This window comes from Canis aureus, chromosome 9 (genome assembly GCF_053574225.1).
Source record: "Canis aureus isolate CA01 chromosome 9, VMU_Caureus_v.1.0, whole genome shotgun sequence".
NCBI lineage: Eukaryota > Metazoa > Chordata > Mammalia > Carnivora > Canidae > Canis > Canis aureus.
In genome coordinates this window covers 23,614,803-23,686,891 of record NC_135619.1, presented here as the reverse complement: position 1 = coordinate 23,686,891, position 72,089 = coordinate 23,614,803, and the positions used below count along the sequence as shown (strand labels likewise).

General features: G+C 35.7%; 1 long non-coding RNA gene across 1 annotated transcript; it reads left to right on the top strand.

The window, feature by feature from the left end:
- Positions 1-34,426: 34,426 nt before the first annotated feature.
- Positions 34,427-67,572, top strand: LOC144320066 (uncharacterized). The gene is made up of 3 exons (XR_013385651.1): positions 34,427-34,477; positions 50,153-50,309; positions 67,374-67,572. It is a non-coding gene; the product is annotated as an uncharacterized LOC144320066 (long non-coding RNA).
- The last annotated feature ends 4,517 nt before the right edge of the window (positions 67,573-72,089 follow it).

Below are 72,089 nucleotides of genomic sequence, written 5' to 3'. Positions count from 1 at the left end.
TTTCTATCTTTCCAAATAGCTTTAGGAGAATAGGTATGGTTTCTTCTTTAAACGTTTGATAAAATTCCCCTGGGAAGCCATCTGGCCCTGGACTCTTGTGTCTTGGGAGGTTTTTGATGACTGCTTCAATTTCCTCCCTGGTTATTGGCCTGTTAAGGTTTTCTATTTCTTCCTGTTCCAGTTTTGGTGGTTTGTGGCTTTCCAGGAATGCGTCCATTTCTCCTAGATTGCCTAATTTATTGGCGTATAGCTGTTCATAATATGTTTTTAAAATCGCTTGTATTTCCTTGGTGTTGGTAGTGATCTCTCCTTTCTCATTCATGATTTTATTAATTTGAGTCTTCTCTCTCTTCTTTTTAATAAGGCTGGCTAATGGTTTATCTATCTTATTAATTCTTTCAAAGAACCAACTCCTGGTTCTGTTGATCTGTTCCACAGTTCTTCTGGTCTCGATTTCGTTGAGTTCTGCTCGAATCTTTATTAACTCCCTTCTTCTCTTGGGTGTAGGATCTATTTGCTGTTTTTTCTCTAGCTCCTTTATGTGTAAGGTTAGCTTTTGTATTTGAGTTCTTTCCAGTTTTTGAATGGATGCTTGTATTGTGATGTATTTCCCCCTTAGGACTGCTTTTGCTGCATCCCAAAGATTTTGGATGGTTGTATCTTCATTCTCATTAGTTTCCATGAATGTTTTTAATTCTTCCTTAATTTCCTGGTTGACCCTTTCATCTTTTAGCAGGATGGTCCTTAACCTCCACGTGTTTGAGGTCCTTCCAAACTTCTTGTTGTGATTTAGTTCTAATTTCAAGGCATTATGGTCTGAGAATATGCAGGGGACGATCCCAATCTTTTGGTATCGGTTCAGACCCGATTTGTGACCCAATATGTGGTCTATTCTGGAGAAAGTTCCATGTGCACTTGAGAAGAATGTGTATTCAGTTGAGTTTGGATGTAAAGTTCTGTAGATATCTGTGAAATCCATCTGGTCCAGTGTATCATTTAAAGCTCTCGTTTCTTTGGAGATGTTGTGCTTAGAAGACCTATCGAGTATAGAAAGAGCTAGATTGAAGTCACCAAGTATAAGTGTATTATTGTCTAAGTATTTCTTCACTTTGGTTAATAATTGATTTATATATTTGGCAGCTCCCACATTCGGGGCATATATATTGAGGATTGTTAAGTCCTCTTGTTGAATAGATCCTTTAAGTATGATATAGTGTCCCTCTTCATCTCTCACTACAGTCTTCGGGGTAAATTTTAGTTTATCTGATATAAGGATGGCTACCCCTGCTTTCTTTTGAGGACCATTCGAATGGTAAATGGTTCTCCAACCTTTTATTTTCAGGCTGTAGGTGTCCTTCTGTCTAAAATGAGTCTCTTGTAGACAGCAAATAGATGGGTCCTGCTTTTTTATCCAGTCTGAAACCCTGCGCCTTTTGATGGGGTCATTAAGCCCGTTCACATTCAGAGTTACTATTGAGAGATATGAGTTTAGTGTCATCATGATATCTATTCAGTCCTTGTTTTTGTGGACTGTTCCACTGAACTTCTTCTTAAAGGGGAATTTTAAGAGTCCCCCTTAAAATTCCTTGCAGAGCTGGTTTGGAGGTCACATATTCTTTTAGTTGCTGCCTGTCTTGGAAGCTCTTTATCTCTCCTTCCATTTTGAATGAGAGCCTTGCTGGATAAAGTTTTCTTGCTTGCATGTTCTTCTCATTTAGGACCCTGAATATATCCTGCCAGCCCTTTCTGGCCTGCCAGGTCTCTGTGGAGAGGTCTGCTGTTACCCTAATACTCCTCCCCATAAAAGTCAGGGATTTCTTGTCTCTTGCTGCTTTAAGGATCTTCTCTTTATCTTTGGAATTTGCAAGCTTCACTATTAAATGTCGAGGTGTTGAACGGTTTTTATTGATTTTAGTGGGGGATCTCTCTATTTCCTGGATCTGAATGCCTGTTTCCCTTCCCAGATTAGGAAAGTTTTCAGCTAGAATTTGTTCAAATACATATTCTGGCCCTCTGTCCCTTTCGGCACCCTCGGGAACACCAATTAAACGTAGGTTTTTCTTCCTCAGGCTGTCGTTTATTTCCCTTAATCTATTTTCATGGTCTTTTAATTGTTTGTCTCTTTTTTCCTCAGTTTCCCTCTTTGCTATCAACTTGTCTTCTATGTCACTCACTCGTTCTTCCACCTCGTTAACCCTCGTCGTTAGGACTTCTAGTTTGGATTGCATCTCATTCAATTGATTTTTAATTTCTTCCTGGTTAGCTCTAAATTCTGCAGTCATGAAGTCTCTTGAGTCCTTTATGCTTTTTTCTAGAGCCACCAGTAGCTGTATAATAGTGCTTCTGAATTGGCTTTCTGACATTGAATTGTAATCCAGATTTTGTAACTCTGTGGGAGAGAGGACTGTTTCTGATTCTTTCTTTTGAGGTGAGGTTTTCCTTCTAGTCATTTTGCTCAGTGCAGAGTGGCCAAAAGCAAGTTGTATTGGGAAAAAGAGAAAAAGAGAGGAGAGAAAGAAGGAAAGAAAAGAGAAAGAGGAAAAAAAGAAAGAAAAAAAATGAAAAAAAAAAGAAGAAAAAGAGAAAGAAAAAGAAAGAAAGGAGAAAAAAGGGGGGTGGGGGAAGGAAACAAATCAAAAAGCAAAACAAAACAAAACAAAAACCCCACGGGGGAGTATCTTCTGATTCTGTGTACTTTAAGTCCCTTGACTTCCCCTGGACCTTGTCTGTCTAGCTGGTCTTCTGGGGGAGGGGCCTGTTGTGCTGATTTTCAGGTGTTAGCACTTGGGGGAGCTGCTCTGCCCCTGCCTGGTGCAGGGCTCAGTGGGGGTTGTTTACCCCGTGAGGCCCCAGGAGCAACAGCCGTAGTGGCGGGGCCAGCTCTAGAGCCCTGCAGTCAGCCCCCGCAGTAGCTCCAGAGCTCTCCGTCTGCAGGGCCTGGAGGCTCCGGGGCGGGGCCGCTGATCTGCTCAGCTGGGGCAGGAGCGTCCTCGCTGTCCTGGGCCCTCCCGGCCTCTGCCTGTCCCGGGGGAGGCGGGATCCTGGGCTGTGTCCCGGCGCCCTGTGCTCCGGAGCCTGCGCTGTTGGATTCGCGCTCCCGGGCCGCGCGCAACCCCCTCCGCGGAGCTGCCGCCCGAGCCTCTCCGAGCTGCTCCTGGAACCGCGCAGGCCCCTCTGCACGGAGCCTCTTCCTCTGCCCGAGCCCCTCCGAGCCGCTCCCGCCCCTCAGCCCCCTCCGCGGAGCCGCCCCCGAGCCCCCCGAGCTGCTCCGGGTCCCCCCATGTGCGCTGCAGCCCTTAGGGAGCTCGGCGCATCTCCCGGGGCGCAGGTGTCTGTTAGTGTCCCCGGGAGCCCGAGGGCATCCCCGCCCTCCTGGGTCCTGCTCCACCTCCCCGCGAGCCCCTTTCCGCCCGGGAAGGTCGGTGCAGCTCCTGCTCCTCCGGGACGGGGGTCTCCTGTCCTGGGGACACTCGCCCCGGCCTCCGCCCGGCTCCTCGCGGGCCCCTCCCCCTTGGAGGCCTTTTGTTTCTTTACTTCTTTTTCCCCGTCTTCCTACCTGGATAGAAGCGCGAACTCTTCTCACTGTAGCATTCCAGGTGTTCTCTCTTTAATTCTCAGGCCGAATTCATAGATTTTCAGGAAAATTTAAAGGTTTTCTAGGTAATTTGGTGGGGACAGGTGACTTGGGGACCCTACTCTTCTGCCATCTTGCCTCTCCCCCCCCCACATAAAGCATTTGAATAGTATTATATATCCAGTGGAAAACCACTGAACTGATTTAAAGAAGTAAAAAGTATATGCATTTTTCTAACACAAACAATCTGATTACTAAGAGAGGTACAATACTTTTTGTCACACAGAACAATCAAAAACTGTAAGTAGAGCATAAGAGAAATGAGGCTGGTGGATAAGTCAATAGCGGTAAGAAGAATGAGAAGTGAAGAGATTTGGAATATATTCCAGTGTCAGAACTAGATGTGGAATTGCCTGACAGAGTAAACAAAATGTTTAAAAAATGAGATCAAACCAAGGTAATTAGATTTGAGCTATTATAAATACTGACCTATAATTAGTTTGATCAGTCAGAGTGAAATATCATTCTATTCAAAGGAAATAACCTTAAGGTGAAAACCCTTTCACAACAAGGAGGCTTCTTCCTTTGAAAAGTTGAAAAGTCCCCAGTCAAGTGTATCTAGAATGCTGATAAGGAAATAAGAGGAGAAAATTCAGAGATAAAAATTAGATACAGAAATTTGTCATTCATACTTATAATGTAGAAGTAGCAATAGCAACTGGAAATTATTAGCATAGACTTTATTAAAACATTCTAAAATCAGAAAATCCTGAGATGACTGTGATAGTGGTAGGGGATAAGAAGTTTGAAGATTAGTATGTGGAGATTGAAAGTTAAGTCCAAGTTCAGATATGTTCCAAGGATTATCTGCTCAAATTATGAAAAAAACTATGAAAAGCTCAAGTTCTATAAATCGTTAAGATAACTAATTGTTTACCTTTTATATAGCCAGAATTGGTAATTTTTTTTTTGTTTTAATACTTGAACCGAAAGCAGTATGTTTGCCTCTTACTTTACGTAAAGCTTAAGACAACACAGAAAGACAGTGAGAATAATAAATTATCTTGTTGGTGAGAGTGGCCTTATGATTTTTTTTCTGTTCTTAATTACATATTTATAAATTACTAGAAGAGAAAAATTTTAGCTAATATCTAAGGCAAACCACTAATTCTACAAATGAAAAATAAAGTTTGGAGAATTTATGTGAATTCACTTTATTTAATGACAACCTGATGTAGAATTTACAACTAAACATCTGAATTCTAGGTAGAGATTGCTCCTGAAGGCATAAATATTTTTTAAAGATTTTTTTTATTTATTCTTTTGAGAGAAAGAGAGCACAAGCAGTGGGAAAGTCAGAAGGAGAAGCAGATTCCCTGCTGAGCTGGGAGCCCAATGTGGGGCTTGATCCCAGGACCTGGAGATCACAACTTGAGCTAAAGGCGGATGGATGCTCAACCGTCTGAGCCACCCAGGTGCTTCCTGAATGCTTCAAAATTTAGTGATATTCTCATCTCAATTTTTAACAAATAGTAAGAGAAAAGGATGTAATAGCCATATTCTTTTAACAAGAATTTTTAGCTTAAAAATGACATGCAAGTATTTCTAATTCACACACATACTACTCTGAGTAAGAATAAGGATCCTATTTTAAAGGATCTGAGTTGGAACTTGAATAACATTAATAACGTAATTGATATTATAATATTACATCAGTTCTGTACTTAAATCAAAATTATTTATTGTGTAACAAATACTAATATATTCTGGGTCAAATAAAAATATCTCATGTATATTTTTACTGTAAATAACAAAAATATATTTTATACAGAAATGACACTGGACTTCTTAACTTTTTTTGCTGAACATATTTTTAATATAAGAAAATGGTAACTTTTACAGTAGATTCATCTATCTCCATGGGGAATAATGTTCTAAGATGTGTAGCAGTACAGGAACTAGTATAATAACAGGACCTAAGGGAAAATTAATGTTTTAGCAAGATAATGGTAAACACGGTGTGAGTACATTCATTCATTCACACATCATTTATGCTGATTCTAGTGAAATAAAAGTACAATAAATTTATATTCTTTTTATCTATAGAATTTTATCTATATAATTGGCAAAAGTTTTAAGAAATTTTATAAACAATAATTTAGCATTTGTGAAGTGAAACATCTTGTATAAAAATTCTGAAATATAATTTAGTAATATATACCAAAAGCTGTGACAATATTAGTACAGTTTGAACTAGAAATTCATCTTGTACTAATTGAAGCAAAGAAAAAAAGTAAACACAGAAGTATGAATTCATCAAAACACTAGGAAGAAATCCCACTTAGTTAACACTAAGTCCCAAGTATTTTCCTAAATGAATTAACATTTCTGATTGCCTGATTTACTTTTTTGATTAAATAAATAGAATTGACCTGATTTTGTAATAGTCTGTATTATGCAAGCATTTATCACTATAATGGTTTTCCTTCTCCTACTACTCAACTAATTAAAAACCCATGGTCAGGATTCTTTTCTGGGGTTGGTAAATGAGCATTATAGAATGATTACAATTATACACAAATCTGTGTGTGTATGCAAATGGAATTGATAGAGATTTCTGACTCCAAGATGAAAACAATCAATTACTCAATATAAAGTATTGCTAAATTTAAATGATATAAGAATTTTTAATCGAGGTACATTTGATTCAAAGTATAGTTCAAGCCCATCATTTCTTTATTGACTTTTGTCTGCACTTTCATTGTAGAAAGTAGGGCTTTGAAGTTCTGTACTATTATTTCTTACTATCTATTTTTGTCTTCAACTTTATTAATAATTGTAAAAATGTTCATATTACCCAAAATGATCTGTAGATTCAATGTAATCCCTACCAAAATTCCAACGGCATTTTTCTTAGAAGTAGAAAAAAAGTCCTAAAACTTGTAGGAAACTACAGAAGACCCTGAATGAAAAAGTAAAACAAAGCTGGAAACTTCACATTTCCTGATTTCAAGCTATATTATAAAGCTATATTATAAAGCTATAATAATTAAAACAGCACTGTACTGAGATAAAAACAGGCATGGAGACTAATGAGTCAGAATAGTGTGCAGGCATAAACCCACATTTATCAGTCAACTAACTTTTGACAAGGGCACCAAGACTACACAATGAGGAAACAATAATCTGTTCAGTAAAGGATATTGAGAAAATTAGATATTTACATGCAAAAGAATGAAACTGGATCTCTATCATACACTGATCACAAAAAATTAACTTGAAGTGGATCAAACACTTAAATGTAAGACATGAAACTATAAAACTCTTAGATCAAAACATAAGGAAGATATTCTTGGCAATGATTTTTGGAAAAGACACCAAAAGCACAGTAGCAAAAGCTAAAATAAACAAGTGGAATCTGTTTAAACTAAAGAGCTTCTGTACAACTAAGGAAGTATTCCATAAGTTGAAAAGGCAACCTAAGAATGAGGAAATATTTGCAAACCATGTATCTGATAAGGGATTAATTTCATATAAATATACAACTTGATAGCAAAAAAAAAAAAAGCAAAGAATCTAATTTTAAAAATAGGCAAAAGGCTCTGAACAGCCATTTTTCCAAAGAAAACATGCAGATGGCCAGCAGGTACATGAAAAGATGTTCAATATTACTAATCATTAGCAAAATGCAATTCAAAAGCACCATGAGGTATCACTTCACACCTGCTAGGGTGTCTATCATCAAAAACATAAGAGATAATAAATGCTGGAGAGGATGTGAAGAAAAGATAACCATTATACACTGTTGGTGAGAATGTAAATCAGTATATGCACTGTAGCCATTATATAAAACAGTATGGCTGTTCCTCAATAAATTAAAATAGAACTAACTGCCAACTGATCCAGTAATTCCAATTCTGCAAATATATGTGAAGGAAACGAAATAGGTAACTTGAAGAGATATCTGCACACCTATGTTCACTGAAACATTATTCACGATAGCCAAGATATAGAAACAACCTAAATTTTCTTTGATGTTCATATATGGATATCATCCAGACATTAAAAAAAAAAAAAACAGGAAATACTGCCATTTGGAACAATATTATGAACAGTGAACACAGATGGCATTATTCAAAGTCAAGTTAGACAAAGAAAGACAAATATTGTATGGTTTCACTTATATATAAAATCTAAAAGAAAAAATTCTGTTATTTCTGCAAAAATTCTGTTATTTCCCTTCATAATATAATGCAGTTCCATGATAAAGGAAATGGCATAGAACAAAAGCTTACATTCAATTCATTTATTACTATCTTTTAAAAATACTACTGGGAAGAAAATTACCTGTAAATATGGCTAACAATTTCTCTCACCCTGTCTGAGCAATGCTCCTCCTCCCATCAAGAGGTAGAGGTATTTCATCATCTTTTAATCTTGACTCGTTTTATAACTTACACTTTCTAATAGGAAGTGACAGAAGTGATTTTCATAGGCTTCTCAGACTATTTTTAACCTAAGAAAACTTTCAGGCCACATTTCACTCTCTTAGAGCCCCATCCCACTGTGTAAGAATTCTGACTACTCTGTTGTAGTGTTCTGGCTGGATTCCAGCATTTCTAGGTCCTCCAGAAGAGGCTTCGGCCAGAAGAATAAAGCCATCTTAAATATCCGGCCCCCAGTCAATCTCTCAGCTAAATATAGCCACATAAATAACTCCAACTGATACCTTATGGAGCAAAGTAACTGCACATTTGAGCCTCGTTATGCGGTAAAGGATTAATCTTCACCAAGAAAGGCTTTGTCTTTGCCCTGGCTCCTGTGACGTAACTCTATACCTTTGGAAACCTCTGCCTTTTCCTGGGGACCGTTGGCCATGCTAGATAGTCTATGTTAACAACATGATTTAAGATGGGGGCCATGCAGGCCATAGGGTACCAGGAAGGCTTCCAGAAGGGAGACTAAGACTATCCATGCTAGTGGTCAGCAATGTCCACACAACCACTTCCCTGTGAAAACTTTAGATACCAAGGTTCAGGAGAGCTTTCCTGGTTGTCAGTGCTCTATGTATATTGTCACACAATACTGTCAGAAAATTAGGGAGTATCTGAATGGCTCCAGTGGGAAACCAGAATGGGAAACTCTGTGCTTGAAGTCTCCTAGACTCTGCCTTCTGTGTTACTTTCCTTGGATGACTTTAATCTCTATCTTTTCACTATAATAAACTATAATTGGGAGAATAATATTTTTACTGAGTTTGATGGGTTCTTCTAATGAGTTATTAAACCTGAGGTTGGTCTAAGAGGCCCTTGTATTTAGTATCAGAATTGAGATTGATTTTGGAGACCCGAGAACTTGCAGTTGATTTCAAAAGTGAGAGTAATTCTGGGAACTCCTGAACTTTGCACCAACTCACAAGGATATGAAAAAGAATAATGTCAAGACATTGAATTTGCCATAATTTATTACACATCAATAGATAACCAAAACACAATTTAAATAAATTCTTTAATTATTAAGATAACTAAACTAAGAATCATTATAATAGAAACCAAATATCATCACTAAATACATGCTTATCAACATAAATCCATTTCTCTTAATTTGATATGTTAATATGGAAAAATATCTAAGTATACATATTTAAAATTTATTACATTTAGTGTCTTTTTTTCACTTACTCCTTATGGATAATAATGTGTGTACATGTGTATATGTGTGTACATACATGACTTTGCATGTGCTTCCTTTTTAGCAAATTGAAAGAAGATGACATGTGGGGAATATATATTTCGTAAGGTTTTAAAATGACTAACCATATAAAATAGCTTAAAAATTGACAGAAATTTAGGGGCATTTGGATGGCTCAGTTAGTTGAGCATCTGACTCTTGGTTTCAGCTCAGGTCATGATCTCAGGTTTATGAGATCAGCCCCATGTGGAGCTCCACACTCAGTGCAGAGTCTGCTTGAAAGTCTCCTTCTGCCTTTCCCTACTCACTCATGTGCTTTCTCTCTCTAATAAATTAATTAATAAAATATTTATTTTAATTACAGAAATTTAGAATAAGAAAGATATTAGTAATAATGTAATTGTATCACTTTATTTTCAGTTGAGAAAGTTAAAAAAAATATATATAAGTAATTTACCTTAGGTCATAAACCTCACAAAGCCAAAACCCAAAGTTAGTTCACCTGAATGTAAGGTTTTCTCAACCATTCCATGCCACAATCTTAACACAATTTCACAGCAAAATAAAAGAATATATTTTAAATAAATAATAAAAACCCATAGAAATGGTTAAGTTTGCTAGCTAAATACCTCATAGAGGGTTGAATGGAGCACTAAACAAACTGGGTACCTGAGATAACTGAGATAACATTCCATCATAGTCCATGTTACTACCAAAACCAGAGTTACTGACTTTTTTTTTTTAAGATTTATTTATTTGTTTGTTTGCTTGTTTGTTTATGATAGACATAGGGAGAGAGAGAGGCAGAGACACAGGCAGAGGGACAAGCAGGCTCCATGCCAGAAGCCTGACACAGGACTCAATCCTGGGACTCCAGGATCGTGCCCTGGGCCAAAGGCAGGCGCCAATCCGCTGAGCCCCCCAGAGATCCCCAGAGTGACTGACTTAACTTAGTTGCTCCCAATTATGAAATATGAAAAATGAATAACTGTTTTGTCTAGCAACTAACCTGCTTGTAAATATGGCCAAATGAGAAAAATCATATGGAAATGCTATGCTAATTAGAATAGTATAAGAGAGAATTCTGACATGAATGTCCTAGATGAGAAAGCAGAAATGAATAATTTCTTGTAAGGCCATATATCCAGTGATAATCAAAACCAAAAACTGGAAACCTGAATGTATTTTAAGTAATTCAAACAGGTTGACATACTCAAGATTATGAAACAAAGAATACAATCTGGTTATAACATGAAAATATCAAAGATCCTAGAATTTTACCCAATAGAGGCATGGTGAAAGAGATGTACCCATATTTAAATACTTGCAGTTATCTAGAAATTGAAATAAGCACCAACTAGTAATAATGATAGGATATCAAATTTAGATGGTCAAAATCTGCATACTTATGCCTTAATTTATATGTAAAATAGTTAAATAATTTAATTTTTAAAATATTTTTGACTTTTTTATTGGAGTTCAGTTTGCCAATATAGCATATCATCCAGTGCTCATCCCGTCAAGTGGTTCCCTCAGTGCCCATCACCAGTCACCCCAATTCCCCGCCCACCTCCCCTTCCACTACCCCTAGTTCGTTTCCCAGAATTAAGAGTCTTTATGTTCTGTCTCCCTTTCTGATATTTCCCACACATTTCTTCTCCCTTCCCTTATATTCCCTTTCACTATTATTTATATTCCCCAAATGAATGAAAACATACACTGTTTGTCCTTCTCCGATTGACTTACTTCACTCAGCATAATACCCTCCAGTTCCATCCACGTTGAAGCAAATGGTGGGTATTTGTCGTTTCTAATGGCTGAGTAATATTCCATTGTATAAATAAACCACATTTTCTTTATCCATTCATCTTTCGATGGACACTGAAGTTCCTTCCACAGTTTGGCTATTGTGGACATTGCTGCCATAAACATTGGGGTGCAGGTGCAACTGTATCATTGGGGTAAATCCCCAGCAGTGCAATTGCTGGGTCATAGGGTAGCTCTATTTTTAACTCTTTGAGGAACCTCCAGACAGTTTTCCAGGGTGGCTGCACCAGTTCACATCCCCAATAACAGTAGAAGAGGAATCCCCTTTCTCCACAGCCTCTCTAAGATTTGTTGTATCCTGTCTTGTTAATTTTCACCATCCTCACTGGTCTGAGGTGGTATCTCACTGTGGTTTTGATTTGTATTTCCCTGATGGCAAGTGATGCCAAGCATTTTCTCATGCGCTTGTTGGTCAAGTGTATGTCTTCTTTGGTGAAATTTCTGTTCATGTCTTTTGCCCATTTCATGATTAGACTGTTTGTTTTTTTGCTGTTGAGTTTAATAAGTTTTTTATAGGTCTTGGATACTAGCCCTTTATCTGATAGGTCATTTGCAAATATCTTCTCCCATTCTGTAGGTTGTCTTTTGGTTTTCTTGATTGTTTCTTTTGCTGTGCAGAAGCTTTTTATCTTGATGAATTCCCAATAGTTCATTTTACTTTTAATTCCCTTGCCTTCATGGATGTATCTTGCAAGAAGTTGCTATGGCCAAGTTCAAAACGCGTGTTGCCTGTGTTCTCCTCTAGGATTTTGATGGATTCTTGTCTCCCATTTAGATCTTTCATCCATTTTGAGTTTATCTTTGTGTCTGGTGTAAGAGAATGGTCTAATTTCATTCTCCTGCACGTGGCTGTCCAATTTTCCCAACACCATTAATTGAAGAGACTCCTTTTCTAGTGGAGAGTCTTTCCTGCTTTGTCAAATATTAGTTGACCATAGAGTCGAGGGCCCATATCTGGTTCTCTATTTTGTTCCATTGATCTATGTGTCTGTTTTTGTGCCTGTACAACACTGTCTTGAGATCACAGCTTGCAGTACAACCTGAAATCTGGCATTGTGATGCCCCCGGCTCGGGTTTTCTTTTTTAATATTCCCCTGTTTATTCGGGGTATTTTGTGATTCCACACAAATCTTAAGATGATTTGTTCCAACTCTCTGAAGAAAGTCCATGGTATTTTGACACGGATTGCATTAGATGTGTAAATTGCCCTGGGTAACACTGACATTTTCACAATGTTAATTCTTCCAATCCATGAGCATGAAATATTTTTCCATCTCTTTGTGTCTTCCTCAATTTCTTTCAGAAGTGTTCTGTAGTTTTTAGGGTATAGATCCTTTACCTCTTTGGTTAGGTTTATTCCTAGGTATCTTATGCTTTTGGGTGCAATTGTAAATGGGATTGACTCCGTAATTTCTCTTTCGTCAGTCTCATTGTGAGTGTATAGAAATGCCACTGATTTTTGGGCATTGACTTTGTATCCTGCCTCACTGCCAAATTGCTGTATGAGTTCTAGGAATCTTGGGGTGGAGGCTTTTGGGTTTTCTAGGTACAGTATCATGTCATCTGCAAAGACAGAGAGTTTGATTTGTTCTTTGCCAATTTGAATGCCTGTATTTCTTTTTGTTGCCTGATTGCTGACTTCTAGTACTACGCAGAATAGTCTATTGTACTATTTTGAACGGTTGTATCTTCTCTCTCATTAGTGTCCATGAATCTCTTTAATTCTTTTCCAATTTCCTAGTTGGCCCTTTCATCTTTTAGCAGGATGGTCTTTAACTTCCATGTGTTTGAATTTCTTCCAAATTTCTTCTTGTGATTGAGTTCAAGTTTCAAAGCATTATGGTCTGAAAATATGCAGGGGACAATCCCAATTTTTTGGTATCAGTCAAGACCTGATTTGTGGCCCAATATGTGGTCTATTCTGGAGAAAGTTTCACGTGCACTTGAGAAGAATGTATATTCAGTTGCATTTGGATATAAAGTTCTGGGGCAGCCCAGGTGCTCAGTGGTTTAGCTCCATCTTTGGCCCAGGGCATGATCCTGGAGACCCGGGATTGAGTCCCACGTCTGGCTCCCTGCATGAAGCCTACTTCTCCCTCTGCCTGTGTCTCTGCCTCTCTCTCTCTCTCTCTCTCTCTCTCTGTGTGTGTGTCTCTCATGAATAATTAAATTAAATCTTTTTTAAAAAAAGAAACATAGTCTCTGGATGTGAAGTTCTGTAAATATGTGTGAAGTCAGTCTGGTCCAGAGTATCATTTAAAGCTCTTGTTTCTTTGGAGATGGTGTGCTTAGAATATATGTCATTTGTAGAAAGCACCGTGTTGAAGTCTCCCAGTATTAGTGTATTATTATCTAAGTATGTCTTATCTTTGGTTATTAATTGATTCATATACTTGGCAGCTTCCTCATTAGGGGCATTAATATTTATGATTATTATGTCCTCTTGTTGGATACATCCTTTAAATATTATATAGTGTCCCTCTTCATCTCTTACTACAATCTTTGGGATAAACTTTTATCTATCCAATATGAGGATTGCTATCTCTACTTTCTTTTGAGGACCATTTGAATGGTAAATTGTTCTCCAACCTTTTATCTTCAGTCTGTAGGTGTCCTTACGTCTAAAATGAGTCTCTTGTAGACAACAAATAGATGGGTCTTGCTTTTTTTTTTGAGGGGGGGGTCTTGCTTTTTTATCCAGTTTGAAACCCTGCGTCTTTTGATGGATTCATTAAGCACATTCATATTCAGGGTTACTATAGAAAGATATGAATTTAGGGTCATCATAATACCTATTCAGTCCCTGTTTTTGTGGATTATTTCTTTGGGCTTTCTCTTTCTTTTACAGGGTCCCCCTTAATATTTCTTGCAAAGCTGGTTTGGTGGTCACATATTCTTTCAGTTTCTGAAAGAATGCATATTCTTCTCATTTAGGACCCTGAATATATCCTGCCAGCCCTTTCTGGCCTGCCAGGTCTCTGTGGAGAGGTCTGCTGTTAATCTAATAGTTTTCCCTATATAAATTAGGGATCTCTTGTCTCTTGCTGCTTTAACGATTTTCTTTTAATCTTTGCAATTTGCAAGTTTCGCTATTATTATCAAGGTGTTCAACGGTTTTTTATTGATTTTAGGGGGGATCTCTCTATCTCCTGGATCTGAATGCCTGTTTCCCTCACGTTAGGGAAGTTCTCAGCTATGATTTGTTCAAATACACTTCTGGTCCTCTGTCCCTTTCGGCTCCCTCTGGAACCCCAATTAAACATAGACTTTTCCTTTTGAGGCTGTCATTTATTTCTCTTAACCTTTCCTCATGGTCTTTTAATTGCTTTTCTCCTTTTTCCTCAGCTTCCTTCCTTGCCATCAACTCGTCTGCTATGTCACTCACTCTTTCTTCTACCTCATTAACCCTCGTCGTTAGGACTTCCAGTTTAGATTGCATCTCATGTAATTGATTTTTAATTTAGACCTGATTAGATCTAAATTCTGTAGTCATGAAGTTTCTTGAATCTTTTATGCTTTTTTCCAGAGCCACCAGTAGCTTTTTTATTGTGCTTCTGAATTGGCTTTCTGACATCGAATTGTAATCCAAATTCTGTAACTCTGTGGGAGAGAATACTGTTTCTGATTCTTTCTTCTGTGGTGAGTTCTTTCTAGTCATTTTGCTCAGTGAAGAGGGGCTAAAAATGAGTTGCACTGGAAAAAGGAGGAAAACAAAAGAGAAACAAAAGAAAAAAACTACACAAACAAAAAACAAGGTGGTGTATCTTCTGGTTCTACATAATGTAAATATCTCGGCCTCCGGGATCCCTGGGTGGCTCTGCGGTTTAGTGCCTGCCTTCACCCAGGGCCTGATCCTGGATTCCTGGGATGGAGTCCTGCGTGGGGCTCCTGCATGGAGCCTGCTTCTCCCTCTGCCTGTGTCTCTGCTTCTCTCTATATATTATAATAAATCGGCCTCCCCTGGAGCTTCCAGTGCTGCTGGGTCAGGGACTTGCTCTCCCCCTGTCCTTCCAGCTGGTTTTCTGGGGGCCGGGTGTGCTGTGCTGATTCTCAGGTATGTGCACCTGGGGGAGCTGCCCCGCCCCCTGCCAGGTGCACAACTCAGTGGGAGCTGTTTATCCTGTCAGGCTTCTGTTCCCTGGCAGTCCGGCTCCATCCCAGGCACAAGGTGATACCAGGAGGAACAACACAGACTGCAGCCAGCTCTCCACTCTCCAGGTGGAGAGTCCCCCAATAACTCCCGCAGTCTACCAGTCCGCACTGGCCTGGATGCTCCCGAGGGCGGGGGGGCCTTGATCTGCTCAGCTTGGGAGTACGCAGCAGCAGGAGTTTCCTCGCTGTCCTGTGCCCTTCTGGCCTCTGCCTGTCCCGGGGGGAGCACAGGATCCTGGGCTGTGTCCCGGCGCCCTGGGATCCAGGGCCTGCGCGGATGCTATTGCGCTCCCAGGGCCGCTGAAGGCAGCAGGGCGCCGCCGCCCCCTCCACCTAGAGCCCCCTCCTGACAGTCCAGCTCCTCCCCGAAGCCCCACTGGGTACACACTCCAGTCCTTTACCTAGCTCGGCCCATGGTGTGAGGTTCGCTCTCCCCTGGTGCACTTCCTCTGTTAGTGACCCGGGAACCTGGGGGCTCCACTGCCTCCCCGCAGTTCTGCCCGGTTTCCCTGCTGAGCGCCCTTCCATCCGGGAAGAATCCGGTGCAGATTTTTAAATTTCCTGCTTCTCTGGGGCTGGGCTCCACTGTCCAGAGATTCTTGCCACCCCTCTTAGCCCGGCTCCTCGCGGGCCCCTCCCACACTTGATTCTTACTTACTTACTTACTTATTATTTATTATCTATCTATCTATCATCTATCTATCTATCTATCTATCTATCTATCTATCTATCTATTATTTATGATTTAGTTTTCCTGTCTTCCTACCTTGTTAGAAGTGCAAACTCTTCTCTCTGCAGCGTTCCAGCTGTTCTCTCTTTAAATCCCAGGCCGAATTTGTAGGTTTTCAGGATGATTTGAAAGTGATCTAGGTAAGTTGGAGGGGACAGGTGACTTGGGTCCCTTCTCTTCCGCCACCTTGCCCCGCTCCCCCAATTACTTTACTATAAATTTAATCTTAAAAATAAATGCAGCACATATATATCATAAAGCACATTCTAGCACATATTGGATAGCCTTCGGGGATATCTAACACACAAATTTTGTATTTGAAAGGATTTTATTATTTTTAACTTTACTTTTTAAAACTATCCAGAGTTCACTTAAGCAAAATAATTTTCTTAGTTAATTGTGCTCTATAATTCATATGATAGTTAGATGGATTTTTTATAGCTACCATTAAATATATTTTTTAATTTAAATTGCTAAAATATATATATAAATTGTTGATTACTTACATGTATTATAGCCTTCTGTTTTTTTGCAATGGTTTCAAAGTGAAACATAGTTTTAATTTTAAAACTTTCCCTGGAATTATTTCAACATTATATGATTACTCTGAGGTCTATTTGAAAGAGCATTTCTATGTGTACCTGTCTTATATTCATTGTTGACCACATGGTTGAAGAATGCAATGAAAATACTGAATACTGACTCGTGGACTAATAACAATAAAATTTTGAAACATAAAATATTAACAGGAAAATTGAAAAAAACTTTTTTAGCCAAATATTTATTTTATGAATCAAAATAAACCTGTAACTTTCATGTGAACAATACCTGTTAATCACAGAGCTAGATAATGTTTCCCATACTCACTTTTCACTTTCAATTAGATATAGTCATGTAATAAGTTTTAGGCAATGTAGTAAGAGCAGCTACTATTTTTGATGAACACATTTCCAGGGGTGTACATGCTCTCTCTCTCTCTCCATATTTTATATTATATATATGTAATATGTATTAATATACATAATATAATAGTATGTTTTATTACAACATACATGCATAATACTTATAATACATATTCCTCCATGATCTCTCTATATTTATGTAATATTATATATAATGTATGCTATCCATTTATAAATTCTTTTTTTAAAGATTTTATTTATTTATTCATGAGAGACACAGAGAGAGAGAGACATAGACACAGGCAGAAGGAAAAGTAGGCTCCATGCAGGGAGCCTGACATAGGACTCAATCCTTGGTCTCCAGGATGAGGCCCTGGGCTCAAGGCGGCACTAAACCACTGAGCCACCCAGGCTGCCCCATTTATAAATTCTTATGTGCTCTTTCTCTCTTTCTCAATGTTTGGAACCTAGAGATGGAAGTAATATTCAAGACCATCTTTGAATTGTATGTTGAAAGTGTCCCTATGATTCCTGGTCCCCAGTAAGTCCCACTTCAAATTGTTACACGAACAAAAACCATTCATTTCTTTTAAGCCACCTAATGTTCTGGGTATATTTCTTAGTATAATGTAGCCCAGAAAGATTATTGTATAATTGTGTACTGAAATATATGTTTTACAAAAAATAAAAATTATTAATGTTTAATAATTTCATATTATTCGAAAGGAAATAGTATCTGCTTATAGATGGCAGATAGATTGATTTCGGAGGCTGAAGAGGAGATCACGGTAATAAATAACAAAATATTTAGTACATATACTATCTACAATAACTGGAAAAGCAAATCAAATGACCACTTGGACTGTAGCTCTGGGAGCCAAGCGTGGAAAAAGTTGGTACATTATTGAACATTGACAGTTGCTTGCTGTGTTTAGCAGGATAGTAAAAGAAAGATGAGCTCAGGCAAGAATTAGCCTGTTCTCATGCAGAGATGAAACTAAGTTACATCTATAAATGTAAGACTTTTCCAAATGGGAGAAGCAAACATCTTCTGGATCTAAACAACAGAAAATATGATGAGAAAGGTTATGAACAACGAAGATCCATTACAAGTTCCCTGAATACAAGGGGACTTGGCCTTGAGCAAAGCTCTGATTAAGTATGTTGACTTCCCACACAGGCTATTGTTTCACCTGGCTCAAAATTTTCAATTAAATTAAGAAAAGAAAGAGAGCAATAAATCAAAGAAAGTTGACTTAGTACCTTAAGTTCAAGGGGAAGAAAAGTATGTGTTATTAGCAACACATGAAATGAAGAGTGAAAAAACAAGAAACATAATTAAAAAAGACATTTTACTTTAAAATAAGTTTAGACTTGAGTAGAGTTGTAAATTTTGTCAGGACAGCTCCTTTATATTTTTCAAATAGCTTCCCGAATGTCAACAGCTTATATAACCACTGTACATTTTACATTTACACCCTGCTTGTCATTGTTTCTAGCACGTGGCACCCACTCATCTATTCTGCATTTTTATAATATTCTTATTTCAAAGCATATAAATGGAATTAAATAATATGTGACCTTTTGAGATTGGTGTTTTAATCTAGCATAATACACATAGTATATATCCAAGTAGTTGCAATTATCAATAATCTATTCCTTTTAATGCTGAATTATATTCCATGATATGGATATATCACAGTTTGTCTAACCATTCAGTTGCTGAAAGACATGCTGGTTATTTTCAATGGTGACTGTTAGAAATAATGCTACTATGAACATTTGAGTAGGAATTTTTTTGTGAATATAATTTTTTAATTTCTCTGGAATATATGTCCAAAAGTGTATTTACTAAGTTATATGGTAGGTGATGCTTAGTTTTGTTAAAAGACTGTCATATTTTTTCCAGTGCACCTATATAATTCTAGATCCCCACTACCAATGTAGTGACTCTGGTTCTCTGCATGCTTGTCAGCATTTGGTTTTGTCAGTATTGTATATTTTAGTCATTCTGACAGGTATGTAGTGGCATTTCATTGTGGTTTTAATTTGTATCTTCCTAGTGCCTAATGATGTTAGATCTATTTTCAAGCGCTATTTGGCATTTGTGTGTCCTCTTATGTAAAATCTATATTTGTTTTTCTTTCCAGTTTTCTTTTTTAAAATATTGTATTTATTTATTTGACAGAGAGAGAGAGAGATTGGGACTTCATCAAGATAAAAAACTTGTGTATAGCAAAGGAAACAAATGACAAAACTAAAAGGCAACCTGCAGAATGGGAGAAGACATTTGCAAATGACATATCAGATAAAGGGCTAGTATCCAAAAATCTACAAAGAACTTATCAAACTCAACTCCCCAAAATCACACAATCCAATCAAGAAATGGGTAGAGGATATGAATTGACATTTCTCCAAAGAAGACATATAAATAGTTAACAGACACATGAAATATATATGAATATATAATGGAATATATAATTCATCAGTCATGAAAAAGAATGAAATATTGCCAGTTGCAATGACATGGATAGAACTAAAGTGTATAACGCTAAGCAAAATAAGTCAGTAAGACAAAGACAAATACCATTTGATATCACTCATATGTGGAATTTAAGAAACAAAACAAATGAACACAGAGGAAAGGAAGGAAAAATAAAGTAAGATAAAAAGAGAAAAACCATTCGAGACTTAACTATAGGGAACAAACTAAGGGTTTCTTGAGGGGAGGTGGTGTAGAGAAGACATAGTTGGGTATTGGGGACTAAGGAGGGCATGTGATGTAATCATGACTGGGTGCTATATACAGCTAATGAATCACTAAATTCTAACCCTGGAACTAACAATACACTATATATTAACTAACTTGAATTTAAATAAAATCTTAAAAAAAGTTTGTTGTTCATGTATATGAAAATGAGATTAATTTTTATGAATAGATCTAGCATCCTGAGAAATTTATCAACAAAGATATTAATTTTCAAGGACTTTGGAGATTCTTTATATTATTCTAGGTATACCATAATGTTATCTGCAAATTATAACATTTTTACACATACACAAACACACATTTTTGTGTCTTCCTTTTCAATCTATGGGCACTTTGTTTCTTTTTCTTGCCTTAATGTACTGACATCCAATGTAAATTGATTTAAGAATGGCAACAATGGATATTTGTTTTCAAACTTAGAAGGCAGACCTTTAGTCCTTCTCCATTGAGTACAATGTAAATTGGAAATTTCTTTAAAAAAATTGGTGATCTTATCAAGTTGAGGACGTTTTCCTTTATTTTCATTTTTTTTAATTTCATCCCTCTATTTCTACTTTGCTGATAGTTTTTAAAATAAATTAGTGGTAGGATTTTTCAGATGTTTTTTTTTGAATTGATAGGATTATGTGATTTTTTTTTCCTTAGCCTCTTGATATGGTAGATTATTTGATTGGTTTTCAAATATTGAACCAGCCTTGTATACCTGAAATAAATTTTATTTAATTTATATACAATTTTTATACAATTGTGGATTAAATTTGCTGATATTTTCCTGACAATTTTTGTATTTAATTTTATGATAGATATTCTTTTATTGTCGTTTTTTTGGTCTGATTTTGATACCAGGGCAATTCTGGCCTCAAAAACAAGTTGAGAAACTTTTTTATTCTCTTCTGTATTCTGAAAGAGATTGTGCTAAATTGCTGTTAATTCTTAAATGTTTGAAAATTAGTGATTATACAGTGAAGTTATCTGATAATTGTTTTACAAGAAAATTTTAATTACAAATTTTGTTTATTTAATGGGGTTGTAAGACTCCATTACTTTGTTATCTATTTCATTTTTGTTTAGTTTCATTAGCTTGTAGTTTTGGAAGAATTGATCCATTTCTTCTAAATTGTTGAATTTATGAGTGAAAGGTCATAAAACCTTATTGTCTTTTTAATAGCTACAGTGTTTGTAGTTCTATAGGAATGATCTCCTGTCAATCCTAATAGTCATAATTTATTTATCTTTCTTTTCATCTTTTTTAGTCTCTTTACTTTTTTAGTCTTTCAGCTTTCATTTCTGTTTTTATCTTTTTCAGTTACTGGCCCTGTTTATTTTTTATTTTTTATTTTATTTTATTTATTTATTTTTTTGGTCCTGTTTAAAATTTCTTTACATTTGGGTTAACTCCTCCCCCTCCCCCATATGCTAACTCTCCAGAGAAAATATTGTTCTTGCAGTTCTCTTTGCTGTTCCCATTGTTATTTTTATCTAATGCTTGATGGCCTGGTGGCAGGGATTGGGAGATGGAGCATTCTCTGGCATTTTGACAAAGATTCAGTATTAAGTAGGTACTCTAAGCTTGTTTCCTGAGTGTGGTCTTCACAAAGGATCCTGTATACATAAGTTTACCATAGCAACTAAAGCAAACTACCACAAATCAGTGGCTTAAAATACCACAAATTTTAATTATTTCTTATCATTTTGAAGGTCGGAAACCTGTACCTGCCAACTCATTGGTGAAGTTGTATTCTTTCTACAGGAAGGGAAAAATCTAGGTCTTCAACTTTTCCATTTTCTAAAGGAATTCCTTGGCTAATGGTTGTTTCTTCCATCTTTAATATTCATCATTCTAACTTCTGGTTCTGTTATCACAGCTCATTATTCTGACTTTTGTACTTTAACAGTTCAATGAAATATGTATTGTAATCCCATGGTATGCTGGATTCTCTGGAGAAACTGTCCACAAAATTTTATTTTAGGAAAAAATTGTTGGTAATTCTATATTAGTTTCCTATTGATACTATAAAGAGTTATCATAAATTTAATGGTTTAAAAAATATAAATTTGTTATGTTACAGTTTTTGGGATCATATACCAGAATGGATCCTGTGGGCTGGAATCAAGGTGTCAATAGTGCTATGTTCCTTCTGAATATTACAGGGGAGAATCTTTGCATATGGTAGGTACTGAAGGTCCCTTGCATTCATTAGCTTGTGGATCTTTATTTTCACAGTACACTATTTTTTTTCCCTTTAGTCATGTCATTTTATCTCTTTATCTGACTCTGAACCTTCTACTCTTCTCTTAAAAGGATCTTTGCAATTGCTTGTGACCCAGAGAGTGCAAGATGATCTCTCCTTGTATGGAGAACTTACGCAGATTGCCAAAGTTCATATAAGGCAACATATCATGGTTTCTGGGATTAAGATGTAGACAATTTTGAGGCCAGTATAGAGCCTACTATGCTGATCTTCCTCCACTGCAATGCTGGAACTAATACATATTCCTGCTCTTCTGTAGGTTAGAGCTATTATTTTTTTCCTGTTCCTGTCTCACAGCTGCAATGAGTTTCAAAAATGTCCTCAGGCTATAATTCCATTTATGTTGATTATATATATATATATTTTTTTTGACTGGACTCTATTTCTCTGCTATAAGATTTTGACAATACCCTGCAAGAGTGAGCCTAGTTGAATGTGGAGTTAAAATCCTATGCTTATCTTTCTCACAAGGATTATATGATATTGTGTGGAATGTCTCAAAAGAACCTGTGTATATAATTATTTGGCTTTTATATTTAATATATAGAACTACTGTATCATAACTGAAAAAGTACGTGTATGAATATTTAAAACACTTGGACAGCTGCATGCAAAAGAATGAAACTAGACTACTTTCTTATACCACAGACAAAGGTAAACTCAAATGGATTAATACCTAAATGTTTAAGACCTGAAATCATAATACTTCTAAACAAAAACAGGCAATAAACTCTTGAACATCAGTCTTACAATGTTTATATGGATATGCATCCTCAGGCAAGGGAAACAGAAGCAAAGATAAACTATCAGGACTATACCAAAATAAAACTTTTCTACAGTAAAGGAAACCACCCACAAGATGAAAAGGTAGTCTACTAAATGGGAGAGTATACTTGCAAATCATACATCCTATAAGGTGTTAATATGCAAAATATATAAATAACTCATATAGTTTAATGCTTCCCAAAAAATTAATCCAAGTAAAATATGAGAAGAGGACCTGGACAGACATTCTTCCATGGACAGGCAGATGGCCAACAGACACAGAAAAAGATGCTCAATATCACTAATTTCAGGGAAATACAAATCAAAAGCACATTGAGATATCACCTCACACCTGTCACAATGGCTAGTATAAAAAGACAAGAGGGATCCCTGGGTGGCTCAGCAGTTTAGCACCTGCCTTCGGCACAAGGCGTGATCCTGGAGTCCCAGAATCGAGTCCCGCATTGGGCTTCCTGCATGGGGCCTGCTTCTCCCTCTGCCTGTGTCTCTGCCTCTTTCTCTCTCTCTGTGTCTCTCATGAATAATAAATAAAATCTAAAAAAAAAAAAAAAGACAAGAAACATCATGTTTTGGTAAGGATGTGGAAGAAAGGAACCTTTGTGCACTGTTGGAATGTAAACAGGTGCAGCCACTGTGGAAAACAGCATAGTTTCTCAAAAAATTAAAAGTAGAAATACCATATGATCCAGTAATACCACTTCTTCATATTTACTGGAAGAAAACAAAAACACTAATTTGAAAAGATATATGTACCCCCACGTTTATTTCAGCATTATTTACAATAGTCAAGATACAGAAGCAAGTTAAGCATCCATTGATAGATGAATACAGAAGAAATATGTGGTTTAGATATACTCAACCATAAAATAGTAATGGAATCTTGCCATCTGCGACAACATGGATAGACCTAGAGGGTATAATGCTAAGTGAAATAAGTCAGATAAAGAAAGACAATTCCATATGATTTTACTTACAAATGGAATCTAAAAGACCAAACCCAACCAAACTGACAGACTCAGAAATACAGAGAAGAAACTGATGTTGCCAGAATGGAGAGGATTAAAGGGATGGGCTAAATAGGTGAAGGGGATTAAGAGGCCTAAATTTCCAATTATACAATAAATAAGTCATGGAGATGTAAAGGAGACATAGAGAATACACTCAAATAATACTGTAATATTTTTTATGATGACATGATAACTACACTTATGGTGATCATTTTGTAGTGCATATAAATATCAAATAACTGTGCTGTACACTTGAAACTAATATAATATTGTATGCCAACTATACTTTAATTAAAAATAAGCAGAAAGAAAATGTATTTGGATAATAAATAATTAATGGATCATTCAATGATGTGATTATTGTGGCTATTTCAGAAAAATAGATATATCCTTACCTCCTCTAAATTCTAGTTAAAGTTAATGACTGAACATCAAAAAGTAAACCAGAATTAGCCAGTAGTGAATAATTTCATGATCTTGCCTGAGAGATATCTTTCTAAGCATATGAACAAGAGAAGTAAAAAACACAAAGTTCACTATACTTCAGCAAGTAAGTATTCAAAACCACTACATACCAAGCACACACACACACACACACACACGCACATGCACACACATGTGATACAAAATCGTGGGCAAAGGTATAATATGAACTATTCAAGAAGTTAATAGAGGTATAATATTTTTCATAATAATGTTGGTAGACATCTCAAATATTAGGGAGTATTAGTGGTATAAAATATTTTAACTAATCCAATAGAAAAATATAACTAAAGAATTATCACACACTTAGAAATAAGTAAAAATTAAAAAAAAAAAACTAACGGTATCATTATTGAGTTGAAAGAGGCATTCTAATTAAATGCTAAGTGATCATGAAATGACTTGACTTCCCTGGAAATAAATTTGTAAGTATTTATTATGCCAACAAAATTCAAAATTCTAAATACCTAAAATATCTAATGTATAAACTAAGGAGTAATAATGTGAATAATGAAATGTTCAAGCACAAATAATACTTGCATAACCCATGCCCCACTTACTTGAGAAAATGCCATGTAGACAGTCTTATAAATAATTCCCAAGCCATACTATAGTGGTAAAAGGATATTGTGATTCAAGAATTTATATAGAAAGTAGACCCCAAAGCAAAAGTGAATTTTTTGTATCAGTGTTTGTCCATCTGAGATGGGAGGCATTAAGGGAAAGACAATAAACCCCTAACAAAACCTATCAAAAAGCAGTAGAAATGCAGATTTTGTGTTTTTCATATAATTTTTTTCAAACTTTTAAAGCTTTCCATCATAAATATATGTTTATATGAAAAATCCATATTGTCTTAAAAATGCTATTATAAAACTTCAAAAAAATAATTTTGACTATGGTCCAGTTTGGTATTTACTATTATTGCACATTTTCAATGTTTCAATTATGACAAAATATAAATATGGGAAATGAAATGGACATAATGTAGGACTGAAAACTTGTATGTTATTTACAACATCTTCTTTATGGTGTATGTACAGAGAGAGACAGGGTTTAAGAAACAGCTTATACAGTAAGGAGTATAAATATTATGTAGAATAAACTCTACATATATGTAGCATATATATAAAGTTGAATTATATAAAAATTTTCATTCAGAGCATAAAAAATTGGAGGTAAGAAATAGTGGACAAAAGAAGAAAAATGAAAAATGGATGGAGCATGCAAATTGAGTTATTCCTTCAACTGAAATACATTAACATGAAATCCATCTACAGAGAATGACTTTAGCACATGATATACTTTACGACAAAATAACATTCTCAGATGCTTTTACCAAATGGGGAATATCAAGCATGGAAAAGTGACCTAACATAATTTAAGCCTTAACACTTGTTCCAGAATTGCCACTGGGTCTATCAACCACCTGTTCAATCATTTCAGCAACTGGTTGTGTCATAATAGAGATGCAGCTGTTTCTTTTCATACTCCCTTAGGTATTAAAACCATGTGAAAACCAAGCAGCAGAATTTCAGATTTATAATAGATCAGTCATAAAGTTTGGACTTAAACTCTCAGTATGTCCATAATCATTTACTGAGCACCCACAATGTCTGTAGCAATATACTAAGTGCCATCAGAAAAATAAACAGGCAAAAAGGACAAATTGAATTCCTATACTTCAAAATGGAAAGTATGAACTTGAAGATGTAAGATCATTTATATACAGTATATATCAGTAATGAGAAGTATTAACACATGAATTTGAGCTTTGCATTATTTAAATAACAGAAAATCATGAGTGGAAGTACGAACCGTTTTTAAATAGGTTTCATTATTCTAGTATTTGAACTCTTGAAGAATATAATTTTATAAAGTAACTAAGATTACTGGGCTTCCAAAAATCAAATCTCAGCCCAACAAAATTCATGTCTTTGATAGTTGGATAGAAAACCAACACTTAGGGAAGTATTGAGGAAGACATGGTCTTAGTGTTAATTTACAATTACATCCATGACTCATTTTTAAAAATGTAAACTGCTAAAACAACTAATCTCTACATTTCTAACAACTTACTTATTTACACTTTCATATCTCTTTTTAAAAACCACGTAACTTTTAATAACTCCACCATTGATATGAAGTATCGCTGCTGAAACTAATTGCAGCTTTGGAGTACTGGCAGTTCCCTGAAGCAGACCCAGCTTTAAAAACAAAACAAAATAAAACACACTGCTTTGAAATTTAAAATGGATCTGAGTTTGGGATGAGAATCATTCCTTGGAGGTCCTTAAGTCTCTCCTAGTCTGGCTAACAAATCACCTCGTCTGGAGAGAGTCGGTGTAGTGAACTCCAGTGGCCCTAATGTATGCTGTTGCCAGGTGTGCCTTCATTTTGAGAAAAATCACTCAATTTTTTTCATCTGTTTTGTCATTTCCTAGAAAATGATAAGGTAGGGGGTTACCAGCAGCACTGATATTATATGGTGTCTAGTTAGAATGTAAAATAACAGGTCTCCCACAGAACTACTTAAATGAGAATCTCCATTTTGTTAAGGTTGGCAGATGAGTCATATGCATGGTAATGTTTGAAAACCATTGCATTATATAATTCTATGTTCTTTATTGGCTCTATATCTTTACTGACTTCAATTGAGATCAGTGATTACTTTCAATGGCAGTATAAAATGGTCCTTATCATAAATTTCCATTCTATCTTTCAAATAACAAAGTAGATAGTAGATTTGAGTACATAGGATATTAATATTTTGGTAGAGTTTTGAAAATCTGTGAAATCCTGATATTAAAAAAGAAAGACACTATTTTTGAGAAATTAGTGGTATTAAACAAGTTTAGTTGCCTAATATATCAATTTATAATAAATTGATATTAATTTATAATAATCTATGACAATTTCTCTATCTTATAAGGACATATTTTTAAGAAATAGATTTCACCTAAAAGAACGGATATTTTGATGCAGATTCTGAACATGTATAAGCTTTTTTATATTTATATAGTATTAAAGAAAATTTTTGAAACACATAAATAGCCTAAGAAATCAGAAAATAATCTGATCTCTAACCTAGCCCATTTATTTTTTTCTCTTCTCAAATACTTTGTGGAGGGACAATTTCTTTCCTTATACTCAGTGTCATTATTCTCAATTTTATTGCCTCTAGTTTTGAGGGACATTATATTCATGAAATTAAGCATGGAAGAATATCTAAGAATAGTTTTTTAGACATATATGTAGTATTCTAATTGCATATTTAAAATAAAAATTATAACTTTGCAATTCCTATCAAAATGTAAACATTTTTCACAGAGCTAAAATAATTCTAAAATTTATATGGAGCTCCCAAATCCCAAATAGCCAAAGCAATCTTGAGAAGGAATAACAAAGCTGGAAGTATCACAGTCCCGGAGTTCAAGTTATATTACAAAGCTGTGGTAATCAAAACAGGCTCACACTGGCACAAAAATAGATAGATCAACAGAACAGAATAGTAAGCCCAGAAGCAAACCCACAACTATATGGTCAATTAATCTCTAACAAAGGAGGCGGGAGTCTGCACTGGGGAAAGACAGTCTCTTCCACAAATGGTGCTGGGAAAATTGGACAGCTACATGGAAAGTAATGAAACTGGATCACTTTCTTAAAAGAAACTCAAAATGAATTAAAAATCTAAATGTGAAACCTGAAAACATGAAAATCCTAAAAGAAATAATAGACAGTATTTTTCTTTGATATTGGCTGTAGAAAGTTTTCTAAATATCTTCTAAGGCAAGAGAAATAAGAACAAAATTAAACTATTGGAACTACACCAAAATAAATGGTTTTTGTATAACCAACAACACGATCAACAAAACAAAAAGGCAACTTACTGAATGGGAGAAGATATTTACAAATGACATGTACAATGAAAGGTTAACATCTAAAATATATAAATAACTTATTTAACTCCATACCCAAAAAACAAATAATCCAATTGAAAAATGGACAGAGGACTTGGATAGACATTTATCCAAAGAAGACGCAGATGGCCAACAGGCACATGAAAGGATGCTCAACATCACTAACAATCAGAAAAATGCAAATCAAAACCACAATGAGATATCACCTCACACCTGTGGGAATGGCTAGTATCAAACAGACAAGAAGAGTTGGTGAGGATAGAGAGAAAAAGGAACCCTCATGTACTGTTGATGGGAACATAACTAGGTACAGCCACTGTGGAATACAGTATGACAAATTCTCAAAAAATAAAAATAGATTTACCATATGATCCAGTAATTCAACTACTGAATATTTACCTAAGAAAACAAAAACACTAATTTGAAAAGATATATGCACTTCTATGTTTTATGCAATAGCCAAGATATGGAAGCAACTCAAGTGTCCATCCATAGATGGATAAAGAAGGTGTGCTATGCATATGTGTGTACACACACACACACACACATGAAATACTACTCAGCTATGAAAAAAGAACAAGATCTTGCCACTTGCAACAACATGGATGGACCTAGAGGGTAAAACGGCAAGTAAAGTAAGTCAAATAGAGAAAGATAAATACCACATGATTTCACTCATATGTGCAATTTAAGAAACAAATGAATAAATAAAAAATATTGTACACCCGAAACTAATATAACACTGAATGTCATTATATTAACACACACACACACACACACACACACACACACACACAATAACTTTCAGTTTGTAACTCCCTTTTCAAGTCTCCTCCACGTGTTAGTCACACAGCAAGTATCTCTCTTGCTGATATTCAGTTATTTATCTTATAGAGGAAATAGGTCAGAAAACACCATGGATTTTTTCCTTTTGCCAGCCAGCACTTCTAAAGTACTCATTTGGGAATCCATGACCAAAAATATAGTTGATAATATCAACACTAAGTATTGCTTCTAATGTATATATTATGTTCAAACAAAAGTTAATAATGAGAAATATTATCTGAACTAGAGCTAGGAAACCAGCATTTCAGATTTGCCTGGAATTTTAAAAAAATGATGTTAGCAACACTTGTGGCCATATCAAAATTTTTGCTTATTCTCAGATTTCCCAGGCTCCAAAACATCTCCCAAGTTAGAATGTAAGCAAATTGAAAATGGCATGTAATCAAAATTGCAAAAGAAAAGAACCAGGACATGACTGGTCCTATGAAGCCTCTTTGCACTCCTTTGGAAACATCATTTTTACTTAAGTACTTATCTGAAATTCGTTCGTGCAGAAATCATTCAAGTAATTAAAATATAGAAACTATTTATTATGGTAAAAAGTCACTTTCATAAATTATCTCCTTACTTTTCCTTATAATTTTGCCAATTATGTATACAAATCTAAAACTCTAATTAAATTATGATTGTTTTTGCATTTTACATGCATGGGATTATATTGGGTTTGCGAGTCTCCCAAAATAGAAAGTGTCACATCTTGCTGAATTGATTATGTCATAGCCTTGATTTGGGCTCCATTCAATAGCAGCTGATTTGGGTGGGACTTCACTAACATAAAGTACCAGGTAGAATGACTAAGTAAAGCACAATATTGTCTCCCCAGGTATCCAGTAAGGTTTTTTTTATGTGATGGGGTCTGAAGAGACAGCATTTTTTTTTTTCCTGATTGCCAGAAGGATTAACGTTGTGATATGCTCACACAGTTAGTCCCAGTAAACTTTAGCTGATAAACAATCTCCTGAATTTTGTAAGGTAATTTTTAGCAGCCTCTACTGGTGGAGGCTAAATAGTGTGGTCAGGGTGGTTGATAGGGACCCTTTTGCTTTACCAAACAATAAGACACCATTTATTTGGTGAAAGCTTTGAACACCTGAGGATAGAGGTGCAAACACTAAATCCTGACCTAGATACCGGAGGCAAATGGCAGGTGGGGGGCTTAAATATTCTTGGGAGAGTACTGCAAATATTCTTGGGGCAGTTCTTGTCATATAAATGCAATTAGTCATATTCTTTAGGTGCCCGTGGGTTAGAAAAGAAGGAGTTGGAAATGTCCAAGATAGCATACCAAGTGTCATCAGTGTGTGTAATGCATTCAGTTTTAGCACTAATCTTCAAAACACAGGGACTAAGGGGCCAAAATTGAAATTCATTGGTGATAATCCCCCATAAACCTCTACCTCCATCTGGCTTTTTACCAGTGGTATAAGGCTTTTATATTGAGATACCATGTTATGGTACTGCATTTGTAAAAATTAAGTTCTAACTCAAAGCTGTGATTTTCCTTTCTCTCTCCTGGGATTCTATACTGTTTTTGTTGGACTGCCTGAGAGTGAGGTGGGAGATAAATTGTGGAGCTATTTGTGTGTACCATTAGCACTTTCATGCATGAGTTCTTCCTTATCAAAATAATCCTTTCAATCCTTTAATACTTTAAGAGAGAAATCAAGAAAAACATCAATGCCACTACACATTCAGCAGTAGAAGTGGTTAATACGATAAACTGAGTTGTCCTAAAGGGTACCACCCACAAGGTCATGCTAGCTTCCCTTGCCACTTCATCAGTTAATCTAGGCTCTCCCTTCCTCAAAAATGAATAGGTTGGTGATTTGGATATCTGCATCCAACAGACTCATAAAAACTGATTCTTTCCCCTTTCTGAATGAAGTTTCCCAGCTTACACAGATGGGTGAATTCATACTACTTTGGTCCCCATTGTGCCATTGTGGACAGTGAAACCTCAGCACCACCTTTCTTGCATACATTCGTACTTGCATCCTTTCTCTATCTTCTTAAAACTGTTAAACTCATTAGGAAAGAAGGAGAGATTAGAGGACAGAGGAGTGATTGACTCTATTCCATTAAACAAGATGCATTGACTTTTGGTTCCAACATTATGACAACTGCTTGTAGCTCAACTAAATGAGCTTGTAATGTTTTTGTCTAACCAAAGTTCTATATCATGTGGCATGGTTGTCATTACTAACACCATTTATTTGGCTTTGGGAACTCCCTTACTAAGAAGCTATAGTCATATGCTTCCAGATTGGGGCTGTGGGATTTGTTCCATTTGGCTGACTTCTGCTTGACTCACAGAATGGTATCAATTTTTGAGTAGTCTTTTTAATATGGGGCATCTGATGCTCCATTCTCAAGACTGTTATCTCTTAAGCTTTTATCCATTTTCAACATAAGGGGCAATAGAATTTATTTAGATTTCTTTGTACTTCTTTCTTGCTCTCCAGTGGGTTCCCTTTATTAGCATGTAAACCCAACCCAGAGTAGTAAGAGCCTAAATTCTAGTCAATCTTTTTTTCCTGTGTTTTCCTGTGTGAGTTTATCTGTCTCAAGAAAAACTCCATTAGAGGGCAAAAGCTCCCTTACTCCAACTAGGATGAGAATTTGCATTGCCACCTCCCAATCGATCCAAGGTTGGAATGATGAATTCAACCATAAGACAACATACTTGTTGCCACTGTTCCTTAATAAGCATTACATGTCTATGGTTCCGGAAGGAAACACTATTTCTCTTTCAAGGCTATATACAAACCTCCTTTTTTTTCCTAGGATACACTACATTTTTCAAAGCTGTCAGCTATGCACACATCCTTGGGAAAATAGAGCAGAAAATAGCCCATGTCTTTCCTCACAAAATACTTGGAAATGCAAGAGATCCATGAATAATGGTTTCCTAATAATATATTCTTACTGGTTCTTTGTTTTTTTTTTTTTTTTTCACATTTCTTGAGGGAATACAGTTAAGTATGTTTGTTAAAATCCCTCATTTTATTATGAGGCATTTGTATAGTTTAATATTTAGTTCTGAGAATTTATCATGGCCCTACCTTAATCATGAAAGTACAGTTTTAACTTGGATAAAACATTCTTTCTCATACCTGTGCTACTATATTACTTATAACTAAGAAGGGGGTAAAAGGAGAAATAATGAACATTTAAAAAATTATAGTATTGTAGTGTCTGCTTCTGGTGGGTATTAGGCCTTGTATATCCTCTATCATTTAAATCACAGAATGATCAATATGTCAACTATTATTTTCTTCAACTTGGAGAGGAACAGCCTGACACTCAGTAATATACGTATGTTATCCCACAGCACCATTTGATTTTTAATTTGGGCTTGTTAATCTCAAACTTTTCTGTGTAATTACATGTCTTCAGGCAGAAATCTTTGGTTTGCTCTGCATTGATAATTTTGCTTTTAACGCTTTTTTTTGGTAAATATTATAATGTCTTTCAGGCAGATTCTGAACACAACAATAAGTTGTTATGGTCTTCTTATAGCCAGTTTTGGAGCAAAAGTTTTTGTCATGCTAGTATAGGATCTTATAAAAAAAGAAAACTTACTAAACTCTAAGCTTCAGTTTCCTCAGATATAATTTGAGAATATATCCGATTTCCCAAGAGTTTTGTAAATATGAATGAAGCAATACATAAATGATACATATATAGTTCAATATGTAAGGCGTAGTATACCTTCAATCAAGAACAGCTTGTTATCACTTACAAGTCTCTGTACCAAAAATAGAAGAAAAGAAAAGAATAGATTCCAATATCTACATTTTAAAAGTAGCATTTACAGGCAACTTTTTTTATCCAGATCACCAAATAACTTCAGGGATTTATCTGAAGCTAACAATATGTTTTAAAAATGTATGATATTTATAAACTAGGATTTCTAACAAGCAAATATAGATCACATTAAGTATAATGACAGAAAAATATTTTGCCTTCCCATGATGGAGGTGTGTGTGTGGAGATAGACAGTAGCACCCTAATATATATACTATACAAACATTACATGTATATAAAAGGCACCCTCTCCAAATCATGCTATTCATTATTTTAAATAAGAATTTGTACTTTTTAGAAGGTTCTCAATTTGCTTATTTAAAATATTGCTAAATAATCTTGCTCCATTCCAGGCCCAAGTATATAAAGAAATAGCAAAATAAATTAACATTGTCTTTATATCCTTATTCATAATGTTTATTTTAAGTGCCTGATTGTAAAAATATAATAAAATGTATCCTGCCAGGTGATTTTTATAAGTGCTTCCGTTCTTTTCAATTGCTTTTGCAGGCATGCCAGAAACAATATGTTTTAAAGTTGGCATCATAACATACAGAAATGAAGAGCCAGGCTCTTTTAGGCAAGATATTTGTCAGCACTTGGTTCTAAACAGATTATCATTCATAAAGGGTTCATCTGCAGTAATATCTGAAAAAAGTATCAGTTAAGTACATTTGTTTCCAAAATCTAGCCAATATTATAGTAAACATTATAATTTTGGACCATATAAGTGAATGTTTCTGCCAAGCAATTTCAATCAACTGTAACTTTTCTGCAATTTTTTGCCTAGTGCCAGTTGAAACTGCTTAAGCTCCACCACCTCCATTAAATTCTCATATCCATTAGGACATGAGATTGAGAAGGAAGCCAAGCATTTTTTCATCATAATTCTCATTAGCATGACATTTTTTATGTTTAAAACACACTGAAGATCTCAAAGTGTTTACATTATAACTTAGAGTAATGTTTTATAATTGTAATAATCAGTCACCCACTCCTGAAATGACAGAGGTTGAGTACCAATGAAAATTTTGAAATAAGAATGAAACAAAAATAAAAATGTTTTCTTTTCCTCATTTCCTCAGAAAAATGACCTAGATTTAGTATCTGACTGCCCTAGAAATAACATGGGAGAAAAACAAAAAAAATTATAGATTTTTAAAAAGATTTTATTTATTCATTCATGAGAGACACAAAGAGAGGGAGAGGCAGAGACACAGACAGAGGGAGAAGCAGGCTCCATGCAGGGAGCCCGAAGCGGGACTTGATCCCTGGTCTCCAGGATCACGCCCTGGGCTGAAGGCGGCGCTAAACTACTGAGCCCCCTGGGCTGCCAAAAATTTATAGATTAAAATTAATCACCAGAATTATTTTTAGCAATTTTTCATATAATTTCCTTCTATGTATATTCTGAGAAATAATTAAGGCATCTAATCCATCATGCTTTTGATATGATTTTAATTTTTATTTTTTTTTTATTATTTACTTAGAATTTTAAAAATGCCCCAATGGACTACTCATGTTAAGGCATATGAATATTGGGATTTTTATTCTGCTCTCAAAGTATCCTAATTAGACACAAAGTAATCAACATAAGATTTTCTAACAGGTTAAGAAATTATAGTTCATATGGAATATGGAATATGGAATATAGAAGCTTTTGGTTTACTCTAAATAACTGGAGGATCTTGAAGATGAAACATCTGTAGATTATGAAATATTTATAGGAAGTGGGTAATTTTCTTCATTTTGTATAGCATGTAGTATATAATTTGATGTATGGTATGCTATAAAAGCTCATTGATGCTTACCAATTTATTATTGATGGATATAATAACCACAAAACTTTTAAAGTAAGCCAATAATAAGTACAGTTAATGTGTAACTATATAAAATAAATCACACTAAATTGGATTTAGGTGATTTGTAGATGAGGTTGCCTGGGAAGCCATATTCATAATCACTTCTTACAGTGTAAAAATTGTTTTAGAAGACAATTAACATGCCTGGTTAGAAAATAGTTTTAATTTTTATAGGATTGTGATCTTAGGAGAAATATTTAGAATTTTTTGACATTATTATAGTTTACTGGAAATGTCTTCAATAGGCTAGGTAATATAATGTAGCAATACAGACCTTTCGTAATCTGATTCTGCTATGTATCTGACACCTAATCATAGGATATAGAGTTCAAATAGGCTCCCGTGTATGTGTGCATGTGTGCATGTTTTCCAGAGGGCAACAGGAAAGGGTAAAGCGTGAATCAAAATTAAACCTGATTCCTTCTATAACATGTGATCCTTTGGGGTTTATTATCAGTTGCTGCCCACGTGAGGTCTTGAGCATTGTCATGACCCATCATAAGCTAATTTTGTAATTTATTAAATGTCAGCTAAAGGAATAAATTACTATCAATAGGAATCAGACCAGAAAATGGAGAGAAAAACTAGCTGTACACGCTAATAGATGGGAATTTACTACCGAACTAGGCAGGATGATAACGAATTATCCAACTAAATAATTGTCATAGTTTAGCTGGCTTTTTTAAAAAATATTTTATTTTTTTATTCATGAGAGACACACAGAGACAGGCAGAGATATAGGCAGAAGAAGAAGAAGCAGGCTCCTTGCGGGGACCCTGATGTGGAACTCAATCCCAGGACCCTGGGATCATGACCTGAGCGAAAGGCAGTCACTCAATCACTGAGGCATCCAGGCACCCCTCACTGGCTTATTTTTAAGGTTTTAGTACATAGGTCCTCTCTAAACTTAAGAGTCACTATTTTGAAATGATCTGGAATAGTAGCTGGAGAGTCTATCTTAATTTGTGTACTGTTTCTGAATAATTTTATTTAACTGTAATTTGATTATCTCTGTACATTCTTTTTAAGTTCTTTTTTATTTTTTTTAACTTTCTGGGGATAAAGATACTCTCTTTCAAAATATGCCTGGCATTGAATTTATGGAGCTTTTTCATTGCCTTTTATTTTTAAAAAATATTGAGGTACAATAGACAAATAGTATTATATTAGTTCCAGGTGTATAATATACAGATTCAATGTTTTTATATATTGCAAAATGATCACAATAAAAATGTAGTTAATATCTGTCACCATATGAAGGTATATCTTTTTTTCCCTGTAAGGAGAACTTGCAATATTTACTCTTCACAACTTTCAAATATGTAATACAGTATTATTAGCTACAGTCATCATGCTATCCATTACATCCCCATGACTTAGTTATTTTAAAATTAGAAGCTAGTATCTTTTGATGCCATATAACATAATGAAATATAATAGATCTTTTTAAATCTAGATCTGCAAGTGGATATTATGCCTAATAACAGGCTGTATCATCAAAATAAGCTTTTGAGTATGAGTTTATATGAAAATTTTGGAAGACAGGGACACGTGGGTGGCTCAGCAGTTGAGTGTCTGCCTTCGGCTCAGGGCGTGATCCTGGAATACAGGATCGAGTCCCAGATTGTGCTCTTTGCAGGAGGCCTGCTTCTCCCTCTGCCTATGTCTCTGCCTCTCTCTCTCTCTCTGTCACTCATGAATAAATAAATAAAATCTTAAAAGAAGAAAAGAAAAGAAAAATTTGGAAGACAATGAGTATTACCTTACATTTAAAGTGATTCACATTCTTATATGTGGTTAATCAAGCTGTTTTCTATTTCTATTTCTGCATATTTGTATTCCTCAAAGTCATGTTGAGATCCTAAACCCCAAGGTGCTAGCATTAGTAAGTGAAGTCTCTGGGAAGTGCTTAAGTTATAAGGGTGAGGTCTTGAATGTTTGAGATAGTGCCCTATAAAAGAGATTCTACTAAGTCCCTTAGCCCCTTCCACCATGTGAGGGTACAAAGAGAGGTCTCCAGTTGGGAAGAGGGCCTCACTCTCCATGCTAGTACCCTAATATTGGACTTCTGGCCTCCAGAACTGTAAGCCCTAAGAGTCTGCTGTTCATAAGCTACCTAGTTTGAGGTATTTTGTTTTATCAGCCCAAATAGACTAAGACAATTAGGAAGATCAGTCAAGAAATGCCTTACTTACTTGGTCCTCTACTTACAAAATATTCCATAGCAAGTATTATTATGTATCTTGTGAGGTAAACAGAATTATTGTCATATTAAGAATAAGAGAAATAACTGGTGGAAGGTTGTTAAGAATTATTAACTAATAAGAGGGGGGGCCTGGCAAGACGGCGGAGGAGTAGGGTCCCCAAGTCACCTGTCCCCTCCAACTTACCTAGATAACTTGCAAATCATCCTGAAAACCTACAAATTCAAACTGAGATTTAAAGAGAGAACAGCTGTAACCTACAGAGAGAAGGGTTTAGGCTTCTAACAAGGTAGGAAGGCGGGGGAGGGGGGGGCAGTAAAAACAACCCAGTGGGGGAGGGGCCCCGCGAGGAGCCGGGCTGAGGCCCAGCAGCGAGAGCCTGGGGACAGGGGAGCCCAGCCCCGGAGAAGCGGGAACTTTAAAAATCCGCACCGGATTCTTCCCGGATGGAAGGGCGCTCAGCAGGGAACTCGGGCAGGATCCCAGGAGGGGCAGTGGAGCCCCCAGGTTCCCGGGGTCACTAACAGAAGAAGTGTAGGGGGTGGAGCATGCCACACCCCGTGGGCGGAGCTCAGTAAAGGGCTGAAGCCCACCGGGGGGCCTGGGGAGAAGCCAGGGGGTCAGGCCGGGGCGGAGGGGGCTGCGCCCTGTTGCCTCAGGAGCTGCGGCCCCGGAAGCACAATTCCAGCAGCGCAGGCCCTGGATCCCAGGTGCAGGGGATCCTGCGCTCCCCCGGGAGAGATGGAGGACGCTCCTGCCCTGAGCGCCCCGAGCTGTGCAGATCAGCGCCCCCGCCCCCGGAGCATCCAGGCCACTGCAGACTAGGAGCTGCAGTGGTTACTGGGGGAGCTGACTCCAGGGCTGGAGAGCCGGCCGCTGCCAGTGGGGTTGTTCCTCCGGGTGTCGCCCTGTGCCTGGGATGGAGCGGGGCCCCAGGGAACAGGGGCCTCACAGGGCCAACAGCTCCTACTGAGCCTGGCACGGGGGGTGCAGCTCCCCCAGGTGCACACATCTGAGAGTCAGCACAGCAGGCCCTCCCCCAGAAGACCAGCTGGAAGGACAGGGGAAGAGCAGGATCTTGACCCAGCAGCGCTGGAAGCTCCAGGGGAGGCTGAGGGATTTAAACTCTATAGAACTAGAGGGTACCCCTCCTTCTTTTTTCCCTTTTACCAGTACATCTCATTTTTATTTATTTTTTTATTTTTTTTAAGATTTTATTTATTTATTCATGAGAGACACACAGAGAGAGAGAGAGGCAGAGACATAGGCAGAGGGAGAAGCAGGCTCCATGCAAGGAGCCCGACGCGGGACTTCATCCGAGGACACCAGGCTCACACCCTGGGTGGAAGGCACGAACCAAACCGCTGAGCCATCCAGGAATCCCCTCATTTTTATATCAGACTAAAAATTTCCAATATTTTTTCTCTTTTCCCACCTTAACTACAATATTTTAGCACCTCTTCATTTTTAAGTGTCTTCCTTGTTGACTTTCATATTTCTACAATTATTTTCAACTTCTAGATTCCCTTCAGTATACTCAATTTAATTTTGGGAGATATATGAGATATATTTTTTGTGTTTTGTGTTTTTTGTTTTCTCTGTCTCATCTTGTTCCACAATGGCGGAAGTTAATACCTTCTAAAACATGACCAGCATGCACCCAGAACCAAGTGGTTCTAAGTAACCATATTGTGCTGGTTCATTCTGAGAGATTATATTCTCTCTTCATTCCCATTGTGGCCCCCTCTTTTATCTTGTTTATGTTTTAATGGTCTGTGTTGAGGCTTTCTACAAGTATTGCTGGTTTATATAAATTTCAGACTAAGCATCTTCTAACATACAGAACTTAATACACTCAGAACCAAGAGGATCACCCTCTAGGACCCCTCAGGTAGACTACATTCTCCCTCCACAACTTCATCACCATCACCATCTCCCAGTATCCCCCCCCACTTTTTTTCCTCTTTTATTTTTTATTTTTCTTTATTTTCCTCTTTACTTTTTCTTTTTTCTCTTCTTTTTTCTTTTTATTTCTTTTTTTTTTCTTTTTCTGCAAAAAGCCCACAACAAATATCATTCTCAATGCGGAAATACTGGGAGCCTTTTCCCTAAGATCAGGAACAAGACAGGGATGTCCACTCTCACCACTGCTATTCAATGTAGTACTAGAAGTCCTAGCCTCAGCAATCAGACAACAAAAGGAAATACAAGGCATTCAAATTGGCAAAGAACAAGTCAAACTTTCCCCCTTCACAGATGACATGATACTGTACCTAGAAAACCCAAAAGACTCCACCCCAAGATTGCTAGAACTCATACAGCAATTTGGCAGTGTGGCAGGATACAAAATCAATGCCCAGAAATCAGTGGCATTTCTATACGCTCACAATGAGACTGAAGAAAGAGAAATTAAAGAGTCAATCCCCTTTACAATTGCACCCAAAAGCATAAGATACCTAGGAATAAACCTAACCAAAGAGATAAAGGATCTAGACCCCCAAAACTACAGAACACTCTGAAAGAAATTGAGGAAAACACAAAGAGAAGGAAAAATATACATGCTCATGGATTGGAAGAGTTAATTAACATTGTGAAAATGTCAGTGTTACCCAGGGCAATTTACACATTTAGTGCAATCTCTATCAAAATACCATGGACTTTCTTCGGAGAGTTGGAACAAATCATCTTCAGATTTGTGTGGAATCAGAAAAGACCCTGAATAGCCAGGGGAATATTGAAAAAGAAAACTTGAGCCAGGGGCACCTCAATGCCAGATTTCAAGTTGTACTACAAAGCTGTGATCATTAAGACAGTGTGGTACTGGCACAAAAACAGACACATAGATCAGTGGAACCCTTGACTCTATGGTCAACTAATATTCGACAAAGCAGGAAACACTATCCACTGGAAAAAGGACAGTCCCTTCAATAAATGGTGTTAGGAAAATTGGACAGCCACGTGCAGAAGAATGAAACTAGACCACTCTCTTACACCATACACAAAGATAAACTCAAAATGGATGAAAGATCTAAATGTGAGACAAAAATCCATCAAAATCCTAGAGGAGAACACAGGCAACACCCTTTTTGAACTTGGCCACAGCAACTTCTTGCAAGATACATCTATGAAGGCAAGGGAAACAAAAGCAGAAATGAACTATTGGGACTTCATCAAGATAAAAAGCTTCTGCACAGCAAAAGAAACAATCAAGGAAACTAAAAGACAACCTACAGAATGGGAGAAGATATTTGCATAAGACCTATCAAATAAAGGGCTAGTATCCAAGACCTATAAAAAACTTATTAAACTCAACAGGAAAGGAACAAACAATCCAAACATGAAATGGGCAAAAGACATGAACAGAAATTTCACCAAAGAAGACATACACATGGCCAACAAACACATGATAAAATGCTCTGCATCACTGGCCATCAAGGAAATACAAATCAAAACCACAATGAGATACTACCTCACAGCGGTGAGAATGGTGAAAATTAACAAGACAGGAAACAAAAAACGTTGGATAGGCTGTGAAGAAAGGAGAACTCTCTTGCACTGTTCGGGGAATGTGAACTGGTACAGCCACTCTGAAAAACTGTGTGGAGGTTCCTCAAAGAGTTAAAAATAGGGCTACCCTATAACCCAGCAATTGCACTGCTGGGTATTTACCCCAAAGATACAGATGCAGTGAAACGCCGGGACACCTGCACCCCAATGTTTATAGCAGCAATGTCCACAATAGCCAAACTGTGGAAGGAGCCTTGGTGTCCATCGAAAGATGAATGGATAAAGAAGATGTGGTCTATATATACAATGGACTATTAGCCATTAGAAACAATAAATACCCACCATTTGCTTTGATGTGGGTGGAACTGGAAGGTATTATGCTGAGTGAAATAAGTCAATTGGAGAAGGGCAAACATTATATGGTGTCATTCATTTGGGGAATATAAAAAATAGTGAAAGGGAATAAAGGGGAAAGGAGAGAAAATGAGTGGGAAATATCAGTGAGGGTGAGAGAACATGAGAGACTCCTAACTCTGGGAAAGGAACAAGGGGTGGTGGAAGGGGCGGTGGGCAGGGAGATGGGGTGACTGGGTGACAAGCCCTGAGGGGGCCACTTCACAGGATGATCACTGGGTGTTATGCTATATCTTGGCAAATCGAACTCCAATATAAAAATATATAAAAAAGAATTATTAACTAATAAGAGAAGATTAACTACTAAGGGGTAAAGGATAGTTCAAAAGAATATGGGGATAGCAGATACAGAAAGAAGCCAAAATTTCTAGGGCTAAGGCAGATTATCTAAGGCAGGAACAAATTTGGAAGAGCTTCCTCAGCTCCCACTAAGGCTGAGACTCAGGCCTTAGTAGAGTGGGTTTTGGCAAGGCCCCGTGGATAGTAGGGAACTTCACTAAGGTGCTGCTTCAACTTTAAGAAGCTACTTGCTGGAGCACTGGTGAGGTTTACAGGAAGTTGCCCAAATACTCTGAGAAGATGCACTAAGAGTCACTGGTGGAATGCTCTGGGAAGCTGCCTGAGAATGACACTGTAACTGGGAAGCTACTTGTGAGGGTGCTCTGAAACTCACTCAGAGTGAGGATCTTTGGAGGTTGTACAGGCCATTAGCCACTGTGTGCTGCAAGCAAGAAACAAACAAAAATTTGGAAGGGTGCACCTTTGCCCTCCCATGTAGCTCCAGCACCTTCTACTGATCAATCCTAACACTGCACCATCTGGCAAAAGCACAGCAGGACAAAGGCAGCTGGATTTGCTGCTGAGCGGCAATACACTGATAATTGTCACACCTTTGTATTTGTAATTTCTCCTGAATGTTAGCATATTGTCAGCCTCTTGAGGGCAAGAGCACTGTCAAACTTCTTGCCCCACCCCTCATGATATATATGCCAAAAAAAAAAAAGAAAAAAAAAAGAATTTTAAAAAAGAAAAGGATGAGGGAAATGCTTGGAGATGGTATGTGGCATTTCCAAATCATTTAGCTTCTTCACTATGTTGTTTCCACAGAGGACTGTAGTCTAGTATGACATAAGATAATCGTGTCTCCTTTCAGACATCCACAGATAATACAAGCAATTCTCCAGTGACTATTACATACTATGATGGTAATGAGAACCAGCCAGTATCCCTTCCTTGAAGATAACTCCTCCCTCAAAAGACCACCTGTGTTCTCGTATCTCAACTCTAGTTCCCCCCACAGGGGAAGGCAAATGAGAATTGAAAGAACAGTTTTCTTGAAATTGTGCCTTGAAAACTGGTCTCACGGCTTGCTGTTCTCTGAAATTCAGAATGTAGGACTTTGACAGTTTGTTTTTCTAAGTTGTGGGCTATACTAGTCAATTCCGCAAAAACGAGTCAATTTCTCTGACTTGGCAATTCAGTCTTCCATGATCCAAAATGTAATGCATTCTGTCATTAGAATTCTAAGGGATTGTAAAGATCAACATTGCATCTGCTTCATGAGTCTGAACTAAACTGGAAGGGAGAAGAGCATCAGGAAACAAAAAAAAAAAGGGTATACTGTACTTGCTCTTACTTTTGCTTACTCTTTGAATTTCATTGAGTAATAATCTTTTTCACTATATTTTAAAATTTATTTTATGTATTCTACAGGGCAATCTTTCTTATGAAGAGTTATTTGGGGAACACCTGGGAAGGAATTTTCAGAGCTTTCTCAAGCCTTCATGTTTAAAGAGTCAATGTAGGGGCACCTGGGTGGCTCAGTGGCTGAGCATCTGCCTTTGGCTCAGGTCATGATCCTGGGGTCCTGGGATTGAGTCCCATATCAGACTCCCCACAGGGAGCCTGCTTCTCCCTCTGCCTATGTCTTTGCCTCTCTCTCTGTGTCTCTCATGAATAAATAAATAAAATATTTTTAAAAATAGAACCACTGTAATGCTTGTAAAAAGAGACTCAAGAGTGCTATTCAAAGGAATCTGATTGAGACTATTAGAGAATAAGGTAGAAACAGGAATCTACTTTTAAAAATCAGCTTAAATATTTCTTACATTCACAGTCTACAACTGAAGAGGGTTTGCCGTGTACCTAATAAATTTTAGCATATTTTATGGAATCTTGAAACTTTCAGCCTCAGTAAATTTAATGATCTCTCCAGAACTATATTCATAAAACTCTGCATTTTTTCTTATATATGAACCACAGCATTGTAGAAAAACAATTTAAAAATGTTAAAGAAAAAAAGTTACCAATTTTTCTATAAAAGTAGAACATAACTCCATGTAAAGAAAAATGACAAAACATGTTGCTTTCTCTAAGAATTACTGACAAACTGTAGCAATGGAAATACTGTATTTTGAGAATTTGAAACAATGAATTTCAGGACGCGAAAAATATTATTATTTAATATAAGTCAATTACCTGATGAAATGAAATCTGAAAATTTCACAAAGGATAATTTCTCAGCTTAAATGGCATCTATTATATTTTAAAAAAAGCCTGACAACTTTTATGCATATTTTACCCATTAGGAAACTCTGAGGTAGAGGGCATTTGTTTTTGGCTACTCAGCCCCTACCTCCTCCCCAAGCATAGTTCTCTACACAAGAATTTTGACAAATTTATATGTATGGTGGGTTAATGATCTGTGAAATACTTTTTCATTGGTTTGAAATATTTTTCTTTTCAACTTTTTGACTATTAAATTGATCTTCTATATTTCCTTATGCTCTGTGTTTCTTTAGAACCAGTTCTAGCTTTGCTTTTTGTTTCAAGTGTGGGATGCTTTTTGTTTGAGATAACATGATGTACTAAAGAGAGAGAATTAGGAAATATAAAAGCTACCTACTGGATCTGTTTGTTCAACCTTACACTGTGTAATGCAATGCAACAAATTATTAAAAAATACTTGTTTAATTTTTTAGCTTATCAATCTACTTTATACATATTGTCTAATTTCATCCTCATAGCATCTGAGGAGAGATAAGGCAGGTATACATGACCTCATTTTCCTGAAAATAAAAGTGAAGGTAGAGAGAGATAAATTTTTGTTTCCTAATTAATACTGTGAATGTGTTATTATATCAATATTACCTCTAATGCTTCTATCACTATGATTCCATATGTTTATATCACAGGTCAGGAATGCTTTTTCCTTCCTTCATCCAAAGTGTATTACTATGCACAACGAAACATTTAAATGCTGACCAGCTTCAATTAGGAAAGAATCAACATATATCTCATGATAGTCTTTAATGGGAAGCAAACTAGAAATCACTGACAGTGCAAAAATCAAAATAATTCTGACTAGAGTTTTTAGAATGGACAAAAGGATGCAGAACTCTAACTGAGATACAGTGGCAGCTATTTTTTAACTTACTATTTTTTAAGATTTTATTTATTTATTCATGAGAGACACAGAGAGGCAGAGACATAGGCAGAGGGAGGAGAATCAGGCTCCATGCAGGGAAGACAATGTGGGACTCCATCCCAGAAATCCGGGATTACACCCTGAGCCAAAAGCAGACGTTCAACCACTGAGCCACTCAGGTGTCCCTTTAACTCATTTTTTAAATTGTGGAGCCAAGCTCTGGATTCTAGGAATCCACAAAAGTTAGAATGGAGACTTGGTGTCATATTTTTCTCCTTGAAGGTATATATCAATTTGGTTTATCTTCTCTAAGAGATTTTACATGGGGATGGGAAAGAACTGGACAGAAAATAAGACTCACCTTGCTCTTTAAGTCACAGGAAGTATAGCAAAAGGCAGAAATAGCAAGCTAGAGGCACGATGTTAAATTAGAAAAATGGAATATTAAATAGGAAAATTTGGGGATGCCTAGGTGGCTCAGCAGTTGAGCATCTGCGTTCAGCTCAGGGCCTGATCCCGCAGTCCCAGGATTGAATCCCGCGTTGGTTTCCTTGAGGGAAGCCTGCTTCTCCCTCTGCCTATATCTCTGCCTCTCTCTGTGTGTCTCTCATGAATAAATAAATAAAACCTTTACAAAATAAATAAATTAGGAAAACATCATATTATTCGGACTTCAGCAGAGGAGTGGTATGTATGTATTTCTCAAGACCTAGTCTGTATGAAGACTTTCTTAAAAATGAAATAGTTTGTAATAGCTATTTCAAGACTTCTGGAAAGGATAATTCTCTGCAGTATTTTCTTTTGCCCTTTCAACTGAATAAATTAAAGTATCTTTTTAAATTTGTTCCAACTATTCTACTATGCATACGAAATGTAAAACTTCTGGTTTTGACCTTTCAACCAGAAAGTTCTGGAAGTGTGAATATTATTATTTCTTCATCTGATGAGGCATTTTGTTTAACAGAAAGATGTTGATCTTGCCTTATTTCTCACCACGGATTTACTGGTTTAAGATAGTAAAGCCTGGAAAATTCACTTTTGCCCAGTGCAAGCTGAAGAGTTAAGTGATTCTTACCTTAGGTCAATTATCTTGCAAAAAACACAAATGGACAAGGCATTCCATATATGAGTACAGGAAAAAAAAATATCTAAGACAATGTATTTTTTTTTTTTTTTTTACTTTTTAGGAACAAAAGAAATCTCCAACATACACCTTCAATGAGCTCCTACAATTAGATTGAACAAAACTTCACTGGAACACTACTGTCAGAAAACATGATAAATAAATTCAAAATATAGAGTTGTCACATTTTGGTGAAAGAACTATCCTCCAAAGCATTGTTCAAAATGTAGTATCACTTGGGAGCATGGTGGAAATGCAGGTTCTTATGTTCTGCTCCAAACCTACAGAATCAGAATCTGAATTTTATGAATTATTATTCTTGTGTTAAATCTCCTAGACAGACTGTTCTGAAAAAAAAAATTGTATCCTAGGATACCTAATTTGATGTATAGTTTAACCGAACCTATAACATAGCACAACTAATTAGCAAGGTATTTTTGGAGTCATTTTCGAATGAATATCTGTTTTTGAATCTCTTGACTGAAAGCCAAATCTGCATAACATCAGTTTACTTAGCTTATGTCCAAACAATCAAAATTCTTTTATAGGGACTTCACAGAGTACATATGTATACATGATTATATTCAGCTGATGATGTATATTTCAAAGAAATAATAAATATGGCCCTTTTAAGTAGATATGCATTTATATTGCAATGTGCTCTGACTGACCAAAAGCAATGAGTAAAATATACTGATTAAAGTCAGACTCAGTATATATTTGATGCATGACTATAGAAAACTTTCTCAAAGGAAAGCACACATAATTAAGAGCAGTGAAGAACAAAGGTAAGAAAATGCTATTAGAGATGTTTAGATGCCTTGAAACAATTTTTCTCAAAAGGTGAACTTAAGACCAATACACTGGGATCACCGCAGTTACCTGTTCTCAATGCAAGTACTTAGGCTCCCCTACAAGCCTGCTAATGCAGTCTTTGTGTATGGGATCCCTCAACTCTGTTTTTTAACTTCTTGGTGATTCCTAAGCATATTAAATTTGACACACATTGACTAAGAAACAAAACAAAACATATTTTGTTGTTAGGTCATACAGAATAAACCTATGTGTCAGTCACTGATAGTTGGTTGAAAAAGAATTAATTTTCTCAGTCAAAAAATGATCCAACTAGGTCATTAAAATACCTACCTCAGAATACCACTTCCGGAGACGAGCTATGATCTCTGCCCTCTATGAATTCTGATTCTTTCTAGTATTTTCACTTTATAAGCTTTATGGGAATACACTGCTCTGTGAATTCCTAGTGGGACGGGTAGTATACTACCTGACTTCTTTCTTTTTATGGGAGCCACTCTTTCACAGCCCTGCTTTCATTTGACTGAACACTGCAAGAAAATTTTCAGGGGTACAATATCTTCTTATACCAAGTAGTTTCTAGAATTGGCTCTTAAAAAGGGAGAGAATAAAACAATGGAAAACTATGGAAACTTGGTTTCAGTTCCAACTTTTCTGTCAATTAACATAAACTTGGGGAAGATCACGTAACCCTTCTCATCCCATATTCGCAGCAGGAAACAGCTAGATTAGAATATCCCAAATGTCCCTTCCACTTTATCAGTCTATGATTCTAAATAAAATGTATTGAAATATTGATCTTAAGGAATAAATAAATAAGCTAATTCTATTAAGCAATAGGGGTTATTTTCTCTACATTTTAAAACAACTCACAAAAGAAAATTCTTTTAGGATGATTTATGTCAGAAACCTTTGGTACAGATTTTTTTCAGATGTCTCCTTTTAAGCGACATATTTATATACAGTTGCTGCTTGGGCAGGGTAACTAGTGGAACTTTCCCTGGAGCTGAAGTTGCTGAACTTCTCCATTAACCACATCTCAGTTCATATGAAGTTCAAGGTTGTAACATCACAGCTCACAATACAAAGCTTACAGTGGATTGAGTTCCTGGTTTTGTTTTTTGTTTTAATTATCGTGTATGCCTTCAGATTAAAAATCCCTCCAATAATCCAGCCACGGAGTTATTCAAAGGACAAAATTTTAGCCAAGTTTTCCACACATGAGGGAAACTAGGCTATAATTTTCTTGTTTTATGAATAATTTATCACCTTATATATCACTGCAATTTTGATCTCACAATACATTTGGGGAAATAGGTATTTGTTTTTCAGTTCCCTAAAAGTTAATTACAAGATTGTTCTAATTTATTTGTTTAAAAGATGTCTAGATAATTATGACAAGGTTTTTAATTATTTACTTTCTTTATATGAGCATTCAAATGTATTTCTTTTTGTTCACATTTTGGTAAGTTTGCCATATATATTCTCCTTTAGCTATTTAGCCATTAATATTTTCATCATGGTTGGTGAGTCATGTTATCTAGTCTTGGGACTTCCACAGATTTCCTCAAAAATGAATAATCATGGGTCTTTAGACTAAGTGGGGACAGTTGAAATACAAAAAAAGAGTCCTTTATTCAGAGGTTGTACTTGTGTAGGGGGTCTCAGTTTCAACTTTTTATTTATTTATTTATTTATTTATTTATTTATTTATTTATTTATTTATTTATGAGAGGGACTGGTTCTTTATTTCAAAAAGACACTTGTCAATTTTCAGTATCAAAACAGTTTGCACTATTGGTTTCTTTCTCCCAATCGGCCCCCAAAGAGAGGCCACCAAAGGAAGAGTGCATTTTAAGCCAATAAGCTGCAGGATGCACACCTAACAGACCTCATGGAAACCTCACCTAAAAGGGGAGTTGGGGAGGGAAAGAAACTTTTAAAAGATCAGCACACTGTCAGCCTGCAGACTGTAGAGAGTTCTCAGCCAGACGGGGTGGTCAATGTGCCCCAACCCTAAAGAAGCAAAGTTTCAAAATAATATAAAATTTAAAAACAGTTTTGTACATAAGCTATTCAAGATTTCTCCAGCACTAACTGATACAAAGCACAATGAGATTGCACGTTTAGAGGCAGCAGCTTTAGACCCATAAAAGGGTGATGAGATGAGTTTGATTCATGTGGCTAAATCAGTGGCAAACATAATTCACTTTTTTCTTTCAAGGAGGCAGGAGAGCAAATAAGTGGTCACCTCGACATAAGGGGAACATGATCCATTCTGTAAGCAGTTAGGGCAAAGATAGGACAAGGATTTGGTTTCAGATCGAGGTCTCACCATCTTAATTTTTGTTTGGTCACATCTGATTAACTTTTCAGCCTAATGAATACTGCCCTCTCCACAGAGGAAGGAGTGGACAGGGCCCTGCCTTACTGAGAACCAGGGCCCAGAAAGAGACCCACTCTGGGAGCTTTGTTGCTCTGTCCAAAATACGAGCCAAATTAGAAAGGTGATTCCAGAAGTTGGCCAAAAAAGTGTGGCTAAGGGTTTCAGCTTTAAGGTATATTTGAGCAACATGTTTTTTTTTTTTTTTCCATCAGATGTGACCAAACAGTTTCAACTTTAAATTTTTTGACTTCAGTAATCATTCTAATAATTATAAGTAGCAAGGCATTGATCAAAACATTATACATTTAATGCATTTAAATAATTTATAAATGTCTACTGTTCAGATTTATTGCAAATGACTCAATGAAATGGATGCTGGGTATTTTCTTATCAGTTTATTTATTTAGATGATAATTTCTGAATGCTGCAATGAGAAAGCACCAAGGAACTTTTGAAAATAAATAATTAAAACCAAACAAAATAATTTTTCCACAACAAAGTCACTTAATATTTTTTATTTTTTTCACTTAATATTTTAAACTTTTGATTTCTATGCCAATAAAGAAAAAAAGAAGAAAGAAACCCAACAAGGTTATTTATTATCAAAAATCATTTTAATGATCTCTCCAGTGACATCTAGAAGAAGTCTTCTTCAATTTTATTGAAAAAATTCACTGGAAACCACTCGACCTGCACATTGATTTGTTACACAGGGCTTAAAGTAAAATTAGACACCAGCATTTTGATTTGCCACCCTTTTTCCCTCTTTTGAATTTCAGTAGTGATTAAAGTAAGAGAAAAATGATAATAAAAGAAGTCTTGAAAATCAGATTCTTGCTTTCCTGTATCATGGGGATTCCCTCTTTTAATGATCTAATCAAATGATTGCATTTTTATTGAGAAAAGTTTTTGCTTGTTTTGTTTTCTAACAACTATACATGTGTCTTTCACATTTTTAATTTTCCTTTGGAGGTTTTGTGTGTGAACCCCACCTACTGTGCACACAGGCGAGCAAACATGTACATGCTTGTACTTGCGTACACATACCCCCATCACAACCAGTTCAGAACTGTATTTTATAATCCAGAATACTTTCTATTTTACATATAGCAGCTTATACCCTTATTTTTTTACCTTTATGATCAATATTTCTGTTTCAGGTTGGCTACTATGCAGGATATAGTTTGCTCCTAAAAATTTACCGCTCATATCTGCTTTCCTCAATTCCTGAAAATGACTTTCTGTAAAGTTTCAGTTCAAAATCATAATTGGGTGCATTAAAAATAAAAGTATCCTTGTATTTAAGAATGTTCTTATTTTATTTAAAGATAGAGTTAAAATAGGTTATATTTTCCTCTAAATGCTTATGGCCTAAAGAGACAAATTTAATTTCTTGAATATAAATAAAATTCAAATCAACATTATGCTGCCAATCATCTTCCAAATAATAGTGAAGAGGGCTAGAGAATTTGAGTGTAGTGGAAGGCAAGCGAAGGTGATAGCAAAAGGGATTGTTAAGTAATATGGCTTCTCACCCTCTCTAGAAGGATTTAGTGATGCACAAGTAGGAACAGTTATTCTTACAATCTATTCATCCTCTCAAAAACATGGTATACATATTCTGATGTGTTGTTTTTTTTTTTTTTTTTTTTTTTTTTTTTTTCTGAAGAACGCTGACAAATGCATGGTTGCTTCCTGGTTACTTCGAAAATTAAAGGTGCTCCTTCAGCAAGTTAAAGTATATGAAACAACCAAACGTGGATTCTATTTGCTTCCTGTTGGGGAACATTCAGTTGCAGCCTTACAATGGTCTACAGGGTGGCAAGGTATTTATTTGTCATGCTGATTAATCAAATTAAAGTTACATATGCATTCAGGTGCTGAACCATCCAAGAACTAGTGATGTAGTAATGAATTTCAGGCATATGGCAAAATACAAATCAATATTTACGTATCAAACAATTAGTAGTGTTTAAATAAAAACTGCAAAATATTACTAGTTTCATCTAGTTATTTTTAATTAAACTTTATATGATTCAAATATTTTAGGCCACAAATGAGGAAATTAAAAAAAAAAAAACTCATTGCAAAATGTGATCTATTATAGCTACTTAAGAGTAAGAGATGGTGTAATATAGATAATTTGCAAAAATTAACTGTAATTATTCTTGGATCTATGTACCTTCATTTGTGGTTCTTCATACCAAAAAGTATTATTTCCTAACTCCTTGAAGCTGGACTTCAGCTTTCTCTCTCCAAAAACTGTGACTACCAACTGAACAAGTTCCTGTTAGTTTATGGGATAAAGAGAAACTCTTGGAGGAGAAATGAATTGTCAATCCTGAGGCCTTCTTAGACACCTTAGGCAACCTTAACTAATCTAGCAGCTGACCAAAGAAGCATGATGGAGCACAGTTGAGATCAGAATGATGGCTGAGTCAAACACAAATTACCAATCTGTGAAATAGTACGATAAACAAATATTTTTTGCTTTATTCCATCAAAATTTTGCTCAGTTTATTGTATACTATGATCAATGGAAATATGTATCTGATATAGAAGGGGTTTTCCACTGATCCAGTAATATTATGCAGCCATAAAAAAATGAGATCATGTCATTTGTGACAACATGGATGGACCTTAGGGTATTACACTAAAAATATTAAGGCAGACTGAGAAAGATAAATACCATATGATTTCACTTATATGTGGAATCTAAAAAACAAATGAATAAACAAACAAAAGAATCAGACTGATAAATACAGAGAACTGATAATATTATGGCAACCTGTTCTATAAAACATTTTTATCATCAAATAAGCTCATCTTTGATCAGATTTTCTCTAAGTTGCCAATTTTATATGATTATAGGGACTAGAGAATATGTTTCCTAACTATTACAAATAGGAATTTTTCTTGTAGAATACATTCTTTATCCTTCTTATCCATCTTAGCTTCTGTATCTATTTGTTCTCTCTCTCTATTTTGCTGTAATTTTTTGCATGTTTCCCATACCTTTGAAGAATTTGCTAGATAAAGCTAATTCATTATTTTATTTGTAAATCAATTTGTTAATTGAATTATAAATTCAAACTAAGTTGTTCATTGTATATCTAGTTCTAAATGCACAGTAATAGTATGGGAGATATCTTTTTCCTTCTAACCTCTGGTTAACAAAGCCTTTTTCTTATTATCAGATCAGTGGAGAAACCCCCTCTTTATCAGATAACTAATGCCAGAGGGGAGGGAAGAGGAAGGTGGGCAAAATGGGTAAAGGGGAGTGGGAAATAAAGGCCTCCAGTTATGGAATGAATAAGTCATGAGAATAAAAGGCACATCATGGGGAATATGATCAATGATACTGTAACAGTGTTGAATGGTGGCAGGTGCTAGCTACACTTGTGGTGAGTAGAGCATAATGTATAGAGAAGTTGAATCAGTATATTGTACACTTAAAACTAATCTAACATCATGTGTCAGCTATACTTGAAAAGGAAATTGAAAAAGATATTGCATTATTTTGTGAGTGCCTTTAACATTGGGACTAGTAACAGAAACAATATTAAAATAGTTATAGGATTTTAATTAGTATGACTTCTAACATAAACATGGTACTATTTTTCTGGAAATTCTGTTCCATATTAGATTACAAAATAAGAGTATAGATATTGAAAGGAATAGAGATGATATGATTATTTTCAGATAATATGATTAAATATTTAGAAATATTAGAGATCAACAAATCAACTAATGTAATAACAAAATTCAATAAGGCAGTTGCATACAAATTAATGTACCAAATTTTGCAACATTTATATATACAAATACAAACTAATTATAAAATACATTAAAAATCTCACAGTACTATTAGGTGACATTAAACAGGCCCTGTTTTAAGTGCTTTACAGAACCCATGGGTCTTATAAAAAATGTTATTTTTTTAAGATTTATTTACTTATTATTTATGATAGAGAGAGAGAGAGAGAGAGACAGGACGAGGGAGAAGCAGGCTCCACGCTGGGAGCCCGACACGGGACTTGATCCTGGGACTCCAGGATCGCACCCTGGGCCACAGGCAGGCGCCAAACCGCTGAGCCACCCAGGGATCCCCATAAAAATGTTATTATCCTCAAAATTCAGGTGAGGAGACTGAGGCTCAGAGAGTTAATAGGCCATCACCACATAGCAACTGAGGTAGTAACGAGATCCTTATCCTTATCCCAAGCCAACTGATTCTAGAATCTATTTCCTAAGTTTCCTATACTGTCCCTTGATCTCAACCACAGAGACAACACAAAATATGCAATACCAAAGCCAAATTTAAGAACTTTTCAGGATTCATCAAGAAAAAATAAAATGCTTATAGAGCATAACTGGAAACATGGAAAGCGTGTCTATTTTCCTATCTTTATAATTAGCACAGTAGTGGGTACATTTATTAAGCACTAAATAAATGTTAGTGAATATATAAACTGATAACGTTTAATGTTGTAGCAATGTAGGAAAACAAGCATTCTCATTTGTTGTTGGTTGGGTGTAAATTTGCATCATGTTTTAAATGAATATTTTTACATTAATGTTTATAATAGAAAATGTAACTCTTTAACCAGGAAACCTTCTATTCACAGTTTTATTCTAGATAAATATTCTACACTATGTAAGAATGCCTTTGGCAATAAAGAAGTGAAAACTTGATAAATCACATCTTAAAAATAGAAGTTCGTGTTTTCCCCATATAATTGGACATAGGCAATGTTTGCTATTGATGAAGTAGTTTCACAATATAACTGGTTTTGAGGTTCTATCATTCTCCTCTGACATCCTTAGCATCTTCTTTCTCCTTCTCTTTGTTTCATTATGGTTTCAACATGTCAAACTCTTCTCCAGGTACCAGGTCTGCTTTCCAGAGAAGGAGAAGGAAGGGAAAAGGGCAGCAACAATACACTCTTTTCATACCTGTTGCTTCAATTGGAGAGTAAATTATCTTTCCAAGTGACCCCCCCCCCCACCAGATTGTATATGGTTTAGAAATAAGTTACTCTAAATGCAAGAATTTACTTAGCTTTCAATTCCAAGTTGATACTGTCTACCAGGCTCTCACAATTAATGGCTGGATATATATGTAAAAAGCTAGCCTTGTGCCATCTATAGGATAAGAAAAAAGCTAGAAAAATATCTCGGTAACTATTGATGGGAGATCAATGATTATATGGCCATATATAGAGAAGAAAGGAGAAAGAAGAAGTAGAAACCCCTTAATTACACACTTTAGATTTTGAGTGAAGGGTTGCAATAGCTGGCTTTTTTTTAAAGGTTTTATTTATTTATTTATTTGAGAGAAGGAGTATGAGCAAGGGGAGGGGCAGAGGGAAAAGAAAAAGCAGACTTCCCACTGAGCAAGAAGCCCAATGAGAGTGAGCCTGAGCTAGATCCCAGGACCCTGGGGTCATGACCTGAGCTGAAGGCAGATGCTCAACCCACTGAGCCACCCAGGCATCCCGCAGCATCTGATCTTACCTCTCTTTGTTATGATGATAGAAAAAAGGCTAAAATTAGGAAACTATAATAAGATATTGAAAAGCATAAATGATAGTCTCATGCTCATTCTGTTTTTACAGTGCATTATTTTCTGTTAAAGTGAAGATATCCACAGGTTAGCTATCATGACTGCAAATGTCAACAACATCTCTTAAGAATCTGGCAGCCAGTATGGTCTAGCCTGTGATATATGGAGCAAAGACCCAGTATCACAAGATACTGAATATGGTGAACTAATAACACTAAATAAAACACTGATACATATACCTATTTTTCTCTCATCTTCCTTACCCCCAAATTACTTTTTTTTTCCTCTTGGTTAGCCAGGATATTTAGGTTAATATGCTTGCCTGTCTGTATATTTATTTGCACTTTCAAGTTTTAATCAGCAGTATTTATTACTTTAATATTTATAAAATAAAAAGAACAAAGAAGCATATGATGTTCTATTGCTGCTTAAAAAAGAATAAAGCTTTTTTTCCCCACCCATAAATATTTTAACCCAACTGAACTAGTCATAGAAAGATAGATTTCTAAGCCCATATTTTAGCATCATAAATTGATGGTAATCTGAGGCATGGTCCATTAGATGTGATTTATGCTTCTCGTTAAATATAGCTATAGCAATATTTTTTTTTTTTGCAAAGAACAGTTAATAGTAAACAAGTTTACTCTGAAGAAATTTAGATTCTCTATAAATAACACTACTATGGAACTTCAGCACTTCTACTTCTGTAATGCTAATTAGTAGACCAACTCATGGTATGTTTTGAATTATCTAACAAACAACTTGTTTAATATTCTTTGTCACAAACTAAGCAATGCAAGAAGTTATAAAAAGCTCTTTAAAATCTCATTAAAATCCTGAAATTAAAAAAGACTCTAAGTTTGTGGGAAATATAAACTAATGTTTCTGAAATATAACGTTTTCTTTTCTTTTCTTTCTTTCTTTCTTTCTTTCTTTCTTTCTTTCTTTCTTTCTTTCTTCTTTCTTTTCTTTCTTTCTTTCTTTTTTTTTTTTTTTTTTTTTTTTAAGAATAACATGATCCTAACAGAAGTCATGCCTGAAAATTGCAGGTATTTTCCACAGGAAAAATTTAGCTGACTATAGAGTCATACTTACATAGTGTGATATGTTATGATTCAGAATATATTCATCCTCCTTGGCCCCTTTCATGGAGTACTTTATACCTCCACCCTGTGGGTGTTGTATTTGGTTGTGTGACTCACTTTAGCCAAAAGAATGTTAGGGACTATGACATACATACATTCAAGCAGGCTTTATCTGTCTTTGCATGGATTGGTTTGTTTTCTCTTAGTGCTCCTGTGCACAGACATGAGGATTTCACTTCCCAGATAAGGTACGATCTTTCAATTTGGATCTAAATATCAATTTACAGCTAACCCACATCTTGGAGGGAAACCTAATTGAACCACTAGAGCTTAGCAGAGTCAAACCAAGATGCAGCTGATCCAATTGCCTAAGAGCACAAAATAAGTGGTTGTGCCTTTAAATCACTTATATTCTAGGTTGTTTGTTATGCAGCATTGCTACAACCAAAAGATAACTTACACAAATGGTTAGCATCCCAGGCTGGTGAATATGGGAAACATATACAGTCAAAATCATTTCTGGAAATTTTTCAACCTTTTATTCCTAAAACGTTTTAGGAACAAAAGTTAAAATACATTGTAGTTTTGCATGCACACCCCTGTAATACGGCTAGATAAATGTATATTTCAAAAACATGTAAAATAATACATATCCTAACTATCATTTTATACTACTACATTTTAAACATCAGAAATGCACATCCTATGGAAGAAACTTAAAGTGATAACTGCTGAGAATTACCATGACTTCTGTCTCATGAGTACTCCTGGACATGTATTCATTTCATAGGATTGCCTCCCTAATAAATGGCTACTTTCCTCTTCCCCTATTTTTTTTTTGCCTGAGAGTGCATCAAAACTCCTCTAAATAACTCTGCAACCAACATGAGATCAATATATGTGTACTAATATTTTCATCATGTTTTGTGAATCTTAATTAAAAATATGTACACATTCGATTATGCAATCATAGTTCTGTTAAGTGGTATTACTGCCAAGAATTATAATCCATGTGCAATTCAATTTTAGATTTTATTCCTAAAAACATTTTAGTTATATTTATAATGATCTGTATATGCAATATAATTTCAATCAAAATCACAATATATTTCATGAAACTAACAAGGTGATTCTGATATTTTTATAAGGATCAAAAGTAAGAAGAAAGCAGACCTAAGAATTACATAGTCAGTCAAAATGAGCAAATTGTTGATAGAGGAATCCTTACAGGATATACCGATATTATAAAGATCCTAGTAAGAAAATGTGGAGCCGTGCCGGAAGCCGACCTTTGCGGAGCCCACGCAGAAAAGATGCCTCCAGGACCCCAGAGTGGGACAGCTCTTTTGGACAACGTGCTTCAGTACTGGAGGCAGCATCTTCTCATAAATCGTCTACAAGACAACGTGCTTTGGAACTCAAAGAAGCATCTCTTTTCACATAACCAATTACAGAACTAATTACAAACTGTTTTTATCTGTTCATTAAGGTAGATATAATTAAGGCAACATTTTGTTAAACTAGTTTGAGTGTGTGCTGTAGAGTAATAATTACTACTTTTATTTCTTTGCGATCCTTTCTAATTTGTCTTGGCTTCATCTAAAGCCACCTCCTGTTCTTTCTTGCTCTCTGCTCTTCATCACAAAGGCTTAGGCCCCTTGTCCTGCACCCCTGTCACTTTCCTGGTTACGTTCCCCCTCTCTTGCTGTCCCCTCAAATTGTGCTTCCTCAGGGGGGCCTCCCTGATGCCCCAGACTGGAGAAGTCCTTTGGCGTAATCCCCCCCCCCCCACCATTCCACTGTTGCATCGATATGCACCTGTCACCTGTGCTTCCCACTGCAAGGTGAGCTTCTCGAAGCCCAGGCCTCAGGCCTGTGCCATTTCCTTCTGTGTCCCGAGTGCCCCAGACAATGCTTGGCTGTTGGTTATATTCAATAAACATCGGTGGATTGATTCGTGGTAAAAAAAAAAAAAAAAAAAAAAAAAAAAAAAAAAAAAAGAAAATGTGGTATTGGCCACAAAGCAATAAAATAGTAAATAATCTAAAACCAAATCCTTTCATATTTGTAAATTTGATTCAACAGAGAATCCATTGTAGATTAGAAAGAAATGACAAATTATTCAATATATTTTATTGGGTAAATTGGTTATCCATAAAGAAAAAATGAATTTGAAACTCTCTATATTTTGTCTCTTTAGATGGATACAAGAAGTAAATTTGGAAGACAATTTTTAATGTTTATAAGAAAATATAAAATTTTAATCACAAAATTATCATAAAAATATCAACCAGAGGGATCCCTGGATGGCGCAGCGGTTTGGCGCCTGCCTTTGGCCCAGGGCACGATCCTGGAGACCCGGGATCGAATCCCACATCGGGCTCCCGGTGCATGGAGCCTGCTTCTCCCTCTGCCTGTGTCTCTGCCTCTCTCTCTCTGTGTGACTATCATAAATAAATAAAAATTAAAAAAAAATATCAACCAGGGCAATAGCAGCTAAACAATTTCCAGAGCTCACACAGAACACAAAGATATTTAAGCTCCAGCCAGCCAAAGCTAGAAGTGGAGATTCTTGTTGATCACCTGAGACATTCAACAAAGTAAGCACACACATAGATTGCACATTAGTAGCAGAGCTAAACCATCACAGAAGTAAAGCTAGGGCAGGGACAGGTCTGGAGTAGTTTTACTCTAGAGGTAATTTTTGCTAAGCATCACCATTTGCACCCATATTTTATTATTCTGTATATACTCAAAGGAAGCCATATACACATTTCTGGAGTTCTTTTCCTACATAACTTCCTCTTTTGGGGAACACAGTCTCATAACATCCAGCCCCCTGAGCCAACTTTAACTGTGAGCTCAGTTTCCCCACCTCAACCAGCACCATCACCCTGGAATTCCCCTCCACTGTAGTCCCAAGTGTGTTCCTAGGAAGAAAATCGAGCAGCCACTGGGCTCATCTCAAATGCCATCTTTCTCTCAGAGATAACAGTTCTTCACAGACTATTATCCAAAGCCCTAAAACTTTTGTTTCACATACTTCATACAGTTTTCCAACTGTGTCTGGTGATAGAGAAAACAATTTTTGTATAATAATGATTTCCGCAGAAGGAAAAGTAAGGTGAGGAATGGAGTTTTAGGTAACCAATCTAGTAATAGTCATTTGATGATGAGTTTATGAATGTATTTTTATTTTCAAAACTCCTATATCATAAACACACACATATATATGCACATACATTTTTTATTAAATATTACAAAATGTGAAAGACTGTTTACCACATATGAGAGAGGTAACATTGATTTGACAGTCTAATGAAAGTTGAGCTGATGCATAGGACTACTTTCATGACCTACTTTAAGGTCAGAGTTTCAAGATTGGCCAGTAGAATGCACAGAAAGAGTTTAGAGAAAGATAGCTACAGGCTTCTGCCCCTGAGAAATAGGGCTAATGTTTGTGCTTTTGCAAATTTATGAAAGACTAAGCCATGAAGAGATTTGAAAAGGGAATCAATCAAACTTGAATTTTGACATAGGAGTTTGACATGCGCATAAGACTTCAAAGTAGAGATATAGTAGAGATATTTTGAGTGAGGTTGGGGTAAAGTATTAATTTGGAAGTATTTGTGCATGAATGTGATTTAAATCTAAATATCTAGATAAAATCATCTAAGGAATAAGAATAATTACAGAGAAAATGATGTAGTCAGAGCTCTTGGACATATCCCATACAGACAGACCTTCTGTAGGGTGAGGAGTTAGGAAAACAAAAACACAACCAAAAAACTGAAGAGCAGAGGGTCATATAGAAGAAAAAACTAGCAGAATACGGTACAATGGAAGTTTGAAGAGAGAAAAGAAGTTGCTAATCAGTTATCTCAGAAAATAGGTAATAAGGAAAGATGAGGAAACTAAATAAACTAGACTCCATTCTATGCTACTCATTTTGGCAAAAAACAAAACAAAACAAAAACCTGAAACAACAAACCTATTTAAATGTGGTAATAGAACCAGTAAGACAAGACAAAAATGTAGTGTTTTGGAAACCACATAATTTATTATGTATATTAGAATTTAATTTTGTAAACGTAATAATTTATCACTGATGGTGCTTGAATTTATTTATTTATCATCTGAAGCTTTGTATAACCCAATTATTCATAGAGACAGGTTCCATGCATTATTATTACATAACTTTTCCATTGTAATGTGACTTTGTAAAATGGAGCCGGTCATTCAGATTGTCAACTTACTCACCAGCATAAAATCTATTTCCCTTGGTAGTGCTAATAATAACACAATAGTTCTTCTTGGTAGACAGATTGTGCAAGTCATTTACTTCTGTCTCTATTAAAGAAGGCTACAACAACTGTTATCTCCCACCTGAAATATCCTAAAGAAAAAGTTTCAATTTTAAAGGTTAAAGCAACATTCCATCCTTTTATCTACACGCAGGCATTGTTCACACTCTCAAGAGCCTTTTTATTTTGGTTTACTGGAACAATGAATAAAAAATTTATGAATTTACAAATAAACTTCAGTTCTTTAAGTGGTCAACCTACATGCCTACTTGAAATGTTCACCATAAAGGACAATAAAAGAGCTTTGATCTAAGCAAGCAGAAATTCTCTTTTTAGCACTTTTTCTGTTTTAAAAGCTTCTTAAAGATGTTATCTTACAAAGACTTAAATAGCAAAAGGGAAGAGTGATATACAAGACTGTGAGCTCCTGGGACGCCTGGATGGCTCAGTGATTAAGCATCTACCTTTGGCTCAGGGTGTGGTCCTGGGGTCCCCAGATTGAGTCCTACATCCGGCTTCCTTCGAGAAGCCTGCTTTCCCTCTGCCTATGTCTCTGCCTCTCTTTTTGTGTCTCTCATGAATAAATAAATAAAATCTTAAAAAAAAAAAAAAACCACAAGATTGTGAGCTCCTGAAAGAAAAATAAGTAAGAAGACAGGACAGCCTAGGTAACTAGAAACAAAAGCTCAGATTCTCTAGCCTGACTAGTGAAGGTCTTTCTCAGTCAAAGCCAGGAGGAGATGACGTTTCTTCAAATGTGCAGACCCCAGTGCAAAGCTACAAACAGCATGAATATTTCGAAAACATGACACAATCATATGGACAAAATAAATCTCTATGTATCAAGCCTAAGTAATTATAGATCTAGAAATCATTGACAAAGAATTCAAAGTGTATCAAGCTCAGTGATTTCCAAGAGAATATTGTTTAAAATACCAAATAAAATTGGAAAAATGACTTATGAGCAAAATGAGAATATCGATAAAGAGAAACAATTAAAAAGAACCAAGTAGAAATTCTGTTTTATCTTGTATGAAATGACAACCAAAAGAGAACAAGGATGACTATATTTATCAGACAAAATAGACTTTAAGTTAAAAATTCTCACAAAAGAAAAGAAGGCTATTACATAGATAAGAAAGAGCCAACTCATCAGGAATATAATAATCATAACAATCATAAGTAATCATAACAATCATAACAAGCACCAAGTATGTAAGGCAAACATTCACCTATCTAAAGGGAGAAATAGATAACAGTAATAGTAAGAGACTATTACCCTATTTTCAACAGTAGATAGCACATTCAGGGAGAAAATCAGTATAGGACAGCGAACTCAAACAACACCATAGTCCAAAAGGACCTAATAGATATATACAGAATATTCTACCCAACAGCAGCAGAATGCACACCCTTCTCAAGTGCATATGAAACATTCTCTGATAAATCACGTTACGTTACAAAATAAGTCGAAATTAATAAAATTAATTATTTATTTATTTATTTATTTATTTATTTATTTATTCGAAATAAATTTAAGATGATTGAAATACCAAGCATCTTTTCTGACCACAATGGAATGAAACCAGGCATCAATACCAGAAGGAAAATTGGAAAAGTCACCAGTATATGGAAATTAAACAGCACACTTTTCAGCAACAATTTTGTTAATGCAGTTCTGCCAGAGTCTTGATTTTATCCCCCTAAGATCTGTATTAGTTTTTTGACTTGTAGAACTGTGAGATAATACATTTGTTTTAAACCACCAAATCTGTGACAATTTTTTTTTACAGCAGGAATAGGAAACTAGTATAGTTACTACTCATTTATTGCCACATTCCCAGGTTATAGAAAATTTCTCTAGTGAACCTGGTATACTATCTCACTGTAGTCAGAAGTCTTCACCATGTAAAAACTGAGAAAGCTCCCACAATTTATTAGGTTCCATCATAGAAGAATAGGATATTTTATTTCAGAGTTTTACTGGGAAAATGGTATGTTCTTTTTTTAAGAGCTTTAATTTCACTTATATTTTTACTCAATCACTATAGGACATTGTAGCTAGTGAAAAAAAATAGAACTTTGTCTTGAAAATTTATCATTGCCCAATGTCTTTCTTGATGATGTCCTTCATGGGTCTATGTCAAAATGTAGAATCACTACAAAATAATGTATGGAACAACATGCTTTAAAAAATCAACAGGCAGTTTAAAAGAATGAGACAAATAGGAAACCACTGCAATCTTCTTACTGCATGGGAGACTTTTCCATTGCTAGGCTCCTGCAAGTTGGACAACTTCTCTCTGGCTCCTGTAGTACCTGGTAGCCAACAGCATCAGTTCTATATTGGCTTGCTGGTAACAAGGTTTCCTTCACTATTAGAAAGTAGAGCACTCCTATGAAAACATCCACAAGTAAAAATGGCATTAAGCAAAGAAGCAGTTACCACTAATTTATACAGAAAAAAATTTGAACATTCTCAGATCCCCAAAAATAACCTCTGTTAGGCTTTTCTGATACTTTAGGACACATCTTACTAACAGATACACAAAATAAATTGAGATAAAGCCAGGTGCTCATAGACACAGTCCAAAACTATGACAGCTTGATGCTGAGATACTGTGTGGTTCCTGGAGAATGAGCTTAGATGGGCCCCTCTCATTGCTCAGGGTATATGTTGCCTCTCTACTGGCTCACTACAAAACAAACATTGACCTTTATTTTTGCTTTACCCTTTTTTCATAAAAGCAAAATCCTCTTTGGATTTCTTTAGGTTAGCCAAAAAAAAAAAAAAAATACTAATGAAAGCCTTTTGCAAATGTGAAGTGGCATAACATGAACTTTCAAAAAGTAGGGAAGAGCTGTGTAGAGAGTACTATTTTCTACTATCTTGGGACATTACTAATAGTTCAATATAAGGCATGACATCTACTGGTTAAAGGTTTTTAAAAAGAGTCTAAAGAGAAAAACATGAAGGCATTGAAAATGTAGAGGGGGAAAAAGATCAAAGAACAGTGGAAAAGAAAAGTTTAGTTGTAGAAGAAAAAAAATAACTGCACTTCTAATTAAGAGTTGATATCAAGTTGACACTATGCAGGATGCTTGCACAATTGAAAATAATCGAAAATCTATGCATGCTTTTTCTTTTTATTACATATTTTAGACATGTGGAGAATCACCTGACATACTTTCAAACAGTGTAATAAACTAGCTTTTGCTGTGTATAGATTCTTCATTCCCATTAAGGTGGGATATTTGAAATAAATATTTCCTATCAATAAGGAATAGAAATGTTTATAAACCAATTTTTTTTGTAAATTCAGAGGAGAGGACATTTCTTATTAAATGTACATTTTACATTCATATTTTAGGAAAGTACTCAATTTATCACTGCCACATACATCTTTTGAAGGCTAAGAGTCATAATTTTTATGTTTACTTTTACAACTACATTATAGCGAGAAACAATGTAAGAGATTATTAGAAAAAAAGTGTTCTTCAAGACGGAAGAAATAATATATTGTATGATTTGCAAAGTTTTGATCTAAGTAAAGTCTAGACATTTTTTTCTTCCATCGTTACTTTCAACTATGATCATTAAGTCTCTATTTCCTGATCTGCAAAATACATCTGGATGATCTCACAGGTTATTAGTCACTCTCTCATATTAAATCTTAAAAAAAAACACAATTATGCTAGAAAATCCAGTTTTACTGTGGATGTAATCCTATGCAATCTACTCCCTTCAGGCATACCCGGGTTGGTTTCTTACAGTAGCTGTAGTGAAAAGAAAGCATTGGCCATTCTTTCACTTCTCCGCTTACCCCAGTGCCTAGCAAAGGAAGAGGGTAGGTATCCTGATCTTATTCTGAGAAATAGTCTTTCCCTGTGTTTTGAAGATTCTCACTACTCTGGTATTGAGGCTGAGATGAGTAATAGAAGAGGCAGATAACTTCATTTATAATCTGTTTATTTTGCTTTGGTAACAATTTATCTATGTTTTCACTCCTGCTTATTTTGCTTATGTCTCCTACTAGTGGCCTCAGCCCATAATGTTCATGAATGTCTAGCAAATATGTTTAGCTTTACTCTGTTCCTTCTTTCTATGGGGAGCTCTTTATAAAGGAGCAGCTCTAAATATGGCTTCAGGAGTAGTCCATCATAAGCCATCTCTAGGTAGTGTGCCACCCTTACTGGTGCAGCAGAACCTTGGGCAGTCCCCTGAGCAATCTCTAACCTTCATGGCCCAAAATAGAGGCAAAGGAAACACTAAGTAGCTCTCACTGCTTTCTTTTCAGAGATGCCACTGATTCTTCTTGTTTCTCTGCTTCAAGCTGCTATCTCAAGCTACACTGCCTTAAAAAAACAAACAAACAAAACACACTAAACCCTGAGTCCAAGAACATGTGTCAGTTCACCCAAAGAGCTCCTTTATAGTAGCATGAGAAAGATTCAGAGATTCAATGCTCAGTTATCTTCCAGTAAGAAAATGAGATACTAGTCTTGTACCTTACAGAAATCTCCAATTTCTGTCTCTAAGGTGAATTTTTACCTATACATTTTTACTCTGCTTTGTGAGGAAAGAATCTCATTTATTCTTCAAATAGGCAGGGTAACTAAAACCATTCTATTTCTCATTTGTGGTAATCTAGGACTTCCTCTCTCTAGTTACCGTCCCTGATATTTTGATTATATACTGTAGCGGGGAGTGGGATAGAGTAGAAGAGTGAGGAGAAAAAGAGTTCACTGTGAAAAACATGGTTTAATCTTGTTTTTAAGCACTGGAAGATAGTGTGTGGTTCTATTTATGAATGGGCTTTTAAAAAATATATGGCATCAAGTATTAATTGCTTATGACTGTGGACTTTAGTGCTATTTTGCAGGGCATTAGAAAAATTCTCCACTCAGTATCCTGTCATATACATATCCTTTCAACCTATGCTAGGCTAAATGTTTTTTTGTTTGTTTGTTTTATTTATTTATTTTTTAATGTGTGACTTCTGTTGTCTCTCATCCCTATGCTGTTTTTCCTGTCTTGGGGGAGTTGTAACTTCACTTTACAGTTTTTCTGGCCAATTTAGAATTATTAGCCCTTCCAATTTTCTTATATTTCACACAAAAATTAATTAATAAATATTCTCTGGTATACCTTCACAATGTCCAGAAACTGGAGATTTTTGGCCTGGAATACTGGTCCTGCACTGGTTTAAGCTATCTTTAATTCTCTTCTGAATTATTGCAATAGCCTCCTAATCAGCCTGATTGCTGAAACTCTAGCTTTCCATCCTTCAGCCAATTCTCTACAAAGCAGATAGATTAATTCTTTTAAAAGGTAAATCTCATATTTTACTTCATTAATGTATTCTCAAAATCCTCCAGGGATTTCCCATGTAATTTGGAGTGAATCTAAGACCACAGAGTCTGTCTCTCTGCCCTACTTACTTCTTTGCTGTTCTTAAATGGTTGGCACATTCTAGCTTCAGGCCGTTTGCACTAATTCATCTTTTGGCTTGGAGTTATATCTGCACAGATATGTACACGACCCATTCCCTCAATAGCCTCCAATATCACCATCAATATGAAACCACTCCTGCCTGATTCCCTTACTTAAAATTTTAATTCTACCTTATCATGTTCATTCCTAGCCTTTATCACTATTTTATTGTTTTCTATATGCCTGATTATCTCAGGACCCTTTATTTACTTAGCAAAAGGAATATTACTTATTAATGGCTGATTAATAAAGAATCACCAAATATCAGTGGCATCTAACAATTCAATTTTCTTTTTTATGCATCTGTGGTCAGCTGTAAGTGGGCTTTTTTGACTACTTTTGGTTGTCACTTTTGGCCTACTGTGAGTTTTACTTCTGTAATCCATGTTGGAGAAGCAACTTGGAAGCTACTTGGAAGAAATTTTCTTTGCAATGACAAGTGACCGAAGAGATTATATTTTCTAAGAGTTGTGCATACTGACTGCAGACATACATTTTGAGCACCTATTTGCATTATACCTGCTAATATCCCATTGTCCAAATTAACTTTGTGTGACTTTTGTAGGCCAAATTCAAGGATGGGGAGATGCATATGGAGCTGCATATACTCTGCCTATGGAGACAGAAAAATGCAATTTTTAAATTAATTATGAATATATCACAAGTATGCAGATAGAACTTAACCAACCACAATAGGTGAAAATATTTAGATCTCATAATTATAAAAGTATTCTACCTTCTATTATACTTATCCAACTTTATACAATTAAATCAGACAAATATAAAAAAAATCAAGTTTCTACTAAAGTTTCTAATGAGACTTCCTTCTCACTCTGGCACTGGTACTTGCTGTCAAAGGATACATGAGATATAGAAAAGTGAAAGAAAAGACAGAAGAAAGTCTTCAACAAGCAAGTTAGTTAAGCAGAGATTCAAAGGAATAAAAATACAAAGGTTTTCAAATAGTATCTAATTTCTCCTTTAGTCTCACTTCCCAAACAACTCAGTCCAAAACTGTTAAAGATCGAATGGCAGAGGCTTTGTAGGAGCACCAGTGTAGGGGAAGAATGTCTGTGTGGGAGAGGAAGACCATATGTTAAGATTGCTTTTGAGAATATTCCATCCTGGCTTTTTATTTCTATTTTCCTTACTATTTCTTATCCATGTTATTTGACTTGATGACAATATATTTCCTGATAAACCTGTTTGTTGCACCTTATCATTTCATACATTTTCTGATTCATCATTTTGCTTTTTGCTTTAATGTTATTCTTTCTCTGTGTGTTTATCTAGTCTATATGGAAGCCTAGGTGACCCCTACTTTAGGAAGTCCCATGATATCTGAATATATTCGCAAAGATGGAATTTTTTGTTGTTGTTGTTGTTCTCAGTGTTCTGAATGTAAACAGCCAACCTCATGATGTGAAAACCTCATAATATGAGACCATATTAAATCCTCCTATGAAAATATTTCATTAATTTAGCTAGTATCTGTCCTACAAGGCAACTCAATTGGAGGATGATTATGTAGGCTGCTGGCCAGATTAAGAGGTGACTGTTTTTAGGTCCAACAATGTTTCCTAGTCTAATCATTAAGTTATAGTAAAATAACTTGGTACAAATTGCATTATCCATTCATAAAGAATCCCTCATGAGAGGGCTAGCCATGCCAGACAGTCCAAAGCTTCTAAAGTAGACAGAGTAAACTATCAGGTATTTTCACTTCAGAACCTTAACATATAGACACTCCATCATACAATTCTCTAAGACTGAACTATTCCCTATTTCTGCTATTCCCTCATGACTCTTTCTGTACATATTTTACATGAGAGAGAAATCACAGCTATACCTCTCTTGAATGTATTAGTTTAAACTCATCCTTTGTCTTTTATTTTTAGTATATGCCCTAAATATACTTGAACTATTAAACATGAAGACACATTAATATGTGAGAACAAAAAATAGTTACCTTTGACCATAGGTCATACAAAGAGATTATAAGTTTATTATTTAAAGGTACTTGATACTGATAACAGAACTTTATTATATTCTAATTTTAGAGGAGTATAGGAAAAGTACTGAAGAGGATATGCAAGGATGTTAATTTCAACTTGGTTTCTGTCTCCAAAGAATCATTGTTTTAGGGTTTAGGGGCATTTTAAGCCTTTTTGTCCAATTTTGTAAGTTTTATAATAAGGATCAAATAGGATAAGTCATTTACCCTAGAGTAGTAAGTTCATTGTCTTGAATTCCAGACTTTATACTACACTACTTGTGTCATTAAATAGTTGCATTTTTTCTTTTTTTTTTTTAGTTGCATTTTTTCATATGGTTCATAATTCCTGATCTTTAGCTTATAAGATAAAATTAAATTAATTTTGATTGTGTTCTTAAAATATATGATTCTATGACATTAATTTGTTTACCTAATACTTCTCTAGGCCCCCACTGGACATATTTTCATTTGGAATATCCTTTAATTCCTTTCTACTCATATGGAGAATAAAATAACTTTAAAGTACACTGAAAACAGCCTAGAATCCATCCCAACATAGCTGGTATTGCTCTACTGCCAGTCTTCTACATGACACTTACGGAGATTTGCTGTACTTGAAATCTTCGAAGAGTGCATAAAGCACATCACTGCTTAAAGTTTTATATAAATAAATCCTTATTGATTTTGCTGTGTAATAGAGTACCTCATTTGTGTCTTTGGTTGCTTTATTTATTCCTTTCCCCTTTATCAATTTTCTGAGAGAAAAACATTTCCAATCTGGGCTGGAAATCTCTCCAGTTACATGCCTAATCCCTATCACTTTTCTTTAGGTTCACTATAATATTCTTACATTTGTCTTACCAAATATCATTCATAACACCTAGAATATAGTAGCTTTTGGAGTAGTTGTTGAATAAATTCATGTTTTAGAGGATTTTTATCTTAATAGTTTGAAGTGAAGCAAGTAGCAATCTCAATTCTCCCACATATTCACCATTATCCTCATATTAGTAAGACCAAACATTTATTTTTTTATAATTTTTTGAGACCAGGGATTTTAAACTGTAATAAAGTTTTCTAGCACACCAAAATAAAACTGTCTCTTAAATTGTCTCCCTCACATCCTTAGTAGCTCTAGAATTTATATACAGGAAGAGCTTAATGGTAGAACTCTGTGTGCTCAAGGAAAATGATAAGGTAAGGGTGGGCTGGAGGTTTACTTTAGAAATAGGTTTTCTATAGCAACAGTGACAGATGACTCAGAAAAATGCAGATATCTGAGGAAATGACAGGAGAAAATATGATGTTGGGAAACAAAAGGTAATATTTTAGGAGAAATAATTTCACAGAGACAGAGAGACATTAGAAGTCTTGTTTTAACAAAAGAAATTAGTTTCTTCCATCTTGGAAAAATATGAGGCAGGCCTAATTCTAAACTTTGGAAGGTTTACACAAGACTACAAAAAGAGGGCAGCTCCTGTGGCCCAGCGGTCTACTGCCTTCAGCCCAGGGCGTCATCCTGAAGACCTGGGATCTAGTCGCACATCCGGCCCCCTGCATGGAATCTGCTTCTCCCTCTGCCTGTGTCTCTGCCTCTCTCTCTCTCTCTCTCTCTGTGTGTGTGTGTGTGTGTCTCATAAATAAATAAATAAATAAATAAATAAATAAATAAATAAATAAAATATTTAAAAAAGACTACAAAAAGAGATTCACATATCACATATCCAGATATATGAATGTACAAATGTTATAAATATATAAATGTTATATAGTATTAAATATGTTCTATTCTTGTCCCTTGATAAAGTTACCTGACATTTTATGTAATAGTATGTTACCTAGATTTATTTACTGAACCCTTCTATTTTCATGGAAACAGGGAAGGCATAACCATTTCCTAACCCTGGCCTATACTCTGTCTTACGTTGTCCCATAGGAATCTCACACCCATGTATGAGGACATAGCCCACATAAACTCCATCCAAACCTCCACTATTTGAGCGTCAAGGGTACCCAGATGAGCTTTAATTATGAACTTTGGGAAGGTAAATCTGTGGAAGACAACTGAGAAGATGTTAGGCATTGAGCTGAAATAAAATGAAAATATTGGGAATATTCTCTTGCCCATATCCAAACAGTGGAAGAGCTAGAAATTATAGATTAAGAAGTTTAGAGGGCAGCCCAGGTATCTCAGCGGTTTAGCGCCACCTTCAGCCCAGGGAGTAATCCTGGAGTCCCGGGATCGAGTCCCACGTCGGGCTCCGGCACGGAGCCTGCTTCTCCCTCTGCCTGTGTCTCTGCCTCTCTCTCTCTCTCTCTCTCTCTCTCTCTCTGTGTGTCTCATGAATAAATAAATAAAATCTTAAAAAAAAAAGCTTAGATATTCTGGTCAAGATACAACCTGATTCGGAGAGACGAATGTGCAAATGTTAACGCATTCAGTATAATTTGGGAAAAATCATTTTTTGTGACTTTAATATACAAGTAAGTTGATACCACATATGAGGTGCTCCTGATTATGTCATTTTTTCCTCATATTTTTATCAATCAACGATCACACTTATTTTGAATTAAATATAAGTGATGACTATTAAATAATTTTCTGAAATAATATATCTGAAGTGTTGCAATAAAATCATCTTGATTGCCTATAAATGTCCAGTTAAAAAGTTATTCTTATTTTATTAAAAAATCCTTAAAATAAGGTTAAGTATCATTAAATATTTTCCATTTTTATGGGAATATAGTTAACTTTTAAGCTCTAAAAATACACATTAATTTAAAAACTTTACATAGAAAAGCCACTGTTGTAGATGCATCCACAAGATACATCGTGACAAGTTATAATGCAAACACAAATTCTTGGTTCATTTTTTTATACATTTGTATAGATAATAGCACAGCATGAAGAATCAGAGTTGAATTCCTATCTACAAGTGGACACATTATATCTGTGTGATATTGGGCAAGTATCAATAACAATACATCAATAACAATACATCAATAACAAGGATAACAAAGGATCAGAGAAAATCTCTAGAATCTATATGAGTCTATATATGAGATTGTTAACTAGTTTTCACAGTCCATTTTCTTCTTCTCTATACATTTGTTCCAAAGGACATGATTAGACTATATTTAATATGCCGCACCCATCAGAATAAACAGAGAGCCCCCTGTGAGAAACAACATAGCTTGGACACTGGCTGCCTAACTTGCTTACATCAAGCCCCATGCTCCCTGTGCTCTGGTAGGACTGCCCTTCTTGGTCCAGCCTATCTCAGTCCCCACCATGACAGGCCTCTCCCCTAGAAAACCAACACAAACCACTGTCCACCACACCACATATCTTGATCAGAGAGTTCCACAGGGCCTCAGTTCTGATGAAGTTGATGTCAGGTCTCATTTCACTAGTGTACCTAGTTAAAACTCACCACATTCAGGCCAGGGACCAAACACTATCCACAGTAGACAAGTAGAACCTCTGCAGGTGACTGGCCTGAATGACAGAGAAGCCACAATACAACAGCAGAGCAAAGGGAGCACACACCAGAGACACTCCCTGAAGTGCCAGGTCCTGGGTACTACATGACTTAATCATAATATCATTACTGTCAGGAGCAGGAGCTATAACTGGCTTTTCTAACACAGAGAAGGCAGAGACTTAGACAAAATGCTGACAGAGGAATGTATCCCAAGTGAAAGAATAAGATAAGACCACAGACAGAGATCTACGTAAAACAGATTTAAGTAACATAACTGATGGAGAATTAAAGCAAGAATCATAAGGATATTCACTGGGCTTGAGAAAAGAAGCTATCAATAAGACCCTTACTACACAGATAAAAGAGTTATAATTGATCAGAGATGAAGAATACAACCAACAAGATTGGTAACAGGCTTGATGTAATGAACAACAGGCTAGAAGAAGCAGGGGAATTAATTCATAACCTAGAAGAGAAAATAATGGAAAACAATGAAGTTGCACAAAATAAATAAATAAATAAAGACTCATGTAACATGAGAATACACTAAGGGAACTCAGTGACTGCATCAAGCATAATAACATTAGTATTATAGGAGTCTCAGAAGAAGAAAGAGAAGTGAACAGAAAATTTACCTGAAGAAATAATACCTAAAAGCTTGTAGTTAATTATTGTAATTAAATTTATAAAATATAGTTATTAAGAAAAAATCTTAAGCAGAAAGATAAAAGTCAGTAATTTATAAGTATATAAGTTGAGAAACATCCATGACCAGCAGGATGTTTCTCAACAGAAAGTTGGCAAGCCAGTAGAGAGTGACATGATATATTCAATGTGCTGAATAGGAAAAATATGCAGCCAACTATGCACTATCCAGCGAGGCAATCATTCAGAATAGGAGAGATAAAGAGTTTCCCAGACAAACAAAGCTAAAGGAACTCATGACCACTAATCTAACCCTGCAAGAAATAGTAAAGAGGACTCTGAGTACAAAGTAAAGACCAAAAGTGACAAGGATAACAAAGGATCAGAGAAAATCTCTAGAAACAACAACAAAACAAGTAATTAAATGGCTATATATATATATATATATATATATATATATATAATTACTTTGAATGTAAATAGACTAAACTCACCAATCAAAAGATGTGTTAGAATAGATTTTAAAAATGAGACCCATCTATGTGCTGCCTATAAGAGACTCATTGTAGACCTAAAGACACCTGAAGATTGAAATTAAGGGGGAAAGAGAACCATTTATCATACAAATAGTTGTCAAATAAAAGCTGGAGTAACAATTCTTATGTTGGACAAACTAGACTTTAAAACAAAGACTAACAAGAGATAAAAAAGGGTATTATATAATCATAAAGAGAACAATCCAATAAGAAGATACAACAATTTTAAATATTTATGCACCCAACATGGGAACACCCAAATATTTAAAACCATCAATAACAAACATGAAGGAATGTTGACAATAACATAATAATGGTAGGAGGACTTCAACAGCCCACTTACACCAATGGACATGTCATTTAAACAGAAAAGCAAGAAGGAAACATTGGCTTTGAATGACAAATTGAATCACAACAACTTACAGATGTATTCAGAACATTCCATCCTAAAAAAAAAAAAAAAAAAAAAAAAAAGGTACAATGCACATTCTTTTC